Source organism: Oryza glaberrima, chromosome 1 (genome assembly GCF_000147395.1).
Source record: "Oryza glaberrima chromosome 1, OglaRS2, whole genome shotgun sequence".
NCBI classification, from domain to species: domain Eukaryota; kingdom Viridiplantae; phylum Streptophyta; class Magnoliopsida; order Poales; family Poaceae; genus Oryza; species Oryza glaberrima.
The window spans coordinates 6198733-6268811 of record NC_068326.1 but is presented as its reverse complement, the minus strand read 5'-3'; the positions used below and the strand labels follow the sequence as shown (position 1 = coordinate 6268811).

Here is a 70079-nt window from a genome sequence, read left to right as displayed (position 1 = left end):
GATTGATGATTTGATGGTGACTCTGCCGCCTTGCTCCAAACTGCTAATGATTTCAGAGAACCAAAAAGGGTCCCAGGATGCTGGATTTGTCTCTAAGAGGTTATAAAATTCCCAGCCTTTATCTCTTACTACTTCCTCCGTATCAAAATATAAGCATTTTTAGCTATAAATCTAGATAACTGTATGTCTAGATTTATAACTAAAAGTTGCTATATTTTGGAACGAGGTAGTAGTAGCTGCTCAATAGTCAAGAGTCTCCTTCCTGTTTTAGAATACAGTATCCGGTACAGATTTTAATTGTTGCTCCTGAAGGTGCCATATCATGCTACTATTAGTAACGCTGTGCTCAGGCGTCAGAGGAGATTACAACATCAGTAGGAAACACACTAGTAATATTAGGCCATTAAAAATGTGCAGTCCCCCCTATGGGACCCATAACTTTCATTCACATTAAGTTCTGATGTGCTATCACCTAAACCTCCTCCTAGTTAACGAGCACTGTGCCTGCTCTGCCCTGCAGCTTTGTAATGCTACTGTACTAGCGTACAGTACGTGTGTGCTCGGACGACATGTGCTAACTGGCAGGAACAGATAACAGATGAACTTGCTCTATCAGATGATGGGATTCTGATTTGCATGCATGTGCATTGTTTACTTTGATCTGGGAATGATCAGCCGAGTTGCACTGAGATTGACAAAGATACATGGACGCAGTACACACCTCAACGAGTTAGAGTAACCTTAAGGACAGATGGCATATGGAGTGGCTATGGCTGTGTTTAGTTCGTGTGCTGACTTTTTTTTATATACGAATACACATTTGAAGTATTAAACGTAGATTAATAACAAAACAAATTACAGATTCTGCTTGTAAACTGCGAGACGAATCTTTTAAGCCTAATTAATTCATTATTAGCAAATGTTTACTGTAGCACCACATTGTCAAATCATGGCGCAATTAGGCTCAAAAGATTCATCTCACAATTTACAATCGGACTGTGCAATTGTTTTTTCCTCCACATTTGATGCTCCATACATGTGTCCAAACATTTAATGTGACGGAAAAGTTGGAAGTTTGAAGAAAAAAGTTAGAATCTAAACATGGCCTATACTGATCTTGGACCGTTGTACATAATTGTTTTAGCCATTAAGATTAGATCAAGAAATGAGCAAGTTTAATAGTATAGCCCACTACTAACTCCAAATCATATATAGCCAATGTAATAGCTAATTCATACAATAGTTGCTTACTATACTATTAATATCTGGTCTCACCTGTCATACACACATTACGTCTTGTAGTCTGTGCTGCAGCTGGCTACAGATCTGTAATCCGCTGCTTTTCTCTCTCTTCATTTATCTCTTTAAAATATGTTTATAGCTAGCTTATAGCCAGCTATTGTATCGGCTCTTACTCTCTCTGTTTACCAAACACATGGGAAGAGTATAGACCTTGCTTCTATCACTTACTCCGATCCTTCTATTTTAGAAAAAAAACAACTTTTATACACAAATTTGATCATGACCTAAGTCTAGATATAAATGTTGTTTTTTTTTTCTACCCCAGAGAGTAAGAAACATCAATATTCTTTTGTGATTTAATAGGTACAAATATCTTATTTCTCTATAAAGAGACACATATACATTATGGCTAACATTATACGATGCACTTATATATCCCACCTTACCACTAGCACCGGCAAGTACTATACCACATGCCTCTTTCAATCCACTCTTCCTCCAACCCTACTACTTAAATTGATCCTTCATTTTTCCTTTTCTTGCTTGTTTGCGTTGGATGTGCCCATTGCCTCCTAACCACTCTAAAGACGATGTCCTCGATCACACCTACATCCATGGTCCTCCTCTAGCTTGTGGCTAGCTATATGCAAACATTGTCATATTGCTGTCAACGCTGCTCTCGACCCGGCATATAAAACATTTCGGCTATTTAGTGTCATGGAGTTGCTAAGTATGTGATTTTACAAGTACTATTATAGCATCTTAGTCCACATCATCTTTGTGATTTTGTAATTCGTTGCCATTCATCTTACAACCTCTCTAATAATTGATATAACTTTCTTTAAGCAAATGCCGAAATGAATTCATTATCTAAAAAAAATTGCTTCATGTAGCCATTTCAACCGTCATGCACGTATATATGTGTGGGATAAATCATAGTTAAGGTAAGGTTGTTTGGTATCTTGGTTCATCAATGTATATGATAAAAGTGGTCTATATAGATGGGATCCACATAAATAAACTTTATCTATAGCAATCATCACAATGTATATGTATACAATGTGATATTAGGAGAAGAGAGAGAAGTAGAGATAGATAATATTATTTATGTCATATGGGTAGTCCATATGCATATGGATACCTTTTGCTATTTCTTTTATATGGACTAGTTGCACAATGTTACTAGATGGCTGAATGGAATAGTTTATTCCCTATGGACTACTTTTGTAGTACATTGTGGATGCCCTCCCACAAGAATACAATATTTATGTGTGCTAGCTTACTTGTGCTGCCAATCTTGACTTTAATTTAGACCACTTGCCAAATATCATACCCAAAGCTAACTTGGATAACAAAAGGCATGATGAAACTAAGGGTGTGTTTGAGGAGAAGGGGATTGAGGAGATTGGGAAGATACGCAAAACGAGGTGAGCCATTAACTCATGATTAATTGAGTATTAACTATTTTAAATTTTAAAAATGAATTAATATGATTTTTTAAAGCAACTTTTATATAGAAAATTTTTGCAAAAAACACAACGTTTAGTAGTTTAGGAAGCATGCGCGCGGAAAACGATGTGCATTCTCACTCCCTATCACCCAAACGAAAGCATCCTAAGTATGTATAGACAAAATTAAGGGTGAGTTTGAGGAATAGGGGATTGATAAGATTGGGAAGATACGCAAAACGAGGTGAGTCATTAGCATGTGATTAATTAAGTATTAACTATTTTAAATTGTAAAAATAGATTAATATGATTTTTTTAAAACAACTTTCCTATAGAAATTTTTTACAAAAAACACACCGTTTAATGGTTTGGGAAGCGTGCGCGCGAAAAACGATGTGCTATCTCAGTCATTGTCCATGGAACGAACACACCCTAAAAATAGACTTGACTCAAAATCCTGAAGGCCGAATCTGTGAGGAAGAATGCCAGCACACACCGATATGTAAAAACCTTTTCTCATCAGGCGGATTTTGTGCTTATATGCGTGAGAGGCGGAGGAGACTTCAAAAGTCTATGTGGAGGAGACAAGTATTGTGCATGCGCGGGTAAACCGGGGACCGGAGCGTACGTGAGTACTTGCACCAGGTACTACGGAGCCATGCAAGATGCAACAGTAGTACTCCTACAGTAGCAGTAGTACTGGCGTCACACGTGAAGTCTCTCGCCGGTTTCAGCGACTGCACATGGATGGCGCGGGAATCTCTCTGGTCAGCTCTGCTCTTACACTACACGCAAGTGAGCACAGGTACAGCGTCGCGGCATGCGTCTCACGGATTCACCACCATTGCAACGCGACGCCGTCATGCACACAACGATACTGAAATTAGAAGTTTAATTGACGTCAAAATTAGAAGTTTAATTGAAATTGGAACGATGTGATGAAAAAGTTAAAAGTTTGAAGAAAAATTTTGGAACTAAACTCGGCCCTAGAAGACGGTATGACCACTCCTAATACAGTGAATCTAATCTATACTTTATCTATATTTATTGTTTTAGGAAGGACCACATCAGTTCCTAAATTTAGTTTTTTTAGGACGAGTACTCGACAGCCACATGATACCGCGCTGTTGAAAAAAAAGATACTATACCCTTTTCTTTCCCCTTTCACTAGCACTTGTTAATAAAGCTATTACGGCCATTTGCAAGGAGAGAACAGCAGACGAGAACTTAAACCATGTTTATTGGAGATGGAGTAGTACGTACTACGTAGTAGCAAGAGTGCAATACTACCAAGTACCAACCGGTGTAAGTTGAACTCTGCTTGAGTTGAAACTTACTCGCTCCATCCCAAAATATTTGACGCCGTTGATTTTTTTAAAAATATTTGACCGTTCGTCTTATTTAAAAAAATAAGTAGTTATTAATTCTTTTCCTATCATTTGATTTATTGTTAAATATACTTTTATGTATACATATAGTTTTACACATTTCACAAAAGCTTTTGAATAAGACAAACGGTCAAACATGTTTAAAAAAGTCAACGGCGTCGAACATTTAAGGAACGAGGGAGTAGTATTTTATTGGGTTCAGATCTTGCCACCTACCTTGGGGGAGCTTCACGTACTCGATCACTTCGGATTCCTGTTTGGCGTTGGCATCAATCCACTTCCAGAACAGCAAGTAATTAACTAACCTTTCTTAGCTTTGTACGTTGGTGTGCTCGATCGTATCACGTGCAGGCTCAAGTTGAGCAATTTAGCAAGTACTCCACTTCAGATGAAGACAACAGTGCTACGACTACCATGAACAAGCAAAGCTCCTTACTCTTCTCTATTCTGAACTCTTCTAATCAATCAATTTACTATACCGATACGAGTAGTATATGGTAACTGTTGGGTGACTCGATCTGTCAGATATCTTGATACGTTTTTACAGGAAGATGTTAATTACACTGCCTGCCCAGCTTCTCCTCCATCTGGTAAGTGGTAGCGACATTTTCGAGTGGATCGATCAGATCCGGTGAAAGTTCAGTGCACACGCACGTACTACGCCGTGAATGGGCAGCAGTGACTCGTCCCGGATCGGAGTCGGGGAGCCATGTGCGAGGCACCCTTTTTCGAAGGCCGCTGCTGCCATTCTGCACGCAGCGGCAGAGGCTGTCTCGCCCGGCGCCCTGTTCTCGGCTAGCTGCTTGCTCGCACTGACCGATCTCTGCAGGAGACATGTTCTGTCCGGTGTCCGGAAACGCCATGGATCTAGCTCGGACAGCGCGCCGTACGTGGGCGCTTCACGGGGCACCAACAGTGGCAATCTTGATAGCCGGAAAAGCTCTGAAAAATCTTATCCATGGAGCTGAGGTTGCAATCAACAGAGCTTGGTGGAGAGGAAGAGAAGATCACTGTACCTGGACAACGAAGCTATAGCCATCCATCCATGCATGCACGAGTGCATGATATGATGCTGTAGAGCAGAGCACGAGAAAGACGATACAGGGAATGAATCAAATTTTATATCCGGGTGTATATATATCTAGCAGGGGGAAAGATTCAGCAGTAGATCTTGTCGCTAAATCTCTTGCGATCCACGCTAACTGACGCGTTAACAAAGGGAAGTGGGCAATTTGAATTGGAGGGGCGTTCCCGGTTTCAAAATCTGACGGGGTCCCGTCTGTCTTCTGCTAACATTGGTGACCGCATTGCAACAGATTTGCTCCTGTATCAGAGGGATAGGTGTCTGTCCACGTTTTGTTCTTTCGGCTCGCAGTACATGCATGTGTGCAGTTAAATACTGCTATATGGTAAGTTGTTCATTGGTAAACAATGTAGTGGACGTGTTGAAGTTCACCCCACACGACTAGTTTCGAAAGAAGGATAAGATATATAATAACCACAGGGAAGCACACGAAGAACAATTATCTTTATCAACTCTCTGTTCTTCGTTCATAATCTTGAGGCAGCATGCGGCTTGCAGGGATGAATAAACATAGCAAGACTGCAAGAGTGAGTCACCCCATCTAAGCAGGGGGGAGAAGGTGAATAGTTCATGGGCCTTGAAGTTACCAGGCCGGTGCCCATGGCAAAAGCATGGGCCTGCATTTAGGCCCAGTCTAGAAAGCAGAGCACACGATTTCACTGCGGAGTAAGTTCACCGGAAGTCCCTCAACTTAACAGCGAGATTTTTTGAGGTCCCTCAACCATAAAACCAGAAATGTTTGACCCTAAACTCATTCAAACTGTTCACAGGAGGTCCCTTGGCAGTATAGGTGGGTGGTTTCGCTTACGTGGCATCCTAGTCAGCAAAAAAAATTTAAAAAAATTCGTAGGGCCCACATGTCAGTTGCACTTTATTTTTTTCTTCTCTTTTATCTCCTCTTCTCTTTCTTCTCCTCTCTCTTTGCCGGCGGCGGGTGGCGATGGGCGAGCGTGCGACTGGAGTAGGTGGAGGGGCGGCGTCAGCGCGCTCGAGCAGGCGGAGCGCCGGTGTCTCCGGGCGAGCGCGGCTGCGGCGACGGCAAGCGGCGGGCGAGCGTGACGGCGGGCAAGCGGCAGCTCCAAGTGTGGGCGATGCGCGGCCGGAGCAGGTGGAGCGGCGGCGTCTCCGGGCGCGGGCGGAGCAGAGGGGCAGGGGGCGCGGCGGGCGAGCGGCGGCGAGGCGTCGCCTCTTTCCCCCTCTCCCGCTAGCCTCATCTCCCCCAACTCCGTCCGCTCCCGCCGCTGCGGCGCGCCACCACGCTGGGCTCCTCCGATGAGTGCGACGGCGGGAACCAGCAGCAAGAATGACGTGCTCGTTCGCTCTGTCCGCTTTGCGCGCCGCCGCCGAGGCGACTAGCGGAGTAGGCCGCCACGCTCCTCCTTTGGCCACCTCGGCCGTTACGGCCCCCTCATCCGCCTGCAGTGCTCATCCGCTCGCCCGACGCCCGCCGTCCGCTCTGCCCACAGCCCGCCGCGCTTGCCTTCCGCTCGCCCGCCGCCATCCAACGCCGCTTCGCGTGCCGCCATGCCGCCCGCCTCCGTTCTGCCCACAGGCCGCGCTCGGTGGACAGCGCTGCTCAAGGATGACCTCGTTTTCGGGGACCCCAACACGCCGCGGTTCCACCACCACCTCCTGGATCCCGCCCCCACCTCCTGCCGAGGTCGCCCGCAGTCCGCCGCCGCTCTCGCCGGCTGTCGCCTCGCTCCTGTCTGCTTCGCCTGCCGCGGCCGCGCTCGCTCTCCGCCGCCGCCGCCGCTCTTGCCGGTCGTCGCCCCGCTCCTGCCTGCTTCGCTTGCCGCGGCCGCGGTTGCCCTCCGCCGCCGCCGCTGCTCTTGCCGGCCGTCGCCCCGCCCGTCTCAACTCGTCGAAGAAGACGAGAGAAGAGAAGAAAGGGAAAAAAAGGAAGGGATGTGGGGCCCGCACCGTTTTCTCTCACTTACATGTGGTCCCCACGTACTTTATTATTTTTTTTTGCTGACTAGGATGCCACGCCAGCGAAACCACCTACCTATACTGCCAAGGGACCTCCTGTGAACGGTTTGAATGAGTTTAGGGGCGAACATTTCTAGTTTTGTGGTTGAGGGACCTAAAAAATCTCGCTGTTAAGTTGAGGGACCTCCGGCGAACTTATTCCTTTCACTGCTGCACTGCACCGGCCTACCCCTCCAGGCTCCACCCCACCCCACACATCTAAGCAGAGGAATAAGTTCACATCATATCTCATCTTAATGTGACGTTTGAATGACATCCTTAAACTGCAATATAAAAACATTGAACCCCATCTTTTGAAACAAGATTAAATAAGATCCTAAGATAGTATAGATGACTATTTTGGCCAACATGGCAACCTAGTAAAAAAAAACATATGAGATCCATATGTACGCAAGTAGGTGGACTTCCACCTCTCCCACATATCCCCTCTCTTTCTCCTGAGCTGACCATATAGGAAGAGGGGCACGACCAGTGAGCGCGTCTGCAGGAGACGATAACGGCGGTTGGAGGTCGATGACGAGGGAGGTGTCAGTGGTCTGTGGCGGCAGAGCACGGCTGCTGACGATGGTGGTGTCCCTTTTCGACCCCGTACGTCAATGACGCGCAGCCGGAAGTGGCAGGTGGCCGGGACTTCAACTCCACCAACTGGGAGGAGACGTGCTCCTCGTCACTAACGTACGAACACAATGTGTTGGCTCTACAACTCGATAATCAGGGGCGGATCCAGCGTGGGTGCCGGGGGGACTCGAGTCCCCTCTACCCCGCTGGATCAACCATTGATAGAAGGGGATATAAAAGGGAAAGAATAGTGAAAAAATGAAGAGTAGGGAGGACTAAAGAAGAAAGAAAGAGATAAATTCTTAAATCTTGTTCTGGATCCGCCCTTATCGATAATACTATATTGCCACCCCTACTGTTGTCCTAGACTCAAGGTTTGCTCACGCAACCAATTACATTGGCATATTTAGCTTGTGAGTTAGGTGGCTCGTTATACTCCTTTCTTCCCAAATTGATCATAATATATGTTTATGCACCAAAACCAAAAATAATTTAAATCACATCAATTAAGACAACATGCACACATTCTACTATAATGCATACATCGATTAAAACACCATGCCAATCACACCTTAGCACGCACACATTCTCCCATACTGTATCAATTGTATTTTCATGAATCTGTGTCCATGAGGTTATATAACGATCGATTTGAGAAATTTTGAATTTCATTATATGATGATCAATTTGGGAAGGAGGGAATATCTATAACGAGATAAAATCTTGTCTTAGCACGCTAACAATTTTAAAAGGAATAAGTTCACTTTGGGTCCCTCTATTTGTCGCCTAGTCCGATTTTCGTCCCTTAACTGCAAAACTGGGTATGACCCGTCCCCCAACTTACGAAAACTGGGTAAACGTGGTGCCTCGGCTGTTTTGAAGACGGTTTTGGCTTACGTGGCGCCTACGTGGCTTGTTTGTCTTGGTCTTCGTCCCACGTGGCATTGACGTGGTGTTTACGTGGCAATTATATCTCGGAAAAATAATAAAAAGCGTGGCCTCACATGTCAGCTGCACAAACAAAAATAGTTTTTAAATGGTGGGGCCCACGTGGGCCCCACATGTCAGCCTCACTCATCTCTTCTTCCCTTTCCCCCTCCCTCTCTCTCCTTCCCAGGCAGGGGACGGAGCGGGTAGGCGGCGGAGCAGGCGAGCTCTGGCGACGGCGGCTGACGGCGGGAGCGCTAGGTGGGCAGATGAACGGGGCGACAGCGCGAAGCCGAAGGGACGCCAGCCTCGTCGTCATCTTCTTCCGGCGCACAGCGATGCGAAGCCAGTGGGGCGGGACGGGGTAGGGCAGCGGGGACGACATGATGCCCGCTTGTTCGGGTTCCATGATCACCGGAGGGCCTTCGATGGGCTCGCTGCGCCCTTCTCGGAGTTCTTGGGCACCGCGAGGACGGCGAGGATGCCACCGTGTCACGTCCTGATTTTTCGCTTTCTGTTCTTCTCGCCTATTTGCGAAAATTCACATTTGGTTTATTCGTCTAAAATAGCTTAATGAAAATTTCGTTAAATCAAAAGGGTTTTAATGTGATTAATTAATTAATTACGTTGTTTGCTTTGTGGTTCTTAATTGGAGTTAGTTGGATTTAATTCGTATTTCGGAAGTGGAGCTCAATCCTAATTCAAATTCCATCCAAATCCAATATTCTAATTCAAATCCTAAATCCTTTCCAAAAATTCCAAATACTTTATAATTGGAATTTTCCAGAGAAGTCCCTGTTTTTTTTCCCTTTTTCCTTTCTCTCTTTCTCTATTCTGCCCTTTTTCAGTTTAGCCCTTATTCTTCTCTCTTTTTCCTTTTTCCCCACCTTCTTCTACCTCCAGCTCTCTCTCTCCTTCTTGAGCCGCAGGCCCGGGGAGGCCAAGCCCCGAGCCCACGTGCCGCCTCGGCCCGGCCTCCTCCTCCTCTCTGCATCGCCGGCCCAAGCCGCCGCCGACCGAGCCCGCGCCGGCCGCGCCACAAGCCCAATCGGCCGCCGCTAAACCCCGCGAGAACCGGCGTCGCCCTTCCATAAATCGAAGCCGTGCGTCGCCCTAACCCTAGCTACTCCCTCCTCTATAAGTAGCGCTGGTCGCCGCCCTCTTTTTCCCCTCCTTCGTCCAAAGCCGCCGCCGCCATCTCCACCGTGAGCAGCCGCCATCGCCGCTGCTGTTCTGTGCCGCCGCCGGGAGCCGCGCCGTCGTCGCCGCCATCTCCTTCCCGTGCCGCCGCCGCTGGTAAAGCCCCGAGGCTGAGCCCTCTCTCCCTTTCGCGCCGCCGTTTCTCTCTCCACCTCAACTCCGGCGTCCGCCTCTCGTCGCCGTGCGCCATCTCCACGCCGTCCCAGAGCTCGGTGCTGCGCCACCGCATTGGCCTCGACCTCCTCTGCCTCCGCCGCTGTTTGCCGCAGCCGCCGTGCGCCGTCGCCGACGAACGCCGCCGACGCCGCCGCGCTGGAGCCGCCATGGCGCCATGGCCAGAGCACGCCATGCCGTGTGATGGAGCAGCTGCTCCTTCTCCTTTTCTCTATGCCACTGACAGTGGGCCCACATATATTTTCCTATCCAAAATTAATTCAATTTCCGAAATTAAATATCCAGAGAATTTTCTCGGAATATTTCTTTTTCTTTTACCCTCGGATTTTCCCTGAATTCAAGCTTCCGGAGGCCATAACTTTTCTGTTTGAACTCCGATTCGATCCATTCTTCTTCCTAAATTCTTCTAAAATCGAGCTCTACCTCCTGGTTTAATTGGTTATTTCATTTGATGTTATTTAGTTAGTTTTTCTTTGTGTTTATTTGTTTTCGTGTGCAATCGTGTAGACGTTGGAGCGGAAGAGCAGTTTGCTTTAGAAGACGCTGTGCAAGGACAATACTGGGAACAAGGCAAGTGCACTCTTTGAACATATTGAACCCATTTGTGAAATGTTTTGTTTTGAATACATGTATTGTTTTGTTTATAAACTATCGATGGGTAGCGTGACCTAATTGTTAATATTATCCTACCTTTGATAATTATTGATTGCCCATAATACCTTGTCACTCTAGTCTTTGTGAGTTGAACATTGGGCTCAACTCATGGTAGAGTAGTTATGCTTAGCCCGCTCAAGGTTGTTTTACAAGCAAAATATAATTTGATTAATCATATACTTATAATCATTTTTATATGAATTGTGTGGCTGTGTGCTATCTTTTTGGTAGCATGTGTTGCACCGTGTAAAACAACAGGCGGATAAAACCTTTTTGACCGGGGTGATGGGTGGTTCTGTGTGAACCTGGTTAGGTGGTAATGTATCTGTGTGATCGTTGCCGGGTACGGTCTCTGTGTGAGCCTACTGTTGAGCTGTGTGCTATTGTAGTTTGGCAAGTTGCCTTGGTCAATTAAGGACTTCACTTCATAAGTTATGGATCTGAGCCTAACGTGCAACCACATGTTCTCATGGGAAGAACCTGGCCCAGTAGGATTCCGAGTCTTGGCACTGTCGGCCCAGGTAGCTAGATGATAGGAGTTTAGGTTCGCCATGGGGACTTTCTTGTCTGTGTGAGGGAAAGGTGTCTCATGGGGGAAGGCAGTGTTGGGACGAAGTTTCTAAAAAGCCTTGTTACAGACTCCTTGGCCGCACACAACCTGAAGTGTGACACTTGCGCATGGCCGTTAAAAGGACGATGTATCTTGTGGGTCAAGCTGCACAACCTCTGCAGAGTGTTAATTAATATATTCGAATAGCCGCGTCCGCGGTCATGGACATGCTCGGTGATATCTCATGAGGGGTGGTTTGTGAAAACTGGGAATGAACTGTGTGCAGGTTAATGAATATAGCTATGTGGTCCTGTGTGAATGGATAGTTGGTAATACCGTTATTTACAACTATTGTTTTAAACCTGTTTATAAATTGTTTATAACTGCAAATTGCTGTGTTATGCAAAATAGCCATTTCCTTTGTTGTCAGCTTGCATATGCATATTTCTGTGTGCTTGCTGAGTATTCCATGTACTCACCTTGCAATTTCCCCCAATTCCAGAAGAAAGGTTTCCGCTGTTTCCTGAGGAGTTTGTTGCTGAAGACGAGGAATAGGTCGTGAGTCCCAGTTGACTGCATGTGGCAAGTTGAATGGAGCTACTACGCATTTATCATATTTCCACTGCTACTTTAATATTTTCCTTAGGCCCTTCGTGGCAGAATAAATGTAAACTTTAGCCATAAGGTTTATCACAGTCATTATTAATATTAAATATTAGGTTTCTTTTGTGATGTTGGCTGTGATATTATCTTTGTGTCTGTGTGTGCTAGCTTGATCCTGGACTAGCACTTATACACAGGAGGTCCTATTTTGGGTCCTCACACACCGTCCGCTGGCTCAACACCCAACCGGCCAAGTCCGTCGTGGAGCGGTGCGCGGAGCAACGGCGACGGGTGGCGGGCGGAGGACGGAGGGCGGAGCAGAGGGGCGGCTGGCGAAGCGACCACGGGCGGTGGGTGGCGTGGCGAGAGCGCTGCGAGGGAGGAGGCGAGCTCGTCGGGGCGGCCGGCGGGAGAAGAGGCAGCGTGCGCCGGCCGATGGGAGGGAGGGAGAGGAGCGGGGGTCAGCAGCCGACGGGAATCGGTGGTGCGCAGGGGTCAACGCCCGGCGGAGGTGGCCGGAGGAGGAAGAGGCAGAGGAGGAGGTCGCCGGCGAGCGCGGGCTCCACGCCGTCAGCCGCTCCACCCGCGATGCCCAGCAGAACGGCGCCGCCCCTCCTCGCTCGGTCGCCGAGCGCCGCCTCTCTCCTCGCTCGGCCACCGACGTCCTCGATGGTCACATCCGGGTCGGAGCCCTCCCTCCTCTCCCGGTCGTCGAGCGCGCCTCCCTCCTTGCCCGGCCGCCACCGCCGACGTCCTCGATGGTCACATCCAGGTCGGAGCCCTCCCTCCTCGCCCGGTCGACGAGCGCCGCCTCCCTCCTTGCCCGGCCGCCGCGCGCCGTCTCCCTGCTCGCCCGGCCGCCACGAGCGGCCCCTCCTCTTGCCCGGCCGCCGCGCGCTGCCTCCCTCCTTCCCCGGCCACCGCAAGCTGCCCGTCCTCGCCCGGCCGTCGCGTGCCTCTCCGCCCACCGCCCCCCGCTGCGCCGCCGCTCATCGTTCTGTAAGGGAGAGAGAGGGGGGATAGAGAGTAGAGGAAATTTTTTTTTGAAAATATACCTCTTTTTCATTGGTTTTGTACAAATACGCTCATTTAGAAAATATTTACAGAAATATACCATTGTCGCGAAATGAAAGCGCGAAATCGTGCGTTACTGCACGATGTCGCGCGAGGTGTGCGCGAAACCGCTCGGTCTCGCACCGCGACTTCGCTTACCTAACCCGTGTACTCTCGCTATCAATAAATTAATTAGTGTAATTAGCAATTAATTAATTACTATTACTCCTTTAACTAACATCATTAGTAATTAATTAATCGTTAATCACCCGTTAATCGTCCACTGATCATGAGTCGTATCAGGCCATCTCGCAAGGTGATGAAGCGAGACAGCCGGTCTCGCGACCTGCTGTTGCGATACCGTGGCGGATCCGGCGGAATCGCGCCATGATTCTGCGAGACCGTGACAAAGTGTCACGTTGTCGTCATTTTCGCTTAACGGCTTAGCGATATCGTTTCGATTTCGCTCTTTCAATCAGCGATGACGATATATTTATGCTAAAAATTTTACATCTCGGATATTTATAAAATAAATAAATAAATAGTATACTTTCAAATTTAATTTGAGAGTAGAGGGGGCTGACATGTGGGACCACATATGCCCCACCTTTTCTTATTATTTTTGTGTAGCTGACTTGTGGGTCCCACATTTTTTATTATTTCCTGAGATCCAATTGTCACGTAAGCGCCACGTCAATGCCACGTGTGACGAGGACCAAAGTCAAAGGGAGCCACGTAGGCGCCACGTCATCCAAAACCAGGCACAATACTGCCGAGAGACCTCTTTTGCACGGTTTTGTAAGTTGAGGGACCCGTCATACCTGGTTTTGCGACCGAGGGACGAAAATCGGACTGGAAGACAAATAGAGGGACCAAATGTGAACTTATTCCATTTTAAAAAACGAGCCAAGCGTGCTAGTCACAACTTTTTATTTCCAGCCTAGTCACCATCTATGCTACCGGGCCGGAGCCCATGGCACAAAACTAGGCACGTGTTTAAGCCTAGCCCAGAAAGCATAGCACATTAGCACACGAGCATAGTCATACTAGTACTAGCAGGTACGAGACGCTCCAACTGTCCAAGCAGAAGTCGTCTTCTCGCGAGAAAAACACTGAAAAACTGATGACGCGAGTACACTCGTCGAGCGGTTAGCGACGGAGCCCTGCAGCGTCGACACGCGTTCCACCACGCACCCCACGGACGTGTCGGCCGCCAGAAGCTCCGGCTCGCCTGTATTTAGCACGTACGACGACGAGCGATCCCACTCCTAACACAGTACAGCGACGACGACAGATTAACCGAGAGCGATCGATCAACCAAATCAGAATCAGGGCAAGAAACAATGGCGCAGCTGGTGGACAAGGCGAAGGGGTTCGTGGCGGACAAGGTGGCGCGGGTGGAGAAGCCGGAGGCGGAGCTGGCCGAGCTGTCGTTCCAGAGCGTGGGCCGCGGCGGCGCCACCCTCGCGGGGCGCGTGGACGTGCGCAACCCCTACTCCCACTCCATCCCGATCTGCGAGGTGAGCTACTCGCTGAAGAGCGCCGGGAGGGAGGTGGCGTCGGGGACGATGCCCGACCCGGGGTCGCTCACCGCCGGCGACACCACGCGGCTGGACATCCCGGTGAAGGTGCCGTACGACTTCCTGGTGAGCCTCGCCAGGGACGCCGGCAGGGACTGGGACATCGACTACGAGATGAGGGTCGGCCTCACCGTCGACCTCCCCATCCTCGGCAACTTCACCCTGCCGCTCACCAAGTCCGGCGAGCTCAAGCTCCCCACCCTCTCCGACGTCTTCTAAATCGGCATCGTGCACACGTACGGGCCGAGTGTACGAGAACTTGTGTATTTCCAGACTTCTGGAGTAATAATAAAGAACACGAGTGGTTGGTTAATCGCGAATCGTATGCGCGGTGTCTGTAACGTACGTTTATGTGTGGACGTTATGCTACGGCGCCATATGTCCATATGCGTGCCGACGCGCGGGCCGGGGGCCATAGGCGGCTAAATCAAGTAATTAATCAACCGCGGCGATTTGGTGAGATCGCTCCTTAAGGCTGGCGCCATATTGCCCACATGCGTTCCACCAGGCCACGAGGCTCACGAGCAAACGACGCGCCCGGCAACGGCACGATCGCCCATGAGCGCGCTCGCCCTGCCGTGCTGCGGTGTACCGCGGTGTACCCATGCCGCTCATGCGATTGGGATTTGAGAGAGGTTCGGAGTTATTTAGAGGAGCTCAATATTATGAGAGAAGCTATTATTTGAGAAGCTGTTAGCCTCTAGTTTTAAGAGGATCTGGAAAAGCCGGATTGTACTTCCTTCTTCTTCAAAGATTGATCATTATATTTTAAATTGATCATCATGTAACCATATTGGAAACGGAATATAATTAATAGACATGGAACGGATTTTATCGGAATATAATTAATGGACACGAATTTTATTGTAATACAATTAATACAGCATAGGAGAATACACCATAGGAGAATATATATGTGAGAGAGAGACAAAAAGAAGGGATGCAACACGAAGACTTCCCAGGAGGTCACCTATCCTAGTACTACTCTCGCCCAAGCACGCTTAACTTCAGAGTTCTGATGGGATCCGGTGCTTTAGTGCTGGTATGATCGTATCCGACATGTCTAGGCGTCATTCGGATGTCATTTCTTAAAATGGCGTAACTTTCTCATACGGACTCGGAATCAGGCAAATGATATATCCACGGACATCTACAGAAAATGTTACATCCGATTCTTCCCAGCTCTTGTCCAAGGGGCGACACAACACGAGGGACGCAGCGGCGCGAGTCAAAAGAGGGGAGAGAGACAAAAAGGAGGGATGCAACACGAGGATTAGGAGAATATATATGTGCTAGCATGTATAATTGGTATGGATGTATAATTGGCATTGTGTTTTATCGATTTTTTAGATGTATAATTGGCATGGTGTTTTATCGATTTTTTTAGGAGAATGTGTGTATGGTGTCTTAGTTAATACGATTTAAATTATTATTGGTCTTAGTGAATAAATATATATGATGATCGTTTTGGACGGAGTAAGTATTAACTAAACTTTTTCAGCTTTTGTCTTTTAATTCTACATTTTGTAACTGTCGCTTCTCAACTGACAGGAGCTCCTCTAAATATGCCATATGTTTTCGAAATTCCAAATATTTTTTCTGCAAACAAAGTAGAAAAATAAACGCTTACAACACTCACACGCTCGCGCACTTATGTTTATAAATGCACATCATATCGCTATGTGCACTTTCGAAAGATTAGACAATCCTATTTTAAGATTAACGAACATAGACAAAGTTATCACAATCGACCGTCGTAAATAGGAACACTCATATTAAATAGGGGCTCATATTAAATCCGACCAATCACTGAGCAAGTTCTATCATAAGAAATCTAACCATTTAAGCACTTGAGTTACGCTCGATTATAATATATAAAAAGTAAAACTTTTACTCTAAAATAAAATAAATTCACCTTTTGTAAAAATAAACTTAATGTGAGATTAGAGTAGTTGATATTTAAGTTTGAAGTATTTTAGAAATTACGGATGGTCAGAAGTTTAATTATTTAATCTCAAACTCGTACTAAGCGTTACAAGTATGGAACCGGAGGGTAGTAGGATGAACATTTATTAATTAGTGTTTATTATTGTCTATTGATGGTAAATATTGCACTAAAAAAAAAGAGAAGTATGTTCCTAACCTGAGCATTGAAATTTCGTAATATAATAAGAAAACTAATTGTAAAATTTCAAATTTATCTGGCATTTTACTTTCCGGTCATAATGGAAGTTCGAAAATAATTTGAACTTTCTAAGTATATTTGCACGCTTTGCGTTTCATGCAAGGGCACCCAATAACCTTAAAATCTATTTTTTCTCTTTCAAGTACAGAAAACTTACTTTGTTGCATGTTTATACTCATTTCAAATTGTAATCAGTTGGAATTTGAAACCAAAAGTTTCGGTTGCGTTGATAGTCTCCGTAGGTACTAGTAATACGCGAAACGGTGGGCTGGGAGCACTTTTATAGCACTGTAAAAGAACTCACACATCTTTATTGTTTCATTAGTTTTTTTACTAATCATGTCCGCAGAGCAAAACTAGAGAGGCAGCGGAAAATTTAATTATTTGCTACTTTTCCGTTTGGTAATTAGCCAAATACCTTTTTAGGTTTACACTTATGAATTTACCATTGGAGAGAAGCTTTTGTAATTTTTTTTCCACTTTTTTTCACTGTAGACACTGTAGAGTGCCACGGCCGGTACATGTGCATGCCAACATGGAACCGACGCAAAAAAAATGACTAATCTACCCATGCTAGCTAGCAAACATGTGCATCTTAGTCATAATTCATTAACTGGAGAAATAACGAGAGAAATCGGCAACCTGTGCAATCTTCCCATTTTAAATTTGCAAGGCGACAAGATCAATGGCACCATTCCGGTTACATCAGTTCATTAACTTTTTTAATCAAGCTAAATCTCTGTAGCACCATGCGAACAATGCCAGCCAAATTAAATACCGCTCTTAATCTTAGTCACAACCATCCAGTGGATCTATTTCTTTAAATATTGGTTCGTTGTCCGACTTGGAGGTACTTGATCTTTCATACAAGGACCACCAATTGAGCAGGTTGTCGCTCGAATCTTCAATGGCCACCTCGTAACAGTGAACAACATCCATACCTCTGCCATAGATTTTGCGAAAGCAATTTTATCCTAATACCGTTCCTGATTCAGCCTATACCACAACCAATCGCTAGCAGGGTAGATTGGTCATTTCATGTGCCTGTCCATGCTGGCATGCATGTGTGGTGCTACACAGTGCAGAAAGTGGTAAAATATTACAAAATCTTCTCTCTCCAATGGTAAATTCTTAAGTGCAAACCTAAAAAAGATATTTAACTAATCATCAAACGTAAAAATGCTAAATAGTTAAATTACCAGGCAACAACTATGATAAGCAAAGGTAAAATCTAAACCGATAACACTTTCGGTTTAGTCTTAATTAAAGAGCGACGGACACATACGTAAGAGAACTACTAATACACGTCTATCATGTCTAGTTGCTACCAGTACACCCAACAATGCATGCCTTTCTTTCTTCTTATAGAATTCTCTTTTAAATTACTTATCCGATCTATAATTCGATTACACTATTATGTTCATTGCAATTAAATCTTTATAACAAAATCTTACAAGACTATATTATGATGAAAAATATTTATGTTGTAAATTACTATTATTATATATATTAGTTATTTTTATCATATATATATATCTATTAATTTTATATTTTATTAAATTACTTTTTAGATATTCAGTGCATGATCAGTGTACTTTATAGGTTAGTTTTATAATATGTTGATTAAATTTAATTTCTAGATAGACTTATGTTTTTATCCCCCATAATAGATTTACTTTTGATGTCGTGACAAGTTACTTTTATAATATATGTAAATTATTTTTAGGTTTTATTGAATTTAATTTTATATGACCAAGAAGTAATTTAATAAAATCTAAAAGTTATTTAGATATATTATAAAAGTAATTTGTAACTTTTCATAAAAAATATAATAATGTAAGATCTTGTTATAAAAATTTAATTGTTACGAACACAATGATGTAATTGGATCGTAAATCAGATGAGTAATTTAAGAGAAAACTTTACAAGATGAAAAATAAACATACACTGTTAAGTGTACTAGTAGTAACCTGATCTGAGAGTGATATCGCTGGTTATGACAATCCAATATACAACCCTATCTTAATTATGTCCATAAATAAAAGAACACGACTACATAGCTAGTGGCCATCTATGAGAGCAAAAATAACCCCAGTACCCCCACACGAAACCCACGTGCCTTCAGTATCTCTCCGCCACCCGACAGAGTCCACTCTCCACTGTCCATAGCTGCCTTCGCCTGAGTTCGACTAGGATACATTTGCACCATATAGTATCATTCACCAACTCGAATCAACACACACTAGACACGCATCTAATTTGCACTTAAGTAGTCCGATCGGTATCTGCATGCGCCTGATCTCCACGTTGCGCTGCATGAAACGCGTGACGTGAACAGGCCAGCTACCCGGGATCTCTCATGACGATCGACAGGTCAGGTCGGATCCGTATTAATCTTCGCTCCAAATATTTACCAGTTGTAGGGGTAGGTTTCCCACTGCATGTCAAATATATATGTCATTGCTGACACGATCTAATTAATTTGTCTATGTCACGCTAAACTAAACAAGCGTCTGCGATTTTTACGGCGAAATTTGGAGTAATTAAGTAAAAACATTTTGGCTTGTTGCTATAATGCATCGAGCTCAATCTCAAAGTTTCAGAGTCCTGTCAGTTATCACCACGAGGGGTTAGTTAGCTGTCCATGTTTGCACGCGTCCCGACTGATCATTAAAAAAATATTTCTTGTTAAAGATGGAAAGGGAAGCAAGTATAGTAATGACCTGGAATCTGATTGCCTTGCTTGATTTGGAGATGTCGAGTCACCATGGTCTCATGGATTATTCCCGGACAAGTGAAGATCAGATCTGATGTGAACTCTTCTTTTCGAACAAAACGATGGGAACTGGCCTGCTACCACTATTTTTTTCCTGGAATGGGACGATATGAGTCTCAGCTGGCGCTCCATTATTTGCTAGAACAGTGATCGATGCGATCACAGCATGGGCTACGGGCTCCAACCATGTCACCAACCAAATACTGCCTCCGTCCCATCCCAAAATAAGTAGAGCCGTAAGTACAGAACGGTCAAACGTTAAATACAAACAATACAAATCACACTTGTTTATTTTAGAATAGAGAAAGTAGTACTCAACAATAAGAGAAAAACGATCTTTTTTTTAAGAAAAAGCTAAATTGATTATTTGTCCGATGATTGTTTGGACACCTAGAAATTATCCATATGAAATCTAATTGCGTCGTTGATGCCACTACATTTTATTCGTAAGATAACCTAGTTATGCTTCTAAACTAGCTCACAACCAATGAACAAAGCCTATAATATTACAAGCTTTAACTTTTAAGGGTGATGGATCGAGCGCTTGAAGTACGAGTAACTGTCCACCTTTGCATGGAAGGTGGCACCACTGAGCATCCCAACCTCATCGATAACCAGTACGGGGAAGTTTTATAGTGGATGTGAAATTTTTAGTTCACATCATCAACTCATTAATTATAAGAGACAATATATATAACACAAATTACCTCTAACACATTTGCCCCAATACATCATATTAATTTACTTTATTTGTTTCCTATCAATTCATTGGTCTCTTGTTCTCATCTCTCTTGGAGTTTGTGTAGAGATTGCCCCTTGCATGAGAGGTGGCACCTTCTCTCACACCTTTCATATATCTCTTCCACGTCATCACGTGAGCTTACATGGAACCTGAGGACAAGTGTGTAGAGGCTTATAGTACTTGCCCTAAGAACGTCACTGCTCTTTTCAAGCGGCGAATCTTCTCTTTCATCGGTCAATTCGCTAAGCCAAAGCCTCATTACCACCGCTTTGTGAGATAACCTTTTACCCTCGCTTCCTTTTCTTCTCTCCTGACCTATAATATTAGTTAGTCGTCGTTGCCTCGCCATGTCCCCTTTTGCCCAACTTTTCTTCACACTTGACCGGAGATGGACTTTTTTTTCCCTCGAGGGGACATCCACTCGTTTTGTACATAACGTTTAAAATATCATCAAAAAAATTTGACAATAATTGTTAATATAGATCATTATATGATATATCTTTGCATAAACATGCAAGTTAAATTTTGACCTATACAATTTGAAACAAAAATAACAAATTTGACCATGAATTAGGTGTTTCATAGTCAAATTTGATATTTTTGTTTCTACTTGTATAAGTTGAATTTAAACATGCATGTTTATGGAGTGATATATCACATACTGATCTATCTTACTTTTTTTCAAATTTTTTGATGACTTTTTAAGAGATATGTAAAAATGAGAGGATATCCTCTTAAGGGATGATTAGAGTTTCCCCACTTGACCTATGCCCACAACTTCTTTTTCTTCTCCCTTGACCTTACCCCTTTCGCCTTTCCCTTAACCTCTGGACAACTAGATCCAATCATCATAAATTTCTCTTTGTTGGAAAACAACATCGAGTAGAGCTAACGGTGAGGACAATTCTCATCATGTCAAGTCGAAGAGGATTTGAAAGGGGAACATGATGATGGCATACCTAAGAAATCCTTAGGGGCAAAAGATCTAATAATTTGCCAAATACAGGCATCTTGTTAAAAGCAAAATAACTATGCAGCATTTGGTAGGAAAATCTAGGAGTGGCTATTTTTCCATAAGATAAAACCTAGGTAAGCACATAAGTGACCTTACTCTTAGGGATTGTATTTTCATACCAATCTTGATGATTCCACTTAATTTTTGAAATTATATGGGATGAAGGCACATCCATATTTCTCTTTTCTTGATGCCGACCCGATTTAAATGATCAAACACATCCAGCTATCATCTTTTTCAAATCATAATGGTATCTAGGGCCATAAGCGAAAATGGTATACTTTCACTGGCCATTGATCGTTGGCGGTAGCATTGGCTGTTTAAGAAAACTTAAAATGTATGTCAGAAAAAGTCCATTTTGTAGTAGTGTCTTCCATTTTCCTTCCCCCTCAGCTGCACACCATGCACGATGGCTCAATGCCTCCACTAGGGTTAAAAGTCGATTTAACTTTTCAGAAACTTTTAGTCGATTGGTAAATACTCACTCTGTTTCATATTATAAGTCATTTGACTTTTTTCTAGCTAATTTTTTTTAAGTTTTATCAAGTTTATAGAAAAATTTAACAACATTTAAAATATAAAAACTGTTTCATTAAATCTAATATTGAATATAGTTTGGTAATATGTCTATTTTATGTTGAAAATAATACTATATTTTTCTATAAATTTGATCAAACTTAAAGAAGTTTGACTAGAAAAAAATTCAAACGACTTATAATATAAAACGGAGAGAGCAGCAAAATGAACGGCCTCGACATCATATAACCCCAGCACTTCCCACGCCTCTATAAAATTTTAGTTTTCTTGACGTGGATCACGCGAGCTCAAATTATTGACACATTCTAGACCAGGAGAACTTTTGCTATATATATATTCGTGTGCCTTTGCAAATCAAGGTCACCAAACTGCAGCTGAAATCCAAAGACCTAAGCTTACCAGTAGCCCACTAGGCATCCGGGCTCCCGAATAGCCGACATGTCTTTCTCCCGCCTCCTAACCCCAAGAATTCTCCTGGACACCACCGCCGTGTTCCCGCCAAGCAGCAGCGTCGTCGCCCCGTCGCTCTCCCGCCAACTACGGTGCACGCGCACGGGTGGGTCGCCGCCGGCGCCGCCGCATAGGCTCGTGGCGCGGCGGGCGATGAGCAACGGGGCGGCGGAGCCGGCCATCTACGGCGGCGGCGGCGGCGCACAGCAGGCGGCGTCGTCTGCTGCGGCGCGGCGCGTGACGCTGGCGACGCTCCGCGGGAAGCACCGGCGCGGGGAGCCGATCAGCATGGTGACCGCCTACGACTACCCGTCCGGGGTGCACGTCGACGCCGCCGGGTTCGACATCTGCCTCGTCGGCGACTCCGCCGCCATGGTCGCGCACGGCCACGACAACACCCTCCCCATCTCCCTCGACCTCATGATCGAGCACTGCCGCGCCGTGGCGCGCGGCGCGGCCAGGACGTTCCTCGTCGGCGACCTCCCGTTCGGCAGCTACGAGGCCTCCACCGCACAGGTAAATCTAGATTCTAGACGCGGACGCCACGCCACTGATTAGCTCGACGACGAGCAGCACACATGAACTGAAATTAACTGACACGTACGTATCGTAGGCTGTCGGCTCGGCGGTGAGGGTGATGAAGGAAGGCGGCGTGAACTCGATCAAGCTGGAAGGGAGCGCGCCGTCGAGGATCAGCGCGGCGAGGGCCATCGTGGACGCCGGGATCGCCGTGATGGGGCACATCGGGCTCACGCCGCAGTCCGTCAGCGCGCTCGGCGGGTTCCGGCCACAGGGGAAGACGGTCGAGAGCGCCGTCAAGGTGCGTGTGAACGCGTCGCGCGCGGCGGGGCACGGCGCGGCGGCGAGCGTGTGCTAGCTACTGATCATCGATCTGGTTGATTGCGCACACGCAGGTCGTGGAGGCGGCGCTCGCGTTGCAGGAGGCCGGCTGCTTCGCTGTCGTGCTGGAGTGCGTGCCGGCTCCGGTGGCGGCGGCGGCGACATCGGCACTGACAATCCCGACCATTGGCATCGGCGCCGGGCCATTCTGCAGCGGGCAGGTTCGTCCATTATTCGAGCAGAGCCGGTTGCCATTCTTTACTTTCTCAAGTTTTCGAAAAGAGGAACGTATTATATGTACACAAGCTTTGTATATATTCTCGGTGCACAACAACTAACAAAATATCACAATTTTTTTTATTAAAAAGAATCTACATCTACCAATAATCACTTACGTGGTTATGCATAATGGGCATCTTCGGAGGACATTGATACGGTTGCACAGCTGTAGCAACTACAGTATCAACAGCACAAATCACACTGCTTTTTTTTATAAACAAAATCACACTGCTTATACGGTTGCTACTGCTACAGCACAGCTACCGCCATAGCCGGCTGCAGCGTCGTGTTGCTGAACAGGGCCCAACGAAAACTATAATTCAGACACTTATATCAACATTTTTTTTAAACACCCAGTACAAAGTTTCGTTTTAATATAAAAGTAAAAAGAAAAACATTAAGTCTCATATCAACATATTTGAATTTCTACCGCAGGTCTTAGTCTACCACGACTTGTTAGGGACGTTCCAAACAAGTCATGCCAAGGTAAATGCCACCTTCTTTTACTGATCCGACCTAAACCATTTTTTACCCGTTACGATTTTGCTCTTTGAGCTCATAGTACTGAACTTCTTACTCTATACCTGACTACATCTGCAGGTCTCGCCAAAATTCTGTAAACAGTATGGTAACATTGGGGACGTGATTAACAGAGCTCTATCAAAGTACAAGCAAGAGGTGGAAACCCAGTCTTTTCCGGGTCCTAGTCACACGCCCTACAAACTAGCTGCCACAGATGTTGATGCCTTTCTGAATGCGCTGAAGATGAAGGGCCTGAATGTGGCTGCTGATGCTGCAGCCGATGCTGTTGAATATACAGATGAGAAAGAGATAAATGGAACGCCGCAGCTCAAGGTCTATGCTTGATTGTTCCTAGCTAGCAATGGATGAATAGCAATATGGTTTGATTTATCGCAAAATAAATAAATGATTTGGTTGCTGAATGAAGCTGAATCTGAATCTGAAGAGTGAAGACCCATCAAGTGTTATGATCTTCTTTAGGTGTATTTGACCATGGATGCATGGGGATTTCTTATTTTTTAGGAAGTATAACGTGAGTGTTGTATGCATGAAGTATGTATGGGGAGTGCACTCAAACCTATCAGATAGTAGATTCCATTGGTGACAAAGTTATAATTATGTATTCTGTAATAAGTTCATCGTATGCTATTGTTGTGGTTTTGGAATGTGTTCAGCAAAATTTGTAGCAAAGTAGTGCTCCTACTTTTTTATAAGATAGTCGCATGTTTATAAAATTATATTAGATCCCGCAAAAAAAAAGATATTAGAAAAAATGACTTTAATGAATGTTCACTTTGATGGCCTAGACCATGTTAACTACATAAGTAAATTTCACTAAACTACAAATGTTCTTTTATCAAACTATCATAAAACGTTAGATTTGATACATTATATCATAAAAATACATATTTAGTGCTAAATGTATTAAAAACAACATATTTATCAAACTGCATATTGAGGTTCGAGGACATCTTTTTTTTCCGCCCCAAACTAAGCCTCAACCTGAGGGACCTCAAGTGAACTTATTTCCAAACCATCCACATCGGTTAGGTTTAGGTGGGCTGAAAATCCAAATATCCTGAAACCAAATACCGGCCCAATGAAACTACATATTCACTCGTGACTCGTCGTCACCCGTCCCAATCCAAACCCCCACCCAAAACCTCTCGGCATCCCACTTGTCCCCGTCGCTCTCTCTCTCTCTCTCGCCGCCTCGCCTCGCCTCGCACCAATCACCACACGCGCACCGCGCACTCACTCGCCGCGCGGCGCGGCGCGGCGCCGCCTCACGCGGCGATGATGATGATGATGCGGCGGGCGTTCCGGCACCTGGCGCGGCAGCAGCGGCGGCCGCTGAGCCACGTGCCGGAGTCGGCCGTCTACGGCGGGCCGCGGCCGCAGGATGTGGGGGCGGCGGCGGGAGCGGGGGCGGGGGCGGGGGCGGGGGCGGCGCGGCGGGTGACAGTGACGACGCTCCGCGGGAAGCACCGACGCGGGGAGCCCATCACCGTCGTCACGGCCTACGACTACCCGTCCGCGGTGCACGTCGACTCGGCCGGGATCGACGTCTGCCTCGTCGGGGACTCGGCGGCCATGGTGGTGCACGGCCACGACACTACGCTCCCCATCTCGCTCGACGTCATGCTCGAGCACTGCCGCGCCGTCGCCCGCGGCGCCACCAGGCCGCTCCTCGTCGGCGACCTCCCCTTCGGTTGCTATGAGTCCTCCTCCACGCGGGTACACGCGCCTCTCTCATCATTCACCCCATCGATGCTATGCCGCCGCGTTGCCGATTGATTTTGTTCCACATCTGAATTTTGATCTGATAGACGTTATTTTAACTCTTTTTTTTTCTCTATTCGTGTTTACTACTAGGAAAATAGCTATGCGAGTTCATGCAGGATGAATAAATTTTGGTTGTCTTGCAATGTTATTTCTGTTTGGTACAACGGGGATGTCAATAAAGGCACAAATTTACCCCCTTGTGATTACAAAAGCAGATAGTGTTTGGTTGGCGATGCTAGCATCTTATGTGTTCTAAGGAATTTGATTGATATTGGTTATTCTTATCACAAAGTTTCTGCTATCAGATGAAGTTTATTTTATACACAATATATGTAGTACTTGTGTTATTTTGTTCACCTTTCGATGACACATGAGAAGTCGAGACTTGAACTGTCAGTAGAGCTCTGTTTCTTACGTTCAGAACACTAGCATATGCTGAAATTTCAGCTCAAAACAGTATAAAATAACCCAAAAGATCAGCTTGCCAAATACTTTTAAGTATTTCACATGTATGCATATGCATACATATGAGACATGAGATTTTCATGGTGTATGCTTTATTCGTAATAGGCTGTTGACTCTGCGGTGAGGGTGCTAAAAGAAGGTGGCATGGACGCAATCAAGCTGGAAGGAGGTGCACCCTCGAGAATCAGTGCGGCTAAGTCTATTGTGGAGGCTGGAATCGCTGTAATGGGGCATGTTGGGCTCACGCCGCAGGCTATTAGCGTGCTTGGTGGATTTCGACCACAAGGGAAGACGGTTGATAGTGCTGTGAAGGTGTGGTTCTCTTGATTTTGTTGGTTACTTGGCTCTTAGCCTGATTCATGTTATTTCTTCATGTATAGATTTGCCCCATGCTGTTCTGCTTGTTTGTGTAGGTTGTGGAGACAGCACTTGCCTTGCAGGAGGCTGGCTGCTTCTCGGTTGTGTTGGAGTGTGTGCCAGCTCCTGTGGCAGCTGCTGCAACATCAGCATTGCAAATCCCAACCATTGGAATTGGTGCTGGACCATTCTGCAGTGGACAGGTTCAGTTATTCAGTATACTTCACAGTTCACACTTCTACAGATATATGTTCATTTTCCTCAACAGTTTAGATTAAGCCAGTTGTATCTATTCTGATTCTTGCATCATTTCTGTCAATGCATGTGTAATTTTGTCCTTTAGCTTCCTTGAATAAATAACTTCAATAAAATCTGCTACGAGACCTTGTCGAGTATACAAATTTTATGAAGCCCTCATGCCGAAATATTTGTAATGCAGGTCTTAGTTTACCATGACTTGTTAGGGATGATGCAACATCCACACCATGCCAAGGTAAATGACACTTGACACCATCCTTTCAATGTCAGTAAGCAGCTTTGCTTTGATGTGAGTTGTGCCGAGCTGAACAATTTGTATAATCGCTTACTGCTCTACTGCAGGTCACACCGAAATTCTGCAAACAATTTGGAAATGTCGGCCATGTCATCAACAAGGCTCTATCGGAGTACAAGCAGGAAGTGGAAACCCGGAGTTTCCCAGGTCCCAGCCATACGCCATACAAGATAGCTGCCGCGGATGTGGATGGCTTCGCGAATGCGCTGCAGAAGATGGGCTTGGACGAGGCTGCAAATGCTGCAGCTGCCGCAGCTGAAAACGCAGAGAAAGATGGAGAACTACCCGAGAACAAATGATTTTTTTTTTCTGTTGGTGGCTTCGAGCATCAGAGCCTGCCACAATGTCGCCACATCTCTCAATGCAATCCTGCCAAGGCTGCAGGGGTAACTGTTGTCGGAAACGCCTGCACAGTGTTTGGGTAATCTTTCCTATGCCCTAACGTGAGTCTTAAAAAAAAAAAGACGATGACATCGATCCCCTGTCCGGGCAACTATAAACTGGATGTTTGGGAGCGAATTGCACATCTCAACGTATTCTTGCTCTGAGTGACGATTTCGCATCTATCTCGACACCACCCATCATGGGATGCACACGCTCTGAAAGGAAGCACATAATACACACACAGATGCTATCCAGCTACTGAAAGGAAGCACCTTAATGCATTTCTCCAGCCAAGCTAAGAACAGAACTAAAGAATATGCTGTTCCAATGCTATATATTCACTCACCATCTAGTACATAACTAATTCAGAAAACAAAACATATTTTCTTGCTTTCTGGACTCTGCTCTACATACATTGATAAAAAATTCTATGCACACAGCCACCATATGACACCAAAGTATATCCGGAAATCCTAGAAGTGGCAATATACAGATTTACCAGACCTGGAAATCCTAGGAAGTGGTAATATACATTTACAGAACTATAACCTGTTCTTCCAGATTAGCATTGTAACATTGACTATCATGGCTGGTTTTGTTAGAAATTCAGTATGTGCGAAGTGCATAAGCTGCAATGTGGACCAGGAGCACTTCATCAGTCTCATGTAGAGCTAATCTTAGTTATCCTTGAGTAATCGCCAACGTTGGCAACAAAGAGTGGGTCTTTCTCGTCGCTAAAGATAGTCTTCTCGCCTGCTTGTTCTAACTCTTTAGTCAAGTCTTCCATTGTTTTCTTCAAGTTGGCTTTGCTCATCTGTCCACCTTCGCCCATTGAGATACCAACCATCGTGATTTTGGGGAGAAGTGGGTTGGCTTGTAAATCATTGTTGATGCTGGCATCACATCTGTTCATCAAACAAAGATGATTTGAAAATTTGTGCATAAATATAACCATAAGAAAGATTATACAAATAAACAAAGCGACTTATTAAATAGATTATGATAAACATTAAACAAACAAAGTACAACCAAAGCACAAAACCAAAATTGAGGCTATTGTATAGAAACATGATTCATAGAGTGTACACTTCATGTGCATGACAGCAAGAGGGAAGGGAAAGATGAGGAAGAACAGACCTTCTGAATGCTCTGTCTCTTCCTTGTGCTTTGAAACTTCTATCATGACCTGGCCATATATTAGGAAGCAGGTTGCTAAATGGGAAGTGAGATTGGCCATTATTTGAGTTTTCATGTTTTCCACGGTTGCTGTTATCAACGTCTGACTCCAAAGTTTCTGGTTGTTTACTAATTTGGAAGCAATCAGCATCCTTTGAAGCAGTAAAACTACTACTGGCAGTAGCAGCCCTGTCAATTGCAGCAGCAGTCCTGAGAGTGAATAAAACAAGAGAAAGGCATGAATGAAGCAAAAGGTAGAACTAACAGATACTGATGAGCTAGTTAAATTAGTGTAGGCTATCAATGAGTATTCACACAAGAAAATAACAGGTTAAATAATTTGTTTCAGTATCTCAGGAAGTTTGATTATTTTTTAGGTCTCCAATAATCAAGTTAACCATTTTTTCTCTCCTCTTCTCAAGATCTCAGTTTTTCAACAACCTTCTCTGTACACTAAACAAGGTCATCAAGCTACTGAGCTACTAGAAGCAGCTTATTTTAAATATGTGATAACCAGGGTACGTGTAGTTAAAACTAAATTCAAACATGTTAAAAAAAATCATAGAAGTATTTCATGACCAATCTAAATCAGCTTGGCCGTTAATCTCCCTCAAGTTAATAGCAATCAACGAAGCACTTCTATATTAAAAAATGTAAGAGGCGTTAAATAATTTAAACATGCATTGAGGATGCACCTTTCTTCAAATGAATCAACGACATAGGGGAATTGTGGCTGTATGCCAGTAGCTTTTCTCAACCACTTATTTCCTAGAAGCATTTTATCAACAACATCAAGAAATTGAATCTCCGCTGCTTTTGTTACAACATTTAGCGGTATCCCAACTGGACCAATCTCATTCATCAACTCTTGTACCTACATCAACATTTCCTAGCAATTTGAGGGGACCAAAAAAATTGTAGAAGAGGTTGGAGACATCTCGTGCATAGCTAATGATCATATTACCTCTGGGGGCTCAAGGAAACTGTCTGCACTTTCTTCCATCATTTCAGATGTCAAACTATCATCAACAATATCTCTCCTACGCCGTGTGTGGCGATTTTGGACCATTGAGTGAAAATGTTGATCCATTGAAGCTTCAAGAATATTGTCCAACAAGTTTTTATCAAAAAAATATGGTGTATACCTGAAATTGTGATCAGCAGCAGAATTCATATTGTGCTTTCAAACAAATACTGAATACACCTAAAGGATCTCCTATGCTTTCTTTCCTATCACCAAATAGAAGCATCCACTCCGAACAAGAACTGCTATAGATGGCAAATGGAACTTCACTGAAGAATCCACGAATACAAGATAACATTTTAGTTGATCAAGTATAAGTAATCCAAACATTTTGGCATTTGACAGAAATCAGCACCTAATGTTGAGTAACGTTTAAGAATAAAGAATAAATCAATGTTGTTTGGTTCACAATGCTGTCAGTTCATAGGAAAATGAAGCTTATAATGAACATCTGTGGAAAAATATATAATTGCTTATTCTTCTCAAAGAAACAGTAAAAAATATCAAGAATTCAATCCATACCATCTAATTCCATCATTCGTTGCCACGGCAATATTTAAGTTTTGAGCACTAAAGACGGGGACACCATCAAGTTTTTTCCTTCTTCTCCTTTGAGGAAGAGACTTTAAGAGCTTATTGGCAGCCTTAACCTATAATGGAAAAGGTAATAGCCTCTAAATGGCACGTTCAAATTTATGCAAAACTGAAATATTTCAGCACAAACCTGCTTTTCACTTGGAACAAACTGGAACATTTGAGGTTTTTCCTGAAAAATAACAATTACAGGGAATATGATGAATACAAGATGCTAAATGTTTGATACGCAGATATGAAAATGACTAGCATAGTGTATGTGTGTGTGATGGGTGATAAATAAATATACTACGAGATCCAGAGTAAAAAAATACATACTACAAAAAATAACATAAAACATTCAGGCAAAACCTCATATTAAAAAAATCATCATACCTACCTTGAAATGCTCGTATGCCACATCAAGGCGACAAGCCCCCACCATACCACTTGGCACATTTAGGCGCTTAACATAAGATACTGAATATTTTAAACCAAGTTAGCTAAAATTATTCCCTCCAATAACTAAATGTTTGAAATACTAAGTTATGTGAAAGCCAGTAATCAGATGTATCTATATAATGCAAGGAAAATTTGCTCAGGAATGCAAAGTTATTTCTAGAAATACAAGATCCAAACCTGAAATAACTATATAACACAGAAAACATAGGCCAGAAGAATAATTAAGGATTGAAGAAAATGGCCTGCCCAATAGGCAACTCTGGATTACCAAGTTTTTGGTGTATCAGATGTGTAAGAGGTGGGTCGTGGGTGGGGTTGTGGGGCTAGGCTTCAGGAGAAGCTAGAAAACACAACTATAATTGGTTTTCTGTTAGTTTTCTAAGCCCGAGTGAAAGCAAATTCTAGGCAAACAGATTTGCGAGATATTTGCTACAAATTTTGAACTGAAATTCTATGCAGTGCACAAAATCTCCTCTATCAAATCTACCCCCTAATAGAGCTGTTCTACAAGGTGCCTGCTGTACCACCTCTATAATCCAATAAGTTCATGATGCATCAAGCAACAAGAAAACAGAGTATTTGATAACAGAAAATACCTGCATCATTCAAATCCATAAAGAACCTAAATACTGGACCATTTTCACTCTTCTTCAATGGCGATAAGATCCTTTTGAACCACATAGGAGTCCTGAGAAAATAAATTTGAAAAGTGCAATTCAGTAGACAACTAATACATTATGATGCCATTATATGTTACAATCAACAATTTGGATTGTTATCAGATAGTGTGAGTACTAAGTAGGCAAGCCAATTCAACAAAGTAGAAACTTGCAAATGATACTCCCTCCGGGTTGATAATATTTGTCGTTTTGGACAAGAGCACGGTCTCCAAAAAACAACTTTGACCATTGTTTTCCATTATAATATGTATAAAAGTGTTAACAAATATATGATTTTATTAAAGTACTTTTTAAGACTAATATATGCATGTAATCACCATATTTGAAAGATAATGATTTTAAAAATGATTCATAATCAAAGATTCTAAAGTTTGACCTCACCCTTGTCTAAAATGACAAGTATTATCAGCCCGGAGGGAGTAGTATTTCAGTATCTGAAGATTTAAAAAAAAAACTATCTCAAGATTAAAAAAAACTAATATTTACATTTCACTGTATGCACATCTACGGTTACAGGCTTGCAGCTTACTGAAGTTGCTTCAGGTTATGGAGTATCACATACAAGGCTCAATCCCACTTTGGTCTGATGGTCAGCAGGTTCTAGAAAAACAAAAACCAATACAGCCTGAGCCTGCCATGTTGGCATTTTATGTGCTGGCGTCAAGGTGGACAATATGCCCAAACGTCTGGTGCGAGTTGCAATATTGGCACACTGGGTTAGATGGATTAATCAATGTAATATAATAAAACCACTTCTAATGAGAGAATCAATTCATGGTAGCGGTAAGCAGGTAAGAATTTCTCCTAGATTATGTAATCCACTTCTAAGAAGTGCATAGTCTAGCCGTCTAGCGCATAATTCTCACTCAGTCAAAACAGGTGAAAAAACATTTCGTGTCAGCACTCAGCAGTAACGAAGGCCCCAATCTAACATAGGGCAACATCAACAGATACACTGCTGCGAGAAAAAAGGCCAAGAACAAACTGCGCAGGAAGCAAACCCTCCACGGGAGGAAATGGAAATGGTACCTGCTAGCGAGGAATTGGGGGAGCTCGAAGCGGGTGGTGACGGCCATGAGGCCGTTCCCGGAGGGGTCGAGCATGGTGAACACCTGCCCCACGAACGCGGGGCCCCCGCCCTTCCCCAAACCACCTCCACCCCCCGCCTTGCCGCCTGACGCCGCCGCGGCCATCCGCGCCCCACGGTTCGACTCGGGGGAAGCCGCGGCGGCGGAGGCGGAGGAGGAGGAGGTGATGGGGAGGATGAGAGGGACGGCGAGGTGGGGAGCCGGGGGCGAGGGCGAGGGCGAGGCGGAGGTTGGGGACGGGGACGGGGAGGGGAGGAAGGGGAGGGTGGAGGCGAAGGCGTGGAAGGGGTTGGACGCCGACGAGGAGGTGGTGGTGGTGGTGGTGGAGCGGCCGCGCGGCATGGCGGTGGATGGCGCCGGGAGAGAGCGGCGCTGCTGTTAAAAAAGTCACGGTGGCGATGAGGGGTGGGAGAGCGTTTCGTTGGATTTGGGCTTGGAATCTGGGGGATTTGCGGGTGGTGGGTGCGTTGCTTCGGCGAGGGATTAGCTTAGCACGCTTTTGGCTCTACCTCGTGTTGCCTTCTCTCCTCTACTGATTAATTACTCTCCTAATCTCATCTCCTGTGAGGTGTGAGAGGCTAGGGAGGTTGATAACTTGATTGATTTCGAGTCGTCTAGGATTAATTAGCTGCAGTGCAGTAATTGGTTAAACGTTGTTTCAAGTCAATGCCTTAACATCCAGATTATCCGTACAAAAACACTAGTTTTATTTTGTTAGGTGAAGCTCCGAATGGGTCGAAACTCAGAACACCTTTTGTCTATTCTCTGTACAATACAGAACATGATTTCATCCTGACATATAAGTTCGATGTCATACTCCATCCATTGTGCTTTGTCGAAAACACTACCACAGCCGTTGCCTTCAGGCTTCGATAATCGAAGCAGAGGATGCACCTTTCCACGGTTCTCAGGAGAAATTAGTATCACCACATCACGGTTAGATTGCTTTCCTTTCTTCTCAACAATCAGCAAACGGCTACCATCTTGATCACTTCGGTGCAGGCAGCAAAGCTAGCTAAACCACTGGCTACATTTTTTGACTGAAACGCAGCAGTTTCTCTTCCATCAGCTAGGTCACCTTCATAACAAAGCAACCACTGAAGATTGCCGCCCTTCTGTAGGGTTAGCTCGTAGTACGTCGTGCCAGCATCCTCTATGACGTAGTGGGTTCACATACTGTTGTCCTTTTATCTGTTCTCATCCTGGTATTGATCCTAGGACCGGTATTCCTGCTGTTGCTTTTTACAGTCTCTTTTCTAGGAATGGAGCGCTGTACAACCCGGATTGGTATCCCTCCAATGTCGAAATCTTCTTTGAGAGATTTTGTCAAGAACCTTATATCTGTATCAGATAGCTGAACCTTCCCACTCATAAAGGCAACGAACGTCGGTGGCCGTGCTTTCACCTGAGTGAAGTACTTCACTTTTGGCTGGGTAGCTGAGTCTTTCCAGGAATGTCTGCTCATAACCTGTCACGGGGAATTCAAAGGAAGACTAATGTAAATGTCGAAGTGACATAAAAGACTGGCGATCAATAATTTAAACATGTGGTCAAAGTAGAGAATGGCAATGATATCTAATAAGAACTAGTCCTGAGAAAAAAAAAAGAACTATGGAAATCTGACATCCCTAAGTACAGATGGCTTAGATCAACCACTACAGTACAAATTGATATTTCTGAACAACCCCCTAGTTATTCCATTTTGCAAGCACAAAATCCCACCTAGTGAAGGTAACTCACTTTAATATGCAGCCATACACCATCGAAATTCAATCTAACAGCACATATTTAAGTTACTACTCCCTTCCAAGAATATAAGGATATCTGGAGGGGGGTTTTTTAGAGAGATTAAGGTTGAGGTGAAGGATGGTTGTGATTGGTTGATATGGGGAAGTAGATGGGGATGTCCTCAAATTATTGGACAGATTTCAAACTCTAGATGTCCTTGTATTTCTGGACAGAAGGAGTGCTTGTTGCTATCCTACATTTACATCACTTGCCATGGTTGTTAAGGCGTAAGGTGACCTGAGGCGATCCATCCTCGCCTTACCGCTATAATCCACACTATTAGTAGCAATTAGAAGAGGGAGAGAGAAAATTAGCCCTGCAGACCAGCCCAGAAAGCTCATGTCGCCCACAAAGCCCATGCCACCCAAAGTTCAAAGAGATAGCCCTAACACAGTGTCAGGTGAGTCTCTCCTCTCACAGCACCACCTTGATGTCGCTTCTTCTTCCTTGCGCAAGCTCTTCTCCTCTTTCTGCGCTCCTTCCATGCTGATTCAGAATGAATCCAGCACTCCACTCTGCATGTGCTCCTTCCCTGACTTGGATGGATCTGGCTGCTCCCCTGACTCAAATCAATCTGGTACAGGGAGAGAAAAGAAAGGTAGTGGAGACCAGAGCTAAGGGGGAGTAAGATGGGGGATGACATGGAGCAGAGAACAAGGAAGAAGGGGAAGTTGCTGCTGCCTTAACCTCTCCCTCTCTCCCTCTCTGTGTTATGCCCTTAAGGCGGAGGGACGCCTTGACCCCTGGGAGTGCCTTAGCGCTATAGCGACGCCTCAACAACCATGTCACTTGCAATTCCTACTTGTCACACACCCTAAAAGCAAGTTCTGTAATGCCAATGTAAGCACCGAACACTTGAGCAAGATGTTTACCTTACGCAACCAACGGTTCAGCCGTGAGGTCGACAACCTTAAACACCATTTCTCATAAGTATCTATAACCTGGCGCATGACAGCAATCCGCCCCCTACCCTCCAATGCAGACATAAACACAACTGGTATTCCTGTAACCTGCCAGAAATAGGAGAAGATTAGTATATTTTGTCACGTGGTCCCCTGTCAAAATATGAAGCAAACTACTGATATATTCTGGTAAAATGGTTCACTGTCATTCTCCCTTTTCAGTGAATCAAAAGTTATACGAAATGCACTGGAAAAGCAACACTTCATATTTCATAATGATATTACTACACTAAATCATTAATAGATATGCAACGTGCTCTGGAAAGGTCAAAAAAATAAGCCAGAGATTAGATTGCACATTTCCAGCCATTAGCAGACACTAAAGAAATCATGGTTTGTCAATCAAGAACATGGAAGATCCATCAAAATGAACCTCAATATCTACATTCCGTCAGTAGACAGAGCAAGACATCTCCATGTGCAATAACAACCAAAACAAAGAAACTTCAATCTTCCATTTCTCGTACTCCATCGGCAAACAAAGTAAAGCATCTACATGAGTAATACTCAGAAAGCACTAAACTGATAATAAAACATCAAGCTTGTTGCTGAAAAAACTGATAATAAACTTGGCAAGGTTTCAACTAAAGAACAAATAATCAGAAAGCTTTCCCAGAATCAATTGGAAATGAAAGTCTCCAAGATAATTAGATAATACTTAGCAGAAATTACACAAAAGTTTCCAGTGTCTGTGCAATCATGTTAGCAGTATATAGGTCAAGGTTGTAGGTTAGTACAACAAGAAAGCAAACCTGGGGAATAACTGTCTGGATTTCTTTAGGAACAGCATCTATCACTTTGTCAAACAATGGTCGGTTTTCCCTAAGAAGATCCATTTTGTTGACAATCACAACAAGTCCACGACCTTCTTCTATTGCTTGCCGTGCTATCAGAACTTCAGGGTGATTCATGCTACTTTTAGACTTTGCAATCTACAAATTAATAAAGATTTGTTATGGCATTGGCCGTTAAAAATCAAATGACAGCAAATGCATAGACATGCAAAGTATCAGACTGGTATATTCAATTTAAACATTGACTATGATGCTTCTGATGCTTACTAGTTTGAAATAGGACTGACATTACAACATCAAGCTTACAAAAACTAAATTCAGTACATTAAACAGAACTACGGTTAAGAAGTAATAGTATTGAGGAGGCGATTGTTACAAAATAAATGACTGTACAAAATATTACTGGCATTGGACCAAATTTCACATGTATTTTACATAAAAAGGTGGTGGCACTCGCCATAAATGTGAAAAGCACATCAACTATGATTTACAACCACCAACACATCCAATACTAGCACTTTAGTAGTGCAGCCCCATGACTAATGCAACTTAGTTTCTAGCAGAGTACATAAACAACATTAACATGCTTGATGAGGTTGTTCATCCTGTGTCTGACTCGTTGTACTTGGCAAGTTGACATAGAACTTAAGCATATCAAGGTTAAAGAGCAGATAACCCAGGTGATCTAGCAAATGCAATTGGTAAAGAAGAACACCACAATCAATTGAGTTATTGTTTATTCCCTCAAATATTCAGACAAAAGTCATACACATGTAGTGATGCCTCCATTAGCAAATCATGGCTTGAGAGGTTGAAATGTTGAATAGCACGCCCTGCTCAAGTGCAAATCAGGATTTTTTTTCCACATTCCAAAGGGGCATGAATATATGCCACATTAATAACATGGCACCAGAAACCCGTAGTAAAAGATATTCACTTGGAGTTCTTCGTTATGAAAAAAAAAAGACACAAACTACAGAACAGGGGAGCATTGAAAATGTTATCCCTTAACCATATAGAAAGAAGCATAGTAAGAAATATGCAGGTCATTGGCTCAGAGCACATCAGGATGAAATTAAGTACCTTTTCTCCATCCAGAACAAGAGCTACAATATGAGCTCTCATCAGATTCTTTCTTGACTGCACCACGCTCAACGATGCTGGACCTTTCTCCTTTCCTGACCTTTCCATCCAACCTGCAGTGTCCACCTGCACCACGAAAAAAAGGAAAAATGAAAATGATGACTCCGTTCAGATAAGTAGCTTGCATGGACATTATGATATGAGCTCCTAGATTGCACCATGCAATCACAACTTTGAGTGAATTTGACACACTCCAACTAGATAATATTTTTAAACAAATAATCATTATGTTCTCGCAAAAAGGCTGTGTGACACATCATAGTGTAAGACCACTAAAGTTCACAACACAAGCACATATATATATGGCCAATACAAGAAATAAAAGTGAAAAATATAATATTGAACTCATAAAAAGGAATTACCAAATATACAGTTCGATTGTCAAACTGAAACTGAGTCCGAATAGAGTCCCTTGTTAAGCCTGCCTCGGGGCCAACCAGAACTCTTTGTTCTTGCAACAAGGTATTCAGCAGGGTAGACTTCCCAACATTAGGACGCCCAACAATTGCCAATTGCAAAGGTAACTTGCTTTCATCACCTTCATGGGCTTCCGTCTCAGCCTCAGAGGTAGGGTCATCTTGGTTGAGTCCATCTATCATATTTGAGTGTAATTCATGAATAATTTGTTCATAAATGGCAATACAGTTTGCTTGAGAGAAAGTATAGCATTATAAGCAAACACAAAAGACTATTGCCTTGAACTCAATAGGTTGTGGTCACTCATTTGTTGATCCCTCCATAACAAACAAACCAGTTCCTCCAGTAATGTGCATGCAAATAAAAAAATAAGGTAGTCCCAACTGTCAAGATATCATTTCTACTTGGGCAGAATAAAAGGACAGATTTACCAGATGAAGATATGATATTGTTTAGAGAAGCCTTGATACCTAAACATTCTGCTAAGAAGAATTCATCATAGAGGTGAATATTGTACTAAATGTCTCTCGATCAGTATGACAGTAGAAGGTAAAGATGCTTGACCAAGGAGGAAGCATGGAGTCAGTCATGTTACCAAACATCAACACAAATGATCAATAACAAAAGAGTACTTACTGTTTGTTAGCTGAAACATGTAGTCCTCAAACAATGGCCTTAGTGTCTCATAAAGCTCTGCCATCCCCAGGCCTGTCTCTGCAGATATTGCAACTGGGTCACCAAAACCCAACCTATGGGCTTCTCCAGCAGCCGCAGTCAGCACTCCATGCTCATCAAGTGACTCAGATTTGTTCATTGCTACAATGGTATGTATCCCAGATGCATGTCTCCGCAGCCATTGTCCAACCTCAAGATCCAGTGGCTGCAGACCATCCCTAAACAGAGCATTGCTCTTTTAATAGGCAACAAGTGCCAACACTTAAAATTGACTCAACAATGAGAACTTGAAAATTGAAATCAAGCCATAGCCTACTCACCTGACATCAATCAAGAAAATAGCAAATTGAGATCTAGCTAACACATTCCCAGTCATGTCAGCTGTTCGAGCAAGGATGCTACCAGATGTTGCTGCTGTCTCAAGTCCAGCCGAGTCAAGCACACGGAAACGGAGATCACCAAGCTTGGCAACTCCTTCACGAATGTCACGGGTGACATGGTCCCCAGGTGTATTGTACACCAATGCCTCCCTCCTTCGTATAAATCTAGTTTCGATAATCAAAACCTCTAAGTCAGAAGCAAACATTTCAAGAGAACAAGATAGTGGCAAACAATGCACGCTGCAATGCCAAAGCGCATAAACTGATCAGAGTAGTACAATGATGAGACATTTGTCAGTATGTACGCAGACCAAATTGTGGTGAATGATTCATGAAATGATGAAATACATAAAGCTTCCAAGGAAACGTACCAACATACTTGATGTAATAAAAAAAAATACATAATAGGTTGCATGCGTTATTGCAAAATGCAAAATGTTAGAGAAGGTAAATACATGCTATCATAAAAATTAAAATGTGTATGAAAATACAAGTTAAGTAAATTCAGAAAATGATAAGGGGTTTAAATGTGCAGTATCATTAAGATGGCGGCAACCATAAGTTACAATTGTAAGAAAGGGTTATCTTGCACCGCGAATTTTCTACTAGTAGGAAGCGGTAAGAAAACAAAGTGGAAATGCCGACCTCACGATACACAAGCAAACTACGAAGGGGGGCGTCTCTCACCGGTTGAATAGGGCGGACTTGCCAACGTTGGGTCGGCCGACGAGGATGACGGTGGGTAGGAGCGCGGCGTCCACCTTGGTGAAGTCGAAGCGGGACTGCTTCATGGGGTTCTTCCTGGCCTTGCCCTTGGGCTTCACGGGAGCGGTCGACTCATCCGCTACGGTGGAGTACCCGAATCCGGCGGAGCCTGGAAATCGGGAGAGGAGAGAACTCCGGCCTGCGTTGGGGAGTGGGACGGTGAGGCGAGGAGGGAGGAGAGGGTTTAGGGGGTTTGGTTCGAGAGCGGAGAGGGGGGACTTACCGAGAGAAGGAAGAGGCGGGAGGCTTCGAGAGGACGGGAGGGGACGGTGGTGGAGGAGGGCCGCGGCAGCTGGACGGCTCCGGCGGAGGGCGGCGCGGAGGATGGCGGCGGCCATTGAGGGTAAGCGGGACGGCGAAGCGAAGCTGGGCTGGGCGCTGCAAAAAGCAAGTGCGAAAGGCCCAGGCGCCCAGCGCCCCTGCGTGACTACTTTGCGTCCCTCCGAGACAATTTAGCCGTAAAACTGGTGTAATCTAACGAAGATTTACCGTATAAACTTATGGGATAACACAGTACTACCTCCAACATAAGATATAAATATTTCTAACTATAAATATTTTTTATAAACACAATACAAACGGTAATACTCGCGGAATTCATCATGGATGCCTCGCGGCACACCCTATCCCCTATAAGCATATATTGAGATTGACAAAGTCATCATAACCGTCTTGCTCGCTGTGTACATGTACATCCCGCTATTACTGAAAAATAATTAGACCTAAATACGAGCATTTATGCTAAGTCGACTTGAACTCGAGTGAGCTGGTTCCATCACACGGAATGTAACCAGTTAAGCCATACTCACTTTGTCAAACTATGAATCCTAGGACTAAATGGGACGCATCCAACTACTACTATACTTAAGTTTGTACTAATAGGATGTGTTCCATCTAATTTTCGGTTCTTATATTTTGAAATGAAGAAGTAAAAGATAGCTAAAAGTTATTATATTTTGGAATGGAAGTGCATATACGAATAGAGGCCTAAACAACATACGCCTTCATCTGTATTGTTTTTCTTATATTATGCTGTTATCATATAATACCTCTGTTGGTAGTTTGGTTTGAAACATGGTTAAATAAGCAATTGTCCCTAGAATAGAAAAAGACTTCTGGCTACGAATATGAACACAAGATATATCCAAGTTCAAACCTAGAAATTAAATTTTCTAAAATGAAGATAGTATTGTTATTATATAGTTGGGTACTTGTCTAAGAAACATGTTTAGATGGTGAAAACAATAATATAGTTGAGTACTTGTCTAAGAAACATGTTTAGATGGTGATTTAGTTTTGACAGTTCGTTTTTCTGTTTGGAGATAAGAATTTCCGAATGGAACAATTGATTTTAATCATGTTTTAATCTTGACAGATTGTATTTCTGTTCAGAGACGAGATGACTACGGCTGGTCAAACGATCACGAACATGGTGCACATTCATCCGCTTGTAGGCAAATGCATCCATCATATAAACTCGAAAACTGTAAAGTAAGATCGTGCTCTTGCGTATGCGTTACGACAGATGCTAAATTTCACAGCTAATTTTGTTTCTGATAGTTCCTTTAGTAGATCAATTGTCTGAATGTTGCAATGTTGACATTCAAGACATAAGTTATCTTGAGCATCACATCAAAACAATTAGACAGGTACATAGCTAGAGTTCATTACAAGGTTAGCAGCCTACAATGACCATTACATCAGAGCCTACAACGATCATTACATCAGACAGCACCTGTTCTCTACTCCTTGCTATTCCTGAGCCTGTATGTCAGAAACTACAGCCCTACATCAGAGGACGACCTAGGTCACCTATCCATAATTACAACACATGTAAATACAGATAGATACAGGAGATACATAGATTAGAACGGCCGTTAATCTATGTCAAGTCTCCTCAAAACAGACACCCAAGGCTCAATCAGAGTCACTGTCATGCTCAAGGAAACGATACTCCCTTGGGCCACCAAGCCTTAGTACTATGGTCCCGGCATTTTCCTCATGCCACTCAACGCCTTCCTTCTCCACAAGCTCGGCAACCTACCACAGCCATTTTTACAGAATTCAAAAGCATGGTACATTAGGTAATGAGATTGACCAATTAAGAGTACTAGTCTACAGATTGAAAGAGTAAAGATCAGCAACACAGACACTGTCAAGAGCTGCATGCTAAAAGCATTCTATTATAGTGGGGCCATATAGCCACCACGAGATAGAAAGTAATATAACACAGGAAGGTATCAAGGTATTCAACCAAACATTTCATGAGGGCAGCTCAGTTTCAAGAACATGCTGACAATACTATAAATTTAATGAAGAAACGAAGCATGACAACAAGCAGGCACACATGTGAGGTCCCAGCTTGTCTAAGCAAATACTTACCGCGCGCTTTATTTTTCCCTTCCCTGTGCCTTCTACACCACAACCAGTAATTACTCTAAGAAAGGTGGCTGTTTATAAGAGCACAAGAAAGGAGACAACAGTAGGACCATGAAGCATTAGACCAAATCAAAGTTGAATAAAAAATATTAACACTGATAATCAGTGTAGCACCCAATCGGGTCATACGAGAATACTCACTTGGCATGCACACACAAATCATCATGTGAACCTTGAGAAGCCTCATGGCTTGTTTAACATGTTGCCCATGCAGGTCAATAGTCACTGTATTCGTTATATGCTTATTTCTGCAAACAGAAGATTAGCATGCAGATGTGATTTAAAAGTAATAGCTGGGAAAGTTATGCAAATTACCTGGCTTCAAATATTTCCCTGCTAGCTCTCTCATCTTCCATGCGAGCTAATTCACGGTAATGCTTCCCCTAAAAAGACAGAATTTGGATACTGAGGCATAAGGAAGTTACTGAGATTTAACAGCCTATGCAAAGTTTTAAACTTTGCGAAAATTGCAGTCTATTGGCATAAGAAATGTTCCTAAAGAACTGTATGCTGCACTACATCAGAAATCCCTACAACCTATCTGCTATCACCCCGCCTTCTTTCTTTTATTGAATCATCATAGTCATCTCAGAATTAACAAATTAAAATGGGATATCAGACCTCCTCTGCGAGATAGGAGGCATAAGATTTTTCTCCTTTGGAATATGCCATGGCAGCCTGCATAGGAAGAAATGACAGGAGGCAATAAGAAATACAAAAGATAGAGGGTATATGATAATAGTAGTTCAGATTAAAAAATCCCTCTTACTTTCTGATAATACGTTTTCATTGTATCATAATGCCTTCCAGCGACAGTACGAAATTCTTGATACCCATTCCCTTAATGAGAGAAGTAGGTGTTATATCTTTTCAGAAGTATCAAATGTAACAATAACGTTATATCTTTTCAGAAGTATCAAATGTAACAATAACAAAGCACAACAAGTGACAGTTGAAACAAGAAGGGGAAAACAATTTTACTGTATTAATAGGGTGAGGCATGTGCTCAAAACTAAAGGTATTATCAAGTCCATAAATAAACTAGTCTTAAATGAAGGTCATACAATTATTGATCTTATTATATGGTAGCTCAAACAGCTACACTTCCCAGAATTCATTCTAAAGTGATATTTGGAAGCCATTGAAAAAGAATGTGAAAACATGCTACAGAGTTAGAAGATGGATACAGAAAAAATTGCCAGAAATAAAGTAAAGGAAAAAAGTTCAATGTGATGCAAAAGGAAATTAATGATCTTAACAAATAACGACACAAATAACAGTGGCTAAAACAACATACCATTTTTTGGTTTTTCTTGATTGTTCGATGTGATGGGAGAATTGAATGACTGCAGCCTCTTAACTACCTTCTTCCAGTCCATGGAACTTGGTTCATATGTGCGTTGTTCAGGTATTTTGAACAGTGAATCGAGCACTTGTTGTGGTGTCTTAGATATCGAGCTTGTTGATCTTGTAGATGATGTTGTTGAGTGGGGCTCCTCACATGCAACCTTCAAGTAGCTGTTGAGAAAGGATAACATAGAAACAGTCACATAAGTGCAAAAATAGAGTTGAACTTACAGATAGCAACTAACTAGTTATACAATCTGCGCAATTGAAGTAAATAAACAAAGTATATGCACCTACACTTAGCATAAAATTTACAGGTTAAACTGGTAAGGTCAAAACATTGCAAGAGATACAAGCCTTGACTGCAAAAAATAAGCTCACATAATTTGTTTGTCCATTATAAAGACCATATTTTAGAATTCCTAGGAAAGTTGCAACTTTAGTAATTAACACCATGCAATCTGATGTATCTAGACAACTTAAGTTTCTATCCGATTGACTGAGAATATGTCCCATGATCAAAGATTTTCTATTGTGCTTCTCGCAAACACATATATCCAAATAAAATATTTATACAGGATGGGGTACAAGAATAATGCATAGGTATATCAGTATATTATCAATTTGACGCATGAGCTAGCAAAAATCAGCTTATATATTGGCAAATTATTACCCACCTTCTCTGAAGCTCGCCCCAAAAGAATCCGTGCTCATTATCGGAACGATTATATGACATGTTTCGCATTTCATCTGTAAACTGAATAAAACTATAATGTTAGATAATAGTTTTACAGGGGTTTAAAGAACCTAGTTGAAATAATATAAGTATCTAGAAGGTACTAAGGAACAACAAGGAATCACAAGCATGCTTATCAGACTGTATGTATCATGTCAATCAATAGGAATAGAAAGTTGAATTCCAAATGCTTGATATCACACTCTGTGCAAGGATCATTATCAGTGTCAAAAGTGAACAAGAAAACCAACACAATTTATATCATTCTTGTTTGTCTTGTTAGCACTAAAACCACAACTCAGCAGCTCCTAAAAACAAGTGGTAGTAAGTGGTGTCTTGAAAGATACCTTCTTATCTTAGAAGGCTGTAACACATATATGTTAGCAACCAAGAAGATACAATAATACCTGCACTAATAACTACAAAATTATAAGGTAGTCTATCCAGGTCCCACACTAATATAATTTGTAAAAAAGATAACTACTGTGACCTCAATAATAACCACTAATATATGCATGAGTGAACTAAGAATAGTCTAAATTTTCAGTACGGCATATCTGCATATGATTGTAGATAGTGCTAAGTAAACACCTGGTATGAACTTTTTTCAATGCCTGCAGTTGACACTTCCTCAGACAGTCCATTTCCTAGGAAGATGTTTGGAGAGCTCATGCCATTTATTTGAGCATTCGGGAAACACCTTTCCATGTTTTGAAGGGAAGACATACCCGAGATATCAAGTAATGCATCCAGAGCCTGAAAGCATTTCAATTTGTTAAACTTCTGAACAAATAGCTGAAAACTTACGGCATGCAATTCTTTCAGGGAAACAAGAGGAAATGCTAGTTGATTAGATTTCATGCAACCTAGATAACAATCCTTGCTTTACAACCTTCCTTTTGGTTTAATATGTGAAAATTCGGTACAAACCATCAAGTTTGCCCACTGATGGGTGCTCATTGACCCACACCAATCACTTGAAAGTGAACATCCCTCCCATTTCCTAGTATGTATCAGGTAGACAATTGAAATCAAATAAAATGGTGTGGATCAGTGGGTAACTGTGGGCTGACCCACGTGCATCCCTGCCTAGATATGACAAACCTTTATATCGATGTGACCAACTTATCATGAGAACAAGCCAATCTGGTTTAGAATATCAAGACCTACCTACACTGGCTACTACAAATATGATTAGATGGAGAAATTTTCTTATAAGAATAAGGTGATAATATTAAAAAAGGATTATGCCAGGTTAGATCCAGTATACAAGAACTGTGCAACACAGCTGTACCATCATCACCTTACTCATCAATGTCACAAGTGACCGCAACTGTTGATGGTATTTGATGTCCATCGATTGTTTTTTTGTCAATAGACACAAGACACTGCAATCTGCAAAGGCTAGACATGTTCCACATGTACTACGGCATGTGTTTCCTACTGTCCACATCTTGTGTCTAGCAGAAAGGCACTCTTTCGCAGCCACAGTAGACCAACTGGAACGCTATTCAAGAAATTGGTATCGTCTGCGCAATGTCACAAGTCATGATGGATATAGGTAACAAATGATTACCAAAGGTATTTTTCATGTGTGCATGTGTTCAACATGACATCATGTACCATAAAAATATTTCATTTACTTGCATGGCTGTTTTCATGTGCAAAAAAATGACAACTTATTTTTGCAAATGTGCATGATTAATGAGTGGAAATTCCTGGAATAGTGCGCTAACTTGCACAAATGCATAGTTGCTTGTTTTGAGTTTGGGAAAAGAATCAAGTTGAAAATAGTTCCCGCGAAGAAAAGTGAAATTCTACTCCAACCAAAAGGCAAACTTTTTCCATCAGGACGTAAAAACATAGCTGGAAGTCACTGAGAAATGGACCCAATAAGATAAATCCTTTACCTTCTCAACATCGCATCCATATTGACCTGAACAATAGAGGGAAGTAACATCAGAAACTCATTCCACTAAGATTCATTTCCACTTCCAACTGACTGGCCAGTTTCAAATAATAAAATGTTAAGGTAAAAGAAATCTTTTGCCCTCCACTAGTTTTAGTAAGCATAAAAGTGAAAGATTTGGTATTACATTCAATGAAACCATAAAAATGGATCAACTTTCAACACAAACACAAACACCAAATTTCATCCAATGACTAGTTTCATGACGAAAACATAACTTCAGCAGTTGTGTGAGTAAATTATGCAGCAGTTCCGCATATAAATAACATTTACAAACATGCAGCTATTCAACTAAATGTATAGATGATTTTCAACTGCAGAACGCTACCCATGTATGTAAGAAAACCAGCCAATGTCCATGACATTGAAAGGTAGAACGTTGATCTCTGATGGAAATCAGTATGCTTCCATTCTTAGTTCATGCAAGAACTTAGCATAAAACAATCACCGTAGGCAACAATCTCCTTCACATCCCAATGCTTGGCCTAAGAGAACAACGGTGCACCACAATGTATGTTGGCTTAACACAAGTCCAAGTGACTGATCATACAAGAATCTTGCTCTATTTATTCAGGGCTTCTACAATGTTTCAAACAAAAAATCAATCCTCTGAATAACCTTCCTATAGGACTTCATCCCAAATCCACCATCACAGCCTCAGACACATCTGTGCTGGAAGAGGCATAGTAAAACCTAATTGCCACAGATTTGAGAACGAGATAGACAGCCTATTGCCCTTTCATTTCAAGCATTTTGAAATAATAATAATACCCCAACTAATCAATAACATTTTGTGTTGGGATAGCTAAGATTAGTAGTAGTAGTAGTAGCACTAACGTCAAATATTATTGACTGGAGGGAGTAATAATAACAATTCATATAGAATATTAGCAGATCAAGAAGTTAACACAAGATTCGCACCCAGAATAAGAAAACTAAAAACTAATCATCATATTTTCTAGTTCAATCAAACAATATATTTGCTCCTTTCACTAGATTGGCTTATGAACTGTGCAATGTTATGGATGGCATTTGGATTCTCTTTTTGTAAACAAGAACCAACCATTCCTTGGGGGAAAAAATATATCTTTTGAATCGTAGATGCTCTCCTGTTGTGTGTAGTAAGTGTTTCTATCTTTATTTCATTCTTTGATGTATTATAACTCTGCTGGGCTCTTACAACGGTAAAAAAAAATGCATTTTTTTACAGGTACGCTTGTTAGGCAAAAGCAGCTTACCGAGCACGTCTCTGACCACACCCATGCCAAGCTCCGAATTATCCCCCAGCATAGAGCACAGGAACTGCTCGGCCTCTTGAACACTATACTTGCGGTCGCCACCACTTCCGTCCTTCCAAGCGTTGCCCTTCCACGCGTTCGTTTTGTTTACGGGCGAAGTGGCAGGTCGCGTGTACCCCTTACCGATCACGTCCGCAACCATCCCGGTCGCAGCCACGGCTACCTTCTTCGGCCTCCTGCTGGCCTTCCTGCCACCAGATCCGGCCCGCGGCGAGAGATCCGGGGGCCGGGGTGGCGGGGAGGGCTGCGTTTCGGGCGAGGAGCCAAGGATGCCGGCCGCGAGGAAGGCGTCGCCGCCGGCCTCGCGGTAGGCGGAGTCCACCTGGTCGATCGTGGCGGTGCCGAAGGCGTCCAGCAGCCACGCCATGTCGCGCCGCTCGTCGCCGGCGGCCGACGACGACGCGGTGGAGGCCGACGACGAGAAGGCGGAGAGGGAGGAGGTCGAGGCCGCCCCCGACGACCCGGGGTTGAACGCCGACGACGACGACGACGAGCACGTGGACGCCTCGCAGCTGCTGCTCGACTCCGTCTCCGACGCCACCGCCGCCGCCGCCGCCGCAGCTAGGGTTAGGGTTTCCGACCGCGGCGAGCACGACGCGCCCCCCGCTCCCCCATCCGCCGCCGCCGGAGGGGTCGTCGGCGCCGCCGCGCCGGCCGCCGCCGCCGGCGAGGGCTTCTTCTTCTTCGATTTCTTCTTCGAAGGCCTCATCTTTTGAGCTCCCTCTTTCTCTCCTCCACTCTCTCCACCCGTTTCGCCGTTTTTCGAGGGGTTTTTCGATTTTTTTCTCTTTTTTTTGAAATTTTTTTGCAGGAGGCGACGAGGCAAAGCCGCAAACGAGAAGGGGGAGAAGAGAAGACGAGGCGAGGCGAGGCGAGGCCACGAGGTAGAGGGGGACTCGGAGACGGGCGCGGCGGAGCCAATGGCAGGTGGGCTCCAGGTGAGGTGGGGCCCACCTGTCATTGGTTAAAGAGGCGTGGGTAATGGGAATTGGTAGAGTCTAGAGAGGCGACGGTTGGGGGATACACTATTTTGGACTGGGTCTACCCAATTAGACTGGCGGGTGGGGTCGAGGAGATCGTGGCGTGGGGGTCGTCGAGGGGATCGTGGCCCACCTGCCAAGTCCGCGAAAGAATCGGAGGTTGTGGATATCGATTCCTGGCTTCCTGTCCTGGGGGCCACTAGAACCACGGGGAAGGTTTTTTTCACTCTCAGGAAATGAAAAGGTGATCCTCGATCGTTTCTTAAGCCTCATTTGATTCAAAGAAAATTTATAGAAATTTTAGAGGATTTTATTTCTATAGAAATTTTTGCTACAAAGCTTTTTGAATCAAAGAAATAAACCCTATAGAATCCTATGAAATGCCTCTTCCCATACAAATTTTGGAGGAATTTTAACAAGAGATAGAACATTATGGAAGAAATCCTTTGAGTCTTTTATCTCTCTTCAAATTCCTGTGTTTTTCCTGTGGTTCAATCAAACGGTCATTCCTATGTTTTTTCTGTATTTTGCAATCCTCTGTTTTACACTTACATTCCTGTCAGAATCATATGTTTTTCCTATTCCTCCGTTTTTTTCATTCCTGTGATTCAAAGGATCCCTAAACAAGTTTGGTATTTTCGTGCTCCTATATGCTTATGCAGTATACTCCCTCCATTTCAGATTATAGGTCGTTTTGACTTTGGTCAAATTTAAAGCAATTTGAATTATAGATTTAATAAAGAGTAATTTGCACCCACTGTATATCAACTTGGCATGTGGGTGCAATTTGATGCAATAACTTGAGAAATGAGTATTCTAATGCAACAACTTGACAACTACTCCTAAGTGTAATTTAGTACAGGAACTTTATAAGTGATTGCATAAATACAACAACTTGCAAGATATGTACGATTTTGATACAATAAGTGAAGAAGTTATGCAACAATTTAATTAGTTGGAGCACTTTTTTATACATATTCAACTTTTAAGTACTTATTTTGACAGTATACTAGCGTGGATTTTTATATAAGCATATTTATATTTTTATCCTAATAACTAATAACTGAAAGTCAATTAAATTGGATATAGAAATTATTATATTTCAGTTGAGATTTAGGAATGTGAAGAAAACAAAAATTCTTAAAGGTAATTGGATGTGCAGTATAATTCTTAAAGATTAAATTCAATATTATAAGGTAATATCCGTAGGAATGCTATGTAATGGCATATTGACATCGTGAAAAAAAAACTCATCTAGCATATGCTTAGCTAAGTTGATGCACCAAAATACTAAATTGTCAAGTTATTGTACTAAAACACACCCATATGTCAAACACACCCATATGTCAAGTTGTTGCACTCAAACGTTCAATTCTCAAGATCTTGCACTATATCGCATACACCTGCCAAGTTGTTTGTACCGTGGATGCAATTTACTTCTTAATAAAACTAATTTGGTGTTGTAAATATTGCTATATTTGTCAACTTAGTTAAATTTGAAGTAGTTTGACTTTGACCAAAGATAAAACAACTTATAATATAAAACGGAGGGGGTAAGTACATAGTCCATCCATTTTCAATTAATCATCCTATAGTTCTTTAAGTTTATTTTCAAATAATTATCATATTAGTATACATTCTCTAAATCCATATATTATCTGTATATGGAAATGGAAAGTAAAAGGACATTGGGACATGCATCCATACATACAACCAGTAATAAACCAACATGTAATATCTTTGCTTGTTATTGGTTAGAAAATAGTGATAATTGTGCATGTATTGAGATTGTTACCATAGCACATGTTGTACAGGTTGGTTTTGCTTGTTTTTTTATGTACTCATGTAATGTGATGATCGATTGGGATCTGAGAGAGTATAGCAGGTATAAGTAATGTTTGTGACTTTTTTTTAAGAAAAAACATATAAACCGAACGCTCTCAAACATTTCGCTCTCTCACTCCTATCATCCTATGGACACACAAATATACACCTTGCCCATCGAATCAGCATATATTGATATTAACAAAGTCACTATGGGTATCTCGTTGTCAATGGAGAAGTCGTCTGCCAGTGAATAAATAATTAACCGTAAATACGAGCACATGTAACAAATGTAAGATTTAAAATCAGGTAGACAGGTTCCACCTGCCCCTATTATTTTCTTATTAAGAATCATATTTTACCTTGGTTTCCGTTAGTGCGTTTTTCAAGTTATTAAATAGTATGTTTCGTGCGAAAATTTTCTATATAAATATTGCTTTAAAATATCAAACATATTCATTAGTCAAGTTTGTAATAATTAAATCTTAATTAATCATATGTTAATGATTTTCTCGTTTTACGTGCCCCAACTTATGGTGTGTATGGTTGCTGACCACACTTTACCACCACAACTAAGGTTAGGCTACTTGTGGTAGTCACAAAATGTGTCAAAGTTGACAAGAAATTTGAGTATACGACGTGTGGGACATGCTATTGAAAAATTGTGGCAAGCCACAAGTGTTATAGTGAACCAAACACATGCCTAAAAACTATGATAGCCAAAAATTTGGCGTGGCAAAATGTGGGCATGAACCAAACACCTACTTAATCTTCATCTTAATTAGTTTCAAACACCAAGACTAATTAAGATCAAGATTACTGTAAATTTTAATTATTTGGTCTTTGAGATCTATATATGGCTTTATAATGGGCTTGGCACTTGTTTACAGTAAAATTTAAATTAAAATTATAAGGGCTCATTTGGAACTAGGATATTTGGATGAATTTTAAATGTGCGAGACTTTTCCTATACGCTCCATTGATATTGAACCACCAAATTTCTTTGAAATTTATATGGATTTTTTCAATTTATAGGAAATTTAAAGAATTTCTATCATTAAATCCAACCTTATGGGAATCTATTGTGTCTACCTCTCGAAATTCCTATGCATTTTTTCTTTGAAGCAACCAAATGACATGTTTGAATTATTCGTGTATTTTATATATCTAGAGGATTCATTAAACTATGACATTTCAATCCTGTATTTTTTTCTATCCATGTGTCTTTAGAATCCTGCATTCTAAATGAGTATCTTTTATCAACACTGTAGTTTAATACTATACCTATTTCAAAATATAAGTAATTATTGATATAATCTAGACATATAAACATTTTTGTCAATTAATCTTGAGGGATTAAGCATTAATTGTTTATATTCATGAAAAATGCTTATATTTTAGAACCGATGGAATATAACATTAGCTGTACATCCATATAACTATGGTAGTAGGTATAATTTTATTGGAAAGTTATATCTTTTTTTTGTCTTATAAGAGTGGAACCATCTCAATCCATCGTATGCAGATGCAATCAGGGGTGGAGCCCTAGGCCTGCCTCTAAAATCTTGCTTGAAATTTCTTATTTCACCATGTATTTTTTTTTAGAAAACTAACACTCCATTAGTTGAGTCATATCTACAGTAAGTCCTAGTCTTGTATAATTTCTGGCTCCGCCACTGAATGCAATATTCATGTTAGTGTACGTTTGACCCACTGCCTCGTCCATTCAGTCCGCCCTCGTGATCCCAGCTCATGCATGGCCTCCTCCAATCTTGCCTTCCTAGCATGCTTGGTGGCGGCGAGTTCGACCCCCTATCACCAATGGAGGCCTCCTCGTCGGCTATCAATCCTCCTCATCTCCCTACCCTGACAGCTCTGCCCTAGGGTCTAGTGACGTCTGGCTTGTGTCGGTCAAATCTAGCCTCCTTGGTGCCGGCATAGAGAGAGGGGGGCTTCTCTCGTTGCTGCAGCCGCCTTACCACCGTCTTTGTCGTTGTCGCAACCATGGCGGAGAGGGGTGTAGCTCTAGGCGGAGTGCGTGCGTGCGAGAGAGAGGCGAGGAAAAAGATGAAGTAGTAGATAACGTGTGGGCCTAATTATACTTTTTAAAAGCATTATCTCCTTAGCTTGATGACTAGATTAACACCTGGCTAAAACATCATCACGCGTGCGTCACATATGATCGATATTGTCTTTGAAATTTTCGGAGGATAATTCATTCGGTTTTACAATTCCGAAATGTCAAATGACTAATATCATTATTTTTTCGCGAACGCAAAATGACGAATATCATGAAATGGTATATATAACAGTGGCGGACGCAGGATTAAAAGCATGATGGGGCAGAGATATTCGTTTCATAAGGACACTAAACGCAACTAATACCATATCCTATATACCTATATACTATAATTAAGGCAAACAAAACAATTTTAAAACAAAGCAATAATATTCATCATACACCGAAAGACTCATAAAGCATTGTTGATAGATATATTTTAAAAAGATAAATATATGAGAAGACATACCGGCAATAAAACACTAAGCCCTTCTATCTAGAAGGCTTAGGCAACTCTATTCGCCGGTCACCCATGGCTTTTGCTACTCTGTGCTCCCCCTACCGGCTGAGACAGTGAGAGTGAGACATTGATTTAGTGATTTGTTTGTTGATTCACTGAGAGGAGTGAGAGCCTGAGACATTGCTTGCCTGATTCGCTAGCGCCAGCGGCTGGCGTCGAGCTGCCCGAGCAGGAGGCGAGGTCAGCAGACGGCAGGTCGTGACTCGCGGGGAGGTCAGGAGGACTAGAGGAGGCCTTGGCGCTGGTGGACCTTGGCGCTGGCGGGCAGCGGCCTGGCCGGCTGCGAGCGGCATCGGGCCGGGCGGCCGGCCGTCGGCCATCGGCCATCGCTGCTCGCTAGGGCGCCGGACGGCGGGCGGCGGCAGCTAGGTGTCGTCGTCTCGTCCTCTGCGGTGCGCGCCGTGTGCGGCGGCCGGCGGTGGCGGCGTGCAGGTGTCGCTGGGCGTGGCGCCTAGCGCGGAGACGGAGCAAGTCGACGTCTCGGCTTCTGTCTCTCTCGGCGAGCGGGCGATGCGCGGAGAAACGAAACGTCGCGCGTGGGGTAGCGAGACAGAAGGTGAATTGGACACTAATGGGCTTTCTACTTATGGGCCAATTTGGCAATTTGTGAATAGATATGGCCCAAGGGAGGTGTGGGGGTTGGGGCGACGCGGGCCGTAGCTGGCCGACCGCCCCCATGCTGTCCAATGGGCAGTTCCGCCCTTGATATATAATGTTGATACCGAGAGATCCAAAACAATTTACGTCTTTCTTTCCGACCGGAGGGAGCATACGCGTGGCAAACACATGATGGGTTGGCCAAACGCTACACGAAACCGGGCCCCAATCATGGGCGATCAAACACAACCATGCTCTCAACATCCCTTGCGTGATCGATCGAACATGGCTCCGTCCGGAAAACGCCGTCTACGCGCGGCGTCACCATCACCTAGCCGGCCAATACATGTGCAGTTCCCGCTTCCTCATAGACCTTTTCATGTCGATCGAGGCCCAACTCGCCAAGTCACTCGCGGTCTAGTCCTTGCGGAAGTACGAAACATACAGAGAGAGCAGTACGTGTACCCATGAATCGTACGTCCTCCCTCCACGACATTTCTCCATCGTGTTCGTTCTCCACGAGACCACGAGAGAGACCGGCCGAGGGCCGCGGCCGCGACCGCGACCGCGACGAGACGACGACCAACCGGCGACGTTCTTTTGTTGCCCCTCTCGTCCGTTCGATCGGTGGAGCGTCGCAACTCGCACGCACCACACGCGGTCGTGGGTGTGGCGGTGAAACGACCTGTGGCGTGTGTAGGAGTAGATTAGATGGTTGGTTAGGCCCGCGGGATACACGTGCCTCCGTGAGACGTGGACGTAGCGAAACTGGCACGTGATTTTGCCGCCCGGTTTCCTACCCAATCCCGGGGCGAAGAGCCGATCGATGATATACTCTCTGCTGATCAAAGCACCGATGATCGACTCGTTTATTTGTTTGGAGTAAATCTGCTACTCCATTAATGCTCACTATAAATTCGTGTACACCACATTAATGCTCACTAAATTCTGACCCTGCATATCATGCACCTGAAGAAGCCAAGGTTAGTTAGGGCCTGTTTAGATCCATTTAAAATGGTAAATGGCAAATGACCAAAAGTTTATGCATGTTAAAGTTTTGCCATTCTAGCATTAAAGTGAGAGAGAGAAAGAGAGAGGGAGTGATCCCAAAGTACTTTTTGGCACAATTTGCTACTATGGACTAACAAATGCCAAATTGCCAACTTTTGCTACGAGTGTTTAGATCCAAAATGGCAAAAAGTGCTACAAAATGGTAAAACTTTTGCCATTTTGGAGGATCTAAACATGGCCTTGCTAGAGTAATCACGCGAGATCGGATAGGGTGAGGAACTGAGAATTTTCTATTATAATATCACTACTATTATAGTTTCACTCTTCTATTATGGGTGTGTTTAGTTCACGTCAAAATTGTAAGTTTGATTGAAATTGGAACGATGTGACGGATAAGTTGGAAGTTTGTGTGTAGAAAAGTTTTGATGTGATGGAAAAGTTAAAAATTTAAAGAAAAAATTAAGATCTAAACCAGGCCTAACTCATATGCCAGTGTGTAATAGTACCATATTATGATAGATGATATAAACCTGATCAGATTTGCTCGAGTTGGTTTGATAATAAACTGAAGTACTGACAATGCAAACAAAATCTCCCCTCCCCCAATAAACTTGATTTGGCAAGAGCGTAAATGCTTACTTTCTCTGTCAAAAAAAACCAACCTAAGTATAAAAGGGATATTTTCTAAAACAAATAATCTGGACATAACCAAGGTTGGCGTTTTTTCTTTTTTGGGTTTTTTACGGAGGGAGTACCTGCTACTACGTGCGACTATGCGAGATGCGACCATCGTCACCGAATTTGCTGCCGAACAGCTAGCACAAGCAGCTCCATCCTACGCAAGCCGTAACAGATTGGAGGAGCAGGAGTACTCACGTATTACCAGCAGTCTAGCACTGTCCACGCGGGCCCCACGCCGCTCTCGGGAAAAGAGCGCTTGGCCGTTTCCTTCGCGCCAATCCCACCGCGCGCGCCCACAAATACCGCGCCCCTCCCCTCACCCCCCCCCCCCCCCCCCCCCGCGATCCGGCGATCCCCCTCCTCGCCGTCCGTGCCACCGCCGCCCTCTCCTCCCTCCCATCCCCCGCGCGCGGTTTTCTTTGGCGTTGAAACGAGTCAAGAACGCCTTCTTCTTCTTCTTGTTCCGTTCGATCTCCCCGTGCAGAGGCAAGGCGGCGGGTCTCCCGTTCTTGGATGGTCGTTGTTGGTTTCGGTTGGTGTCGATGGAGTTCTGGCCGGAGTTCTTGGCGAGCAGCTGGGGGAAGGAGTTCGTGGCGGGGGGAGTCGGGGGCATGGCCGGGGTGCTGGCGGGACACCCGCTCGACACGCTCCGCATCCGCCTGCAGCAGCCGCCGCCGCCCGCCAGCCCCGGGATCACCGCCGCGCCGGGGCGCCCCGCGTCCGCCGCCTCGCTGCTCCGCGGCATCCTCCGCGCCGAGGGCCCCTCCGCGCTCTACCGTGGCATGGGCGCGCCGCTCGCCTCCGTCGCGTTCCAGGTGAGCAGCAGATCGCTTTCCCCCCAGCCCCCCGTGATGAGCTCGCACGCGACCTGTTCGGAGTTATGAATCCCAGGAGTATTTTGATACGTCTTCCTCCTTTTCTTCTTGCTTTCTTTGAACCTGACATTTCTACCTACAGCTGTTCCAATCTACTTTCCTTTTTTTACTATAAAAAAGTCCTTTTATGAAGAGAATTTTTGTTCAAACAAACGCTTGACATCACCATCAATGACAAAAACTGTGACTATCTGAGGAGCTAGCCATTTAATTACGGCTCTACATTGACGGTGAAATGACTAGATAGCCTCATAGCCATTTCCCTTGCTTGTCGCGTTCGGAAACTGGTTGCAATTTTTGCCACCTCCTGTTGTAGGATAGTAATGGCAAAACACAACCACACACAGTAATCAAACATGTAACTACTAGAAGCTTCTCTGCTGGATACGCACAATTCTTGCAAGTTTTGTAGGGGTAGCTTTGGTGAGATTGCTTGCACTGATCGCTCAGCCCATTTGTGTAATCAGGGTAGATAGATCCAAGAGAATTAATTTCTGGCTGGATACTTAGCTGAGCAAAAAGATGATGGGCCTGCCTCTCACATACTCCCTCCGCTTCACAATATAAGTCATTCTAGCATTTCCTATATTCATATTGATTTTAATAAATTTAGACATATATATCTATCTAGATTCATTAATATCAATATGAATATGGAAAATGTTAGAATGATTTACATTGTGAAACGGAGGAAGTATCATTCACGTGTTTTTTTTTCTTTTTTGGAGAGAGAAACATATTCACATGTTTGCTTCAGTAGTTCTGTGTAGTACTCTTGCCAGTTGCCACCTCCTCATTTCAGGCTGCTCACATGGTGTGGCCTCTGCATTATGCAGCTGTGCGTAGCCAATAAAGGCAGCAACGTACGCTGACAATGCTTACGTTTCGTGTCTCTTGATGTTGCCAAACATTAGGCCAAAGTCCTTTTTTATGATTTTTTTTCCAAAATTTTGTGAAGCAAGAATCTTGTTGACCTGATGGTTTTTTGTTGTTCAAGGATGTCCTCAATTCTTTTTATTTTTCTGTTGCAGAATGCAATGGTCTTCCAAGTCTTCGCGATCCTGTCGCGGTCGATCGATCAACCGAGCTCCATGTCGGAGCCACCGTCGTACACCAGCGTGGCGCTCGCCGGCGTCGGCACCGGGGCGCTGCAGACGCTGATCCTGTCCCCCGTCGAGCTCGTCAAGATCAGGCTGCAGCTGGAGGCGGCCGGGCAGAAGCACCGCCGGCCCGGCGACCACCACGGGCCCGTGGACATGGCGCGCGACATCCTGCGGAAGGAGGGCGTCCGCGGCATATACCGCGGCCTCGCGGTGACCGCGCTCCGGGACGCGCCGGCGCACGGCGTGTACTTCTGGACGTACGAGTACGCGCGGGAGCGGCTGCACCCGGGGTGCCGCGGCCACGGCGGGGAGCAGGAGAGCCTCGCCACCATGCTCGTCTCCGGCGGCCTCGCCGGCGTCGCCAGCTGGGTCTGCTGCTACCCGCTCGACGTGGTGAAGTCGCGGCTGCAGGCGCAGGGCTACCCGCCGAGGTACCGTGGCATCGCCGACTGCTTCCGGCGGAGCGTCAGGGAGGAAGGGCTCCCCGTGCTGTGGCGCGGCCTCGGCACCGCCGTCGCGCGGGCGTTCGTCGTCAACGGCGCCATCTTCTCTGCCTACGAGCTGGCACTCCGGTTCTTGGCTAGCAGCAGCAACGACCAGAGGCTGGTCATGGAGGAGAACTGAATCACCGAGACGGCGAGACTGCAGGGGTTGTACATAGACTAGTATTCATTGGCAGCATTTCCGAGGCTCGTAGCGTCGCAAGAAGATGAGATTTTCAGAGAAAGCATCGTTGCTGCAGAGTTCGTGTAGATTGGCATTATAGGTTTGCCAAATGATGATGATGATCAATCCCCAATTGTCTTGGGAAAACTTTTTCTGGTGTACTGCTATTACAGATATAATAACATTGTTTGAGACAGTAAAGACTAAAATTAATCTTCTTGTCTTGCTGGGATTCCATGTTTACTCTGTTGTTTTTCCTAAAAAAAAAGTTTACTCTGTTGTGTAGTTTTTTTTTTTCTCAGTTCAGACAAATAAACAAATACCCTTTTGCTAATTCACATTTCTAAACCCTTAGAAATATGCTTCTTTTTTATCCTCTGTGGATCTCCAAAAGCTCAAAGATGCACATTATTTTCAGTTTCCCGTTTGATTTTTTTACTTCTACAGGACAAGGAGGAGAATCCCAATACAAAACAATGGTCTTGTGACTTTGTGAGGTGTTTTCAATCAAGACAAGAAAAAGGTTGCTTTCAGCAGCTACCTCAATGAACAAGAGGAAGGCAAAAGGTAGACTCTTTTCTTGGGAGCACTCGTGGATATGAAATTACCATTTATGTGTAATCCTTTTCTGCTTACGATTGGCGAAATTGCAGGCTATCTTACTCCACCCAACCAGGTCTAGATCCTGATTCCAAAAGGAATCCAGTTGGTTTGATTTGATTTGAGGTCCCAGATCCCTGGAGAAAGCTAAGCCAAGTGAGAAAGATACAGCCGTGCTAACTGATTGCTTTGCCAATTGTCATGGAATTTTGTTCTTGTCCATATCTTCAACATGGATTCACCTATTTCTGAAGATTCGCAGAATCAGACAAGATCATATTCTATATCATATTCTCAAGACTTAGGACTCCATCGAGGCATATTTGCAAACGAAAAAAATAATTTGTAAATAAAACTTTTATATACGTGTTCTTAATGATCTAAAAGCAAAAGCTGAAAAATAAACTACGATGAAAAAACTCCAAAATCAACTCCATATTTAAGGTTGAAAATTCAAAATTTGACTTATAAGCATAAGCATAAGCCAAAAGATGAGGTTGTTAGATCATATAATCTTTGTGAAATCTCATATCCTTGTATGATGTCACAAATAAGTGGTGTATCGAACATCAGCATAGTCTGTAAAGCACACTCCATATGAGATAATCTTGGGAAGACATTATGTAACTACCTCCATCCCTTTTTATACAACGTCAGTTACTAGGATCGAACAACAATAACTAAGCCAACCCTTGCGTGCGCCCGGGGGGGGGGGGGGGGGGGGAGGTTGAATGGTTGTAATACCCAAAACCAAAACTTTTAGTAATCGACGGATGTCGGTCTGACCGAAGTAGGTCTGCCGTTCTAACGGCGTGATCTGACCGGAGTTGATCTCCCGATTTGACCATCCTGAAGCGTCGTTGCCTTCTGTCGCGGTCGCCGGTTTGACCGAAGCGATGCCACCGGTCTGACCGTCGGTGTCCTGCTGGTTGGACCACCGCACCCGAACAAACACAAATTGAAGATATCTCAAAGTAGATTGAAACTTTATTATTTCTCTCTATGTTTACAAAGTGCAACAACACTCCTCACAAAAATCTCGACTACCCATTGTGTGTATGTGGGATGTGGAGTCGAATTTGGAGGGAGTCCAAATTTGGTACAATTGAGTTTGTAAAGTTCTTTTTCTTGCACGAGAAGGTTTTCTAGGGGAGTAGGACTTCTTGTAAAAGGTTGGTTCTTGGCTTTAGACTGCTTACCTCGGGTATAAATAGAAAGGGAGGGTGTGGCATCCCGTTATCGATATTGAGAGAGTTACGTTTAGAGAAAAGTTAGGGTTTCGAGATCGTATGTCATATGAAATCTTTACTAACCACGTGCATGGATCTTTAGCCTAAGCATCCTGCATGATATCCTGATCGTCCGGCCGTCATCTTCTCCCAAGTTGACTCCCGATCCGGCGTCAAGACTCACATACACATACATCAATCAAGAAACCATATCTGAGCACATGTTCTCACCAACTTGACTCATTGTTAGCACACAAAAGTATTACATACGCCATAATATCCACCTAGAAATCATAAACATGATTTATCCATAGGTATCCAAATAAGCAACCCGAAAACGAAACCGACACAGCGTCGGCTGGTCAGAACGGCTATCACAACCTGGTCTGACCGGACCTAATCTGTCAGCAATAATCCCTGTTCATCACCTGAAAAACTAATATCTCTAAAACCACCTTGCCAATAATCTACAAAAATCAAAACTAATAATCTCATATGCCAATTGTTCTTCACAAAATAGCAATCAAACACACTTTGATTTTACAAGTTAGTTAAAAATAAGCTAACCACGTTAAAAAAACACCAAAGGGCGAAAGGGCCTGTAGCCTAGTAGTTACAAAAGTCTCAGTAGCACCTTGGGTCCTGGGTTCGACTTCCCATGGGAACGAATTTTTCCAGGATTTAACGGCTTTGTTCTCTAGCGATGTTTTAGAATGTAGACAAACACTACAAGGGACAGTCTTGAAAAGAAAATCCACTGTGATAGTAAAAGGGTTGAAAACGAGAAAAAAAAACCGTAGACAACATAGTGCATACAGCGTGGCCCAAATAGCTATTCTGGGTCCCTATCTTGCTCTAACTGGGCTACCAGAGGTCCACACAGCCCATGTGGAGAATACATTTCCAAAGTTCAAAATAAGCAAATTATTTTTTTCTAGGGGCTTGGCTAGTACCGAGAATTACACAAAGTTTTCAAGGTTAGTAGTAGGAAAACTCTATCAGAATACAATATGAATGCACATAGCTGGATAGCATGTAACACATGGCAAAAATGTGTGCTTCCAATGCTATATGCAACGTCATATATAGGGATAAAACTAGAACTATTTGAAGGGAATAATTTCAAGGAAAAATATGGTGAACTTACCGCATCGCAAGGTCAAATACTCAATCAATATACACGACACATGTACATTTGCAAGTAACACTGTATATATAGATGGATTCTTGAATCGTACTCGAGCATTCTGAATGGATTGTTTCTGGAAAAAGCCCACGGATTATCTACTTAACTAGGTGATTTCTTGTGAGTTGTTGCGGGAATTACTAAGTAGTCTTTTATATGTTTTCTTTTGTCGACAATTGAGCTATGAGTAAAAAGAATATTAGTTATTAACAACAAATAAAACCGATTTATGAAACCATGTTTGAAGAGAAATACATTTCATAGACTTCGTATGAGATTGCAGATGAAATATTAAATTGCTAGCTGAAATTTGCATCAAGCAGAGATAGGAAAAAAATGAAGAAAGTCTGAGTTTATTAGTAATAATCAATAAATAAACTAAATGATATACCATTCTTTGATGGATAAATATATATTAAGTATTATAAGAATGATAAATAGATATGCTGAAATATTGTAAAAATAATGTGAGGGGTGATGCATATTGATTTGTAAAATTCATTAAATTTTAGATGATGTTGCATGCTTGCATGAGTTTTGGTATGTAATTATTGCTAGTAGATGATGAGGTGATATGTTTGCATGTTAAGTTTTAGACTAAGTGGGTACATGATGAGGTGGCATGTTTGCATGTTGAGTTTTAACTTCAGTAGGTTGCAACTGTTGGGGGAAGGATTGTGACCCTTTCGTCAGCGTGCCCCCTCCCCCCGGGTCCCGAGGAGGCTAGGGTCTCCACTCCCAGGGCCGCCACCGATGCCTTGCGGAGTCCGCCTCCGCAAGGCGGGCTCTTGATGGAGCCCTGCGAAGTTGGCAAGCCCGTAGAGGGCAGTTGGCTCCGGAGGCCTCGGAACCAACTGAAGGGCTCCGAGGGTCTCGAAGCCCAGTCAAGGGACCCAGAGACCCCGGAGTCGGAGCCTAGGATGGCCTCCAGAAGTGGGCATGGGCATTGCTCACCCTCCAACCACCACTGACGTCACGGCACGGAAGGCGATGTGAAGGCCAATGCTGGCTATTACGCGGAGCTCGCTATTACCCGGGTAAAAGCTAGCATCATGATGGCACCATACCGCCTCCTTAATGGGCGCAGCCGGCGTGCGTTCGGGTGGATTTGACCCCCAACCTGTTGGCTGGCCCACCCGTCAGCCAACTCGGGATAGCTAGGATGATAGGGACAATTTTGTAACTTCCTTTATATGCTATCGGGTATAAATATGTAAATGCTACCCTCAGAAGAGCTCAGAAGAGGGGGATTGAACCAGACACAGAAACACTTGCTTAGCATTCGTGAGTTGTGTTCCAACACAACTGTATAGAATGTATATATTATGTGGAGGACTAAGTATATTATAAGTTGTGAACATAACAATAGAACAACCGATATAATAGACGCAATATATTTTTTTAGAAATAGTGTTTTTAAGAAGAGTAGAGTAAGAAATCTCGAGCAATAATCGGTGGATAATCTAAAAAGAGGGGCCAATATGATGAGTTAGCATGCATTACGGGCACATGACATGATCTAGATCCATGCAGGGCAATCTTGCACACCCAACAAGTGTTGATTATAGGCCTCAATTACAATCACAATCACATTATATTGATGTGCCTCAATCGACTATTGGGCACATCTAGACAAGCTGTAATATGGATTTTAAGTTCCTGGTTAGCTTAAAGAACCGTACTGTACACATGAACTGAGCTCATCTAATTTGATTTCTTGTGCTGAAACTTATCCATTTATGTTCTAAGTCCTATTCTTGACACGACCACTCACGTTTACAGTTGATTTTCTTTCCATCGTAGATATCGAAAGCGAGACATTTGTATACACCGATCTAGTGTTCGAAGATGCTTATAGAAATATGATATGCATATGCTTATTCATAAGGGTGAGTGCGACGCTTAAGCTCACGTGTTTAGGAAGGAAAAAAAACTCATCATGGGACGCTAAATCCACTACAGGATGGAATGCATTTGAAGGCATTCGGTTGAAGGCATTTATCTAAAACTGCCTCAAATCATCGCCTTTTAAGGCAGTTTTGATAAAAATGCCTCAAAAAATATTAATTACAAGGCAAATTTAGTTTATGCCTTTAAAAGTCTGTCATCTGAAGGCACTTTTATTATGAATGCCTCAAAAACTCAGTGTTTCTAAGGCATTTTTCAGTAACGCCTTAGAAAAATTATCTATTACCGGCACTATGATGAAACGCCGTAATATTACATACTATATGGGGCGTTTTGCAAAATTGCCTGCACAAACGAAGGCATTTGGAACAGAAATGCCTCCAAAACTGTTATATATGCAAAAAAACCCTAAAAGAATTTCACTTAGATAAAATAGTCCTTCCACCACACGTGCTCATCCACCACATACGAAACCTTATCCTCTCAATCAGATCACGTGAGAGAAGAAAAATGCTAGAAAAAAAAAATCATCCATCGCCGCTTGCGACTCCGAGCGGCGCCACCGCCGCCACCGCCGCCGTCTGCCACCGCCACCGCCGCCGTCTGCCACCGCGCTGCCGCCGCCGCCCTCTGCCGCCGCCGCTCTACTCCCCGGATCTACACACACCATCCTGCTTCGCTCCCGTTCCATGCCCAAAACTTGCATATCACTTGCGCCTCAAACAAGCTAGGGTAGTCGTCGGGGGGAGGGGGGGCGCTTGCTGCTCCCTCCGCCGGCACCATCTCCAGTCCCGGTGTCGTCTCTCGCTGTTGGATCCGGAGTCGCGCCTCCACTTTCTTCATCCTAGTCGAGCCAAGCCACTTTGGGATCTACCGTTGCTGCCTTTATACTGTGAGTATATGAACTAAAATTTGTGATGTATACTTTGATTTGTCATGAGATGATCAATCTACTTTGACTTATTAGCTCTAGAATACATAATGTTTTACCGGAGAATCTCCTTATATATGATCTATTATTGTTTTTTACCCTGCAGTTTGAGATTTTAAATATATTTATTTAATCCTAGTCTGCTCTAGAGTGTGAAATCACCATTCGATATCATTAGTATTATTTAGTTTAGAAAATTGGAGTTACCAGTTGTTCAATTGTGAATCATGAAACTTCCTAAGTACCATATTGCAGAAGTATCATTCCTGTATATAAATCTATGGTTGTAGAAAATTATAGGATGTATTATAAATGATTATAGGATGTATTATATTTGGAGAATCTAAATATTACTCAAACTGAATATTTTGGTTACATGCGGTTGTTGAGATCTATGTATTATGCTGATTGAAATCATTCCCATGCAAAAGGGTGCAGTGCAGCCTGTAGATCAAACAATCCAACTTCCAATATACTACAATAGCCTGACCAACCACTGTTCTTGATGAATTTCAACCAAAAGCACGTCACTATATGCAAATCATCTGAATCTAAACAAGTTGACACAGAAAAATGATTTTCCATGAATAACAGTTATTTATGCATGAATCAGAAGATTTATTTTAAAAAAAATATAGTATTGTCTGAATGCACTGATACACATCTACCCATAGTACTATATTATCATTTGTCACACTGACCCAATTTGGGTGTTTTTAGGGGGTTTTACAAGGTTGTCCTGTGCTAGCTTGTTTATGCTTAGTGAAATAATGTTCATAAAATACTTTTTTGGTCTCTTGTATTTACCAAAAGATTTTTATTAGTTGGTGAATGGAACTGAACTGTTTAGTAGATGTTTGGTGTTGAGCTGGATGTGGAGATGGTTTAGATGCTTGCATAGGCATTAATGCTAGAGATAATAATCCATCAACATGTGATTTTGATTATTATGGCCGCATCTTGGAAATAATTGAGCTAAATTACTCAAACATAGGGCATGTGGTGTTATTCAGATGTGCATGGGTTGATAGTCTACAAGGCAGGGGAGTTCGAAAGGACCAATTTGGGGAAACACAAGTGAATTTCAAACATTTGCTCAATAGTGATATTGATGTATCTGTTCAGCCATTTATCCTTGCAACACAAGCTGGCCAAGTATATTATATACAAGATCCTATTGAGAAAGATTGGCAATTTGTGGTCAATTCACCACCAAGAGATCATTTTGATATGGATCCTAGGATTGATAAATATGAGAGTCATGACTGTTAGGAGGAGTTGCGACATCAAGGTCCTTTCACATGTTAACTTGTTAATCTTGATTTTGTTTTATTTTTCTGTTTATATGTGTATCTTGATTTGTTTAGTTCTGGTAATATATGACTTTGCATACCTATTGCAGGAAAGATGACTGAACAAAGAGGCAACCTAAAGAAAGACAAACATTCTTATGAAGCTGATCACGAGTCCTTTCAAATCAATAAAGATGAAATGCAGATCAAGGAGCTAAAAAAAAAACTCAGAGAACTTGATCACCAACCAACAAAGGTTATCACACAACACTTGTACTTTCTCCTTGGGTTTTCTCATTTCTATTGCTAACTGAACTTTGTTGCTGTTTTTAATGATAGTTTAAATCAAGAAACTTTCATGCTGCAATGCCATTGGCATCCAAACAAAATGACACATTTGCAGGTTAATCTAAATATGTGCACTTCTGAATGTCTGTCCTAAGTTGTTTTATGCTGCATTGTTAATCTACAACACATAGTTGCAATCTGCCTTATGATGCAGATGGATACACATATGAACACAACTTTCAAACTGAAGATGACATAATAAGCAATGGAGGATCCGATGAGGGAGATGACTATGAAGATTACTGTAGCTCTGAAGATTATGATGAGACTGAACCTGGGGACAATTTGCCACCTTATGTTGACTTGGAGCATGAAGGTCAAGTTCATGGTGAGTTTTTGAGCATATTAACATGTAATAGACATGATAGGCACCTGAATGCAAATGTATATATTGCAACACACATGTATATATATATATATATATATATATATATATATATATATATATATATATATATATATATATATATATATATATATATTGAAAATCGATATAGAAACTTACATGTTTTTCTTTTGCAGGTCCAAATGCATGGACAAGTTTTGGTGTAATCCATTCTCAGGTTGTGTTTTTCCTCATTGCAAATATATGCGAGCCTCACAGGATGACAGGGGCAAGCCACTCAGTAGATCAATGATGTTTATTGTCTTGTAAATCATAAATATACCATTGATTGTGATAGCATATCTTACAAACTTAATTACCATTGAGATGATTTGTGAACCACTTAATGTGCGATTGAATTGGAATTGGGAATTATTGTTCTATATTGTTTTTGGAGATATATGTGATGTGTTATGTTATTTCCTGTTAAAACATTCATATAGTGGGATGAGCCTATATATGCATGTACTGTACTATTTGAGGCATTTTAATAATGTGCCTAAAAAGAAAAGTAAAGGCATTGTAAAAAATGCCTTGAAAATAAATTAGGGGCATATGTTAAAATACCTCGGAAGAAATTATTGGCACAAGTCCAAATGCCTCAAATGTGTATAAAGGCATTCTAAAAAGTGCCTCAAATGTGTTTAAAGGCAATCAAAAAGTGCCTTCATCTATACTTATGAAGGCATTTTAAAAAAGTGCCTTAAAATGTCTTTCCCTACAGCAGTATATCCAACACTTTTTTAAGTATTGGAGGCATTTTTTTTAATAGTTGAGGCATTCTTAAATGCCTCCAAATCCTATCCATCCTGTAGTGATCGTTGGAGCTCTGCCGAAGTTCGCCACGGCTAGGGAAGGATGTCGCGGTGCACAAATCGTGTAGCTGACCTGACGGTCATGAATTTGTAAGGTTTGAAATACTTAGTACCATTTAGCAAATTCATAATTTTAGTATAATTCCTGATCCACGGTACGAATCGACTTTTTGGGCACATCCAGACAAACTGTAATATATGAATTCTAAGTTCCTGCCTAGCTTAAAGTACAGAACTGTAAAAGCTGTACCTTTATCTCGCGTTTTGTAAGCCAGGATGCTGGTTGAGTAATATATTTCTCCCCCCCCCCCCCCCCCAAGAAAAAAAAAGAACAGTACTGTACACATGAACTGAGCTCATCTAATTTGATTTCCTGTGCTGGAACTTATCCATTTATGTTCAAAGTCCTATTCTTAACACGACCACTCACGTTTACAGTTGATTTTCTTTCCGTCGTAGATATCGAAAGTGAGACATTTGTATATACAGATCGAGTGTAAAAAATGCTCATAGAAATATGATATGCATATGCTTATTCATAAAGGATGAGTGTGAAGCTTAAGCTCACGTATTTAGGAAGGAAAAAAAAAGTTACTGTACACTGTCCTCTTGTTCTTGGCCGGATTGCCGGGTAAACTCTAGGCGATCGACACAGAATGGGACCGTGGCAACAATATTTGGAGCACACGCCGCCCACCAACACGCCACCACACACACACGCGCACGTACAGTCGTCCACCACTACCCCGCGTGATCTGACGATGTGAGATGCCCCTTTCGTCCATCCATCTCTCGTTCGTCAACGACTGAAACGAAACGACGGGCGGCTGATCGCGAGCACTCCTGTCACAGCGCTCGACGCAGCCGCCGCCGGTCGTGAAAACGCGACAGTGCGCGGGACCCCGCACCGGAAATGGAATTTTTTTTTCATGAACACGCAAAAAATTGCACGTTAATATATTAAAAAAATATAATAACATCACGCAATCAGCCAGACCGGCTTATGCTAAGGGAAGAGAGAAAAGCAAAATAAAAAAACTAAAGCTTAGAAAAAACTACGGTGGCTAAAATAAAATTCCAAACAGCGGGAAGGAGCTGAGCCACGCTACACTCCTACCAAGTCTCTAGAAATGGCAACGCCAGCTAACAAACACATACGACCCTTCGAGTGAATGGACTCCAGAATCACTGAGACAGAAGAGAGCTTAGAGTCGAAAACCCTGACGTTCCGCTCCTTCCCCCACACACATTCGCACGTACAGTCGTCCACCACGGCAACAACCTAAAAACGGCAGGGCACGATCGAGGAAAAACGTACGATCCGGGAAGCAGAAAAAGGGTCTCTCTTCGGGGGCTCGCTTTTCCCATCATTTCAGGTTTGCGATGGCGCAATCCACATCAACATCCAACCAAACCAAACCTGTGCGTTGGCGCGCGGGCAGGGCAGGGCAGGGCACACCGAACGGGCCGACATGTGTGGGCGTGTGGGTCACACGGGGCCAATGCGCGCGGCGGCTACGTTACCACGGCCCCGGCGCTCGCGCGCGCGCGGTGGCTGCAAGCCGGCCGGCCACTAGAGTAGAGAGAGCCCCTGCATGGCTGGATCTGTACAGATCTCTGGCTCGACAAAGGGGTGGAATCTTTCCGTGCCGGCCGGAATCTGAGTGTTAATGGGTGTGTTAGGACAAAGCCCCTGTTGCTGCAGCATCATTATTGGTACCACTGTCCTTGTTGTGTTACAGTATGTACGAGTACTATTTCGGTGGATATACACATGTAGTGGACTAGACTAGTATGGCTTCTCCATATTCATTACTACTCCTATACATGCTCTGATTGGTCAAACGAACTCGCTCAGCACTCTTGCACATATCTTAAGTGTGTCCTTGTAACGCAAGAAGGGATGGACACTAAATTTGTTTAAAATGCACCCAGTTGTTGCCATGTGGCCAGGGTGAAAAACGGTCGGAAACGATCAGAATCGGTAGCATTTCTTCGGAAACGATTCTCAATCGGCCGGTAATTAACCATATTTATCATTTAAACTATTCAATGTTGATATTAATACGATGCGGAAAGAAATTAGAAAAAAAACAAAATATAAAAATAGCCAAAAAAAAAACAGTACGGTCGGAAACGGTATCCCTTATACGGAAACGGCGGGCGGCCGATTAGGAATTTCCGTGACCGTTTTCATCCCTGCTTGTGGGTAATCGTGGATGGCAAAACTTTTGAATCTAACTATCCTTTTACTCCATACTAAATCTAAATGTGTTTCCACATAGTTTATCCGAGTAAATTCCATAACTCTGTTCCCAGCAGATCATGAGTGGATGTACATGCAACAAGTCAGAGAATAAAAGCTGCATTATTAATTCTAGAAGCCGCAAAAGGGCAAAGCAGGGTTGAAATTTCCCCAGAACAACATACATGTGTAAAGCTGCCAAATACTACTACTCCATATACTAACCTGAAGCACCCCTACACACATGCATTGATGCATATGATGCATCGACGGATCGATCTCTGCAGGTTGCGGTCCGGCCCACACCGTGCCGTCGCGCGCATATGCATGTGTCACGTCAGGGTGCATCATGTGGCACGGAATGGAAGCAGCTACACAAGTATACCTCGGCCCTAATCCTAATAATGGAGATCGTTTTCCAGGGCCAAAAAAACAACAACCAAAGCGAAATGAAAAGGAATTATAATTAAAGTCGATGGAACCCCCCCAATATGTGGCCTCATGATTATCTGGATATGCCAAATGCCGAGCAAAAGTAGTGTAGGAATGACGACGAAGAAGAGCATCCCGTTGGCCCCCGTCGGCTCTCCCCTTCGCACACACGACACGACATGACATGACATGACATGACATGGATCCATCGATCGGCCGAGATCAGCAGATGTAGGAGTACCTCGATCTGTGTAGGTCCGGGCGATGCCTGACGCGTGCCCTTTTCCATCGATCGATCGATCATTCTGCGGGCACTGATCCCCATCAACGTCGGCAAAACACCATGATGTGATTAAGTGATGATGAGCTCATTGTGCCGGCTAGTTTAGCTACAGAGATAATTTGAAAAAGGAGGTCCAATTAATTACCCCTTAAATATATAAAAGCCTATTAAGTTGGGTATTGGTTTAGCCCCTTAGGCTTTGTTGTTTGAAGTAAATAACCCTAAGCGTTTTTGTGAGCTGTCCTTTTGCTTGCAGGGCATGCTGACAACTTTTTTTTTCCACCATGTCAACACACTAGTCAAACCAGTACGTACATAGAGTAATAAAATAAACCAGTACTCCATGTATGTACATGGAGTAATAAAATTGTTCTTATATATTTTTCTTGTTCTGTTAGTGGTGAAAACATCATGGTAGAATCATCATGTGCACATGCCAACATGGTAGTAGGACCATTAATGAGTTCGTGAGCCACATAGGAAAAAACCATCCAATAATTTATACTCCCTTCATCCACAAAAGTTACATATATTACTTTTATCATAAGACTAAGAAGAAATTAAATCATCTTGAATGTTACAAAACCAAAGAGTAAAAGCAATCAATGAGAATACATGAGACTCCTTGGATTCTAATCAAATATTTAATTTATCTCTTCATTTAAGTCTTAAATGCATAAAGACTACAAATAGAAACAACTTATTTGGAAAAACTCAAATGTGAAATAGGTGTAACTTTTGTGGATGGAAGGAGTATGATTCAGGGGTTATGTGGACCAATTAGCATGTTCAAAGACTCAATACCTAATAGTTCAAAATTTTAGGCGGACTCTCGAGTATTTTTTTTCTTCAAAATGTTGTTAATGAGATTATGCTTGATATATTTCACTATTACACTTATGCCTATCTCTGAACACAATACCTAAAAATATCTTATTTTTTATGGTATTAGAAGTAATGGTTAACCACTATTTCTTCTCTGTAAAAGTACACGGTTTTAAGGTTGTGAACCACTAGGTAGTATACTAATATACTTTTTTTCCTAAAAAC

The 70079-nt window shown here is 43.1% G+C and overlaps 7 protein-coding genes and 1 non-coding gene across 9 annotated transcripts; 4 read left to right on the top strand and 4 right to left on the bottom strand.

The window, feature by feature from the left end:
• The first annotated feature begins 13775 nt into the window (after positions 1 to 13775).
• Positions 13776 to 14865, top strand: LOC127759852 (late embryogenesis abundant protein Lea14-A-like). Its single transcript, XM_052284072.1, has one exon. The coding sequence runs from the start codon at positions 14217 to 14219 to the stop codon at positions 14670 to 14672; it is 456 nt and encodes a 151-aa protein (XP_052140032.1). The 5' UTR covers positions 13776 to 14216; the 3' UTR covers positions 14673 to 14865.
• Positions 14866 to 15390: 525 nt separating this feature from the next.
• On the bottom strand, positions 15391 to 15509 carry LOC127760874 (5S ribosomal RNA). Its single transcript, XR_008015151.1, has one exon. It is a non-coding gene; the product is annotated as a 5S ribosomal RNA (ribosomal RNA).
• A 6573-nt stretch (positions 15510 to 22082) lies between these two features.
• Positions 22083 to 24514, top strand: LOC127759819 (3-methyl-2-oxobutanoate hydroxymethyltransferase 2, mitochondrial). Its single transcript, XM_052284041.1, has 5 exons — positions 22083 to 22674; positions 22772 to 22978; positions 23073 to 23219; positions 23713 to 23763; positions 23878 to 24514. Exons 1-5 carry the CDS (start codon positions 22147 to 22149, stop codon positions 24142 to 24144), a joined length of 1200 nt encoding a protein of 399 aa, XP_052140001.1. The 5' UTR covers positions 22083 to 22146; the 3' UTR covers positions 24145 to 24514.
• A 436-nt stretch (positions 24515 to 24950) lies between these two features.
• Positions 24951 to 27425, top strand: LOC127773479 (3-methyl-2-oxobutanoate hydroxymethyltransferase 1, mitochondrial). Its single transcript, XM_052299549.1, has 5 exons — positions 24951 to 25536; positions 26155 to 26361; positions 26463 to 26609; positions 26846 to 26899; positions 27007 to 27425. Exons 1-5 carry the CDS (start codon positions 25096 to 25098, stop codon positions 27256 to 27258), a joined length of 1101 nt encoding a protein of 366 aa, XP_052155509.1. The 5' UTR covers positions 24951 to 25095; the 3' UTR covers positions 27259 to 27425.
• A 282-nt stretch (positions 27426 to 27707) lies between these two features.
• On the bottom strand, positions 27708 to 32811 carry LOC127773463 (uncharacterized). 2 transcript variants are annotated; one of them, XM_052299531.1, is made up of 9 exons: positions 32288 to 32811; positions 31175 to 31266; positions 30517 to 30596; positions 30268 to 30309; positions 30066 to 30193; positions 29484 to 29664; positions 29215 to 29393; positions 28481 to 28729; positions 27708 to 28248 (listed from the first exon to the last, which is right to left on the bottom strand). In XM_052299531.1, the coding sequence occupies exons 1-9, from the start codon at positions 32686 to 32688 to the stop codon at positions 28005 to 28007; spliced, it is 1596 nt and encodes a 531-aa protein (XP_052155491.1). In that variant the 5' UTR covers positions 32689 to 32811; the 3' UTR covers positions 27708 to 28004. The 2 variants fall into 2 exon arrangements, with proteins under 2 accessions (XP_052155491.1, XP_052155500.1); XM_052299540.1 differs by having other exon boundaries at positions 28481 to 28708.
• Positions 32812 to 33008: 197 nt separating this feature from the next.
• Positions 33009 to 39678, bottom strand: LOC127773455 (uncharacterized). Its single transcript, XM_052299522.1, has 9 exons — positions 39494 to 39678; positions 39193 to 39409; positions 38446 to 38670; positions 38087 to 38343; positions 37396 to 37625; positions 36974 to 37099; positions 35849 to 36028; positions 35007 to 35144; positions 33009 to 33814 (listed from the first exon to the last, which is right to left on the bottom strand). Exons 1-9 carry the CDS (start codon positions 39606 to 39608, stop codon positions 33500 to 33502), a joined length of 1803 nt encoding a protein of 600 aa, XP_052155482.1. The 5' UTR covers positions 39609 to 39678; the 3' UTR covers positions 33009 to 33499.
• A 1137-nt stretch (positions 39679 to 40815) lies between these two features.
• LOC127780307 (SMR domain-containing protein At5g58720) lies at positions 40816 to 47895 on the bottom strand. The gene is made up of 11 exons (XM_052307218.1): positions 47000 to 47895; positions 45703 to 45728; positions 44384 to 44548; positions 43734 to 43813; positions 43007 to 43227; positions 42479 to 42549; positions 42331 to 42387; positions 42025 to 42092; positions 41851 to 41957; positions 41653 to 41720; positions 40816 to 41310 (listed from the first exon to the last, which is right to left on the bottom strand). Exons 1-11 carry the CDS (start codon positions 47766 to 47768, stop codon positions 41188 to 41190), a joined length of 1755 nt encoding a protein of 584 aa, XP_052163178.1. The 5' UTR covers positions 47769 to 47895; the 3' UTR covers positions 40816 to 41187.
• A 7180-nt stretch (positions 47896 to 55075) lies between these two features.
• On the top strand, positions 55076 to 57618 carry LOC127765787 (mitochondrial arginine transporter BAC2). Its single transcript, XM_052290747.1, has 2 exons — positions 55076 to 55546; positions 56638 to 57618. Exons 1-2 carry the CDS (start codon positions 55274 to 55276, stop codon positions 57331 to 57333), a joined length of 969 nt encoding a protein of 322 aa, XP_052146707.1. The 5' UTR covers positions 55076 to 55273; the 3' UTR covers positions 57334 to 57618.
• Positions 57619 to 70079: the final 12461 nt, after the last annotated feature.

Coding starts and splice junctions, on each gene's coding strand:
- LOC127780307 (XM_052307218.1), bottom strand. CDS start 47,768: ATGAGGCCTTCGAAGAAGAAATCGAAGAAGAAGAAGCCCTCGCCGGCG. Junction 45,729..46,999: donor TGTGGTCAGAGACGTGCTCG/GTAAGCTGCTTT, acceptor TCTATTGTTCAG/GTCAATATGGATGCGATGTT. Junction 43,814..44,383: donor TTGAAAAAAGTTCATACCAG/GTGTTTACTTAG, acceptor AGTTTTATTCAG/TTTACAGATGAAATGCGAAA.
- LOC127773479 (XM_052299549.1), top strand. CDS start 25,096: ATGATGATGATGATGCGGCGGGCGTTCCGGCACCTGGCGCGGCAGCAG. Junction 25,537..26,154: donor ATGAGTCCTCCTCCACGCGG/GTACACGCGCCT, acceptor TATTCGTAATAG/GCTGTTGACTCTGCGGTGAG. Junction 26,610..26,845: donor GACCATTCTGCAGTGGACAG/GTTCAGTTATTC, acceptor TTTGTAATGCAG/GTCTTAGTTTACCATGACTT.
- LOC127773463 (XM_052299531.1), bottom strand. CDS start 32,688: ATGCCGCGCGGCCGCTCCACCACCACCACCACCACCTCCTCGTCGGCG. Junction 29,665..30,065: donor ACGAATGATGGAATTAGATG/GTATGGATTGAA, acceptor TCACAATTTCAG/GTATACACCATATTTTTTTG. Junction 28,730..29,214: donor GTTGATTCATTTGAAGAAAG/GTGCATCCTCAA, acceptor ATTCACTCTCAG/GACTGCTGCTGCAATTGACA.
- LOC127759819 (XM_052284041.1), top strand. CDS start 22,147: ATGTCTTTCTCCCGCCTCCTAACCCCAAGAATTCTCCTGGACACCACC. Junction 22,979..23,072: donor CGGTCGAGAGCGCCGTCAAG/GTGCGTGTGAAC, acceptor GCGCACACGCAG/GTCGTGGAGGCGGCGCTCGC. Junction 23,764..23,877: donor TCCAAACAAGTCATGCCAAG/GTAAATGCCACC, acceptor CTACATCTGCAG/GTCTCGCCAAAATTCTGTAA.
- LOC127759852 (XM_052284072.1), top strand. CDS start 14,217: ATGGCGCAGCTGGTGGACAAGGCGAAGGGGTTCGTGGCGGACAAGGTG.
- LOC127765787 (XM_052290747.1), top strand. CDS start 55,274: ATGGAGTTCTGGCCGGAGTTCTTGGCGAGCAGCTGGGGGAAGGAGTTC. Junction 55,547..56,637: donor TCGCCTCCGTCGCGTTCCAG/GTGAGCAGCAGA, acceptor TTTCTGTTGCAG/AATGCAATGGTCTTCCAAGT.
- LOC127773455 (XM_052299522.1), bottom strand. CDS start 39,608: ATGGCCGCCGCCATCCTCCGCGCCGCCCTCCGCCGGAGCCGTCCAGCT. Junction 38,671..39,192: donor AAGTCCGCCCTATTCAACCG/GTGAGAGACGCC, acceptor TATCGAAACTAG/ATTTATACGAAGGAGGGAGG. Junction 37,626..38,086: donor CATGTTTCAGCTAACAAACA/GTAAGTACTCTT, acceptor CAAATATGATAG/ATGGACTCAACCAAGATGAC.